The following is a 63,149-nucleotide window of genomic DNA, read 5'->3' as shown; positions in this document are numbered from 1 at the left end:
ATGTTCTACAAGATAACTGAGGTTCAAAAAAAAGGATTGGAAAAATTTTTCAGTAAAACATCCAATAGTACATATTGGGTTGGCCAAACAGTTATTTTGGGTTTTTCTTGGAGGGTAATACAGAAAAACCTGAACAAACTTCATGGCCAACCAATGTTTTAATCTATGTGAGCCCTAAAGTCTCTGTTACAGATGTTTACTTTGCATTGGCTATAAAAGCAGCCATAGACAAATCATAGAGCATGTTTGTGTTCTAATAAAACTTCATGGTAGACACTGGAATTTGAATTTTATACAGTTTTCCTATGTCACATTCATCTTCTGATTTCCCCCCAAGTATTAAAAAATCTTCATAAGAAAAATTTTGATAATTTAAACTTCATCAAAATAAACATGTCTTTTCAAAAGATACCTTAAAAGCATGCAAAGACAAGCTATAGATTGAGATGTAATATTTTCTAGTCACATAGCTACTAAGGATCCTAAAGCCATAATTTATAAAGGATTCCCAAAACTCAGTATTGTGAGAACAAACAGTTAAGTTTTTAAGATGAGCAAAAAAAAAAAAAAAAAGATACACAGGTGGCAAATAAACACATAAAAAGATGCTTAAACTAATTTATCTTTAGGGAAATGAAAATTAAAACTACAGTGAGACACCACTATGCAGAAATTAGAATGACTAAAATTTTAAAAGATTGACCATACCAGCGACTGATGAGGATAAGAGGAGTTAAGACTGTCATACAGTGGTAGTGGGAATATTAAATGGTACACTGCTTTGCAAAAGAGTTGGACAGTTTTTTGTTTTTTGTTTGTTTGTTTTGTTTTTTAATTAACATTCACCTACAATGCTAAATCCTGAGGTGGATGCAGAGCAACTGAAACTCTCCGAGATTGCTCCAGGGAATGAAAAATCTATAGTTACCTTAGAAAACAGTTGGCAATTTCTTACCTATTTGAAATACATTTACCATATAAACCAACAATGTCACCCCAAAAGTTTTACTCATTGAATGATAACATCAGTTCAGTTCAGTTGCTCAGTCATGTCCAACTCTTTGCGACCCCATGAAGCGCAGCACGCCAGGCCTCCCTGTCCATCACAAAAATCTGCAAGTGAGTATTTGCCTCAGTTTTATTTGTAACTATGTGAGTGTCAACAACCCAATTGTTCCTCGCTTGGGGAATGGATAAACTTCAGTGAGTCCACACATTAAACTCTACACAGAAATAAAAAGGAAAAAAACAATACACACAACTACATAGATGAATCTTAAACACACTATACCAAGTAAAAACAGCCAGACTCAAAATGCCACACCCATTTTAACTTCCATCTTAGGAAACTTTGGAAAAGGGGAAAATTTAAGTTAAGAGGGCCTTCCCTGAAAATTCAGTTGGTAAAGAATCCACCTCCAATGCAGGAGACCCTGGTTCTATTCCTGGGTCGGGAAGATCCCCTGGAGAAGGGGTAGGCCACCCACTCCAGTGATCTTGGGCTTTCCTGGTGGCTCAGCTGGTACGCCTGCAACGCAGGAGACCTGGGTTGGATCCCTGGGTTGGGAAGATCCCCTGGAGAAGGGAAAGGCCACCCACTCCAGTATTCTGGGCTGGAGAATTCCATGAACTGTATAGTCCACGGGGTCACAAAGAGTTGGACGCAACTGAGCAACTTTCATTTTAAGCTTTTCTAGATTCCCTACATATGCATTAATATATGCATTTGTTTTTGTCTCTGGAATCTAGGAAAGTAGTACTGATGACCCAACGTTCAGGGAAGGAATGGAGACGCAGAAGCAGAGAATGGATTTACGGACACAGCAGGGGCGGGAGAGGGTGGGATGAATTGAGAAAGTAGCATCTAATGTATACAGTATTAAGTGTAAAATGGATAGTTAGTGGGCAGCTGCTGTATAATACAAGGAGCCCAGATGGTGCTCTTTGATGGCCTAGACAGCTGGCATGAGGGAGGGGGATATGTATAATTATTACTGACTAGAGTTGTTGTACACAGAATCCAGCACAGCACTAAAGCAATTTCCCTATTATAAAATAACTTAAAAAAAACAAAAAACTATATTAGTGGTTTCCAGGAGCTTGGATTAGAGAAAGCATTGACAATAAAGTGGCATGGGGGAAATTCTTTTTATGATGGAACTGTTCTAATCATTAAAAACATGATCTTGCCATTCTGTCTTTTATTTTTCTTATTAGCAGAGTTAAAGGGAAAAAAAAAAAGAATCCAATCAACCCTCTAGAGCTGGTATAAGATTAAGTGACACAAAGTAATTGCAAAATATCAAGTACCAAATGTGGAATCAACAAATACACTCTAATAAAACTATACTCAATATCCTGTAATAAACCATAGTGGTTTATTAAATAATACAAAAGAATACATTAATATGTATAACTGAATCAGTGTGCTGTACAGCAGAAATTAACATTATAAATCAATTGTACCTCAAAAAAATGAATGTGAAAGAACACACTGTAAAATCAGTGTTAGTTACTTTCTGCCAGTGTACTGTAAAGTAAATTAATTATTCTTCAGTGTTTGCCTAATCCAAGTCTTTGCCTGGAGCAACTTTCTCATCGGATCCACACATGTGCGGACCATGAAGTATAACTGGAGAACTACTGAGCTGCTGGTACCTGAATAAATAAGTGGAACCAGTTATTTCACATCAGAGGGGCTAGAGTTACTTTCGAAATGTACTAGTGACTTCCGGCAAATAGCCAAAAGCTGCCTTATTTTGTCAGCAAATTACCCAATTATGGCCCTTCCAGGAGGTCAATTCTGAAAAGATAACATTGTTTTACTAAAGCAGCTCCACCCTGGGATGGGGGTTGGCAATTGAAGGACAGATGGAATTTCAGTTGGTCTGCTGTCCTCCTGGGTTCTTTGAGCACAGCTTGCTCAACCTGTTCATTCTTGACCAGAGTTATATCCTATAAAGATCACACACAAAGTATAAATTCAAATATTTCTTGAGGCTTAGGTGTCTCTATCAGATTTTCAGGCCACAGATGACTATTTCCTTTTAAGCAACAAAACAATGAATTAGACTCCTAGGGGTACATACCTTCATGAAAGAAAAATATAATATTTATTATTTTTTTCCAAGTTATAAAAGCTATAGATGCAAAATGGGACATTGAGGTGTTACAGAAAAGTATAAAAAAATGAAAAGCTTTTCATTCCTAACAAGTAACAGCTAATATAGTACACTATATGTTTCTGTGTATATATATATGTATATATATACACATATTTTTGCTTTAATTGTGTCTTAGTTCCATAAACAATAATATTCCAAAAATATTAATGACATCCAGGTTTTTAGAAGAACAGCTCTGAGCAGGTTTCCATATATGACTCAGGATTGTGTGGTTGTTCTTTGCTTGACCTTGGTGACCTTGAAGAAGAAAAAGATAAACAATGAGATGAACCTGATTATACATTTCTCCCTTCATTCACACTGTCACATCCCTTTTCCTCTTCCACCTAAGAGTCTCTTCTCTGACTCTCACCTAGCTTATTTAGTGAATTCCTAACTTTTGAGCCAACACCCCAATTCTTTGTTGGGACCCTCAAATGAGATATGCACTCATATCCAGCATAAATGCATGTGGACAGGCAGGAGTTCTTGGAGAATAAGAGAGAGGAAGAAGCAATTATACTCAAGGCCGAGAGTTGAAGGGAAAGTTCTTACTGGGAGGAAAGGTAGAAGGAAGGGACAAAAGTTATTCCTGGTGCCATGCTGTGAAGGAAGGGTTGGGATATCTCATTGAGAGCCCAAGAACTGGCAAAACTAAAGAGCATGTGCATTTCTGAGTGCCTGGATATGCCAGCCTTCGAGTTTGATCTGTTTGCACTCCAGTGCAGGCATACTTCAGAGATATTATGGGTTCAGTTTCAGACCACTGTGACAAGGAGAATATTGCAATAAAATGACACATAATTTGTTTGCTTTCCCAATACATATAAAAGTTATGTTTATACAATACTATACTGCAGTCTATTAACTGTGTAAGAGCATCAATGTACATAACTGAATCAAACAATACTTTATTACTAAAAAACATTAACCATCATCTGAATCTTCAGTGAGTCATAATCTTTTTTTTTTTTTTTTCTGTAGAGGGATCTTGTCTGGATATTGATGGCTGACAACTGATGAAGCTGATCTTTGCTGAAGCTTGGGTTAGTGGTGGCAATTTCTTAAATAAGACAATGATGAATTTTGTTGGACTGATTGAGTTTTCCTTTCATGGAAAATCTCTCTGTAGTATGCAGTGCTGTTTGATAGTGTAGAGGAAATTTATCACCCCCAAAAGATGTCTTTCAGGCATGAGGATTAACTTACATTGTTTATTTTTAAGAAACAGAAGTCTCTGGAAATCTTTCTTTTCACATCCTCTTTAGTACCTAAAAGATGCTTGCTCCTGGTAAGAAAAGTTATGACCAAACTAGACAGCATATTAAAAAGCAGAGACATTACTTTGCCAACAAAAGTCCATCTAGTCAAAGATATGGTTTTTCCAGTAGTCATATATGGATATGATAGTTGGGCTATAAAGAAACCTGAACACCAAAGAATTGATGCTTTTGAACTGTGGTGTTGGAAAAGACTCTTGAGAGTCCCTTGGACTGCAAGAAGATCCAACCAGTCCATCCTAAAGAAAATCAGTCCTGAATATTCATTGGAAGGACTGATGCTGAAGCTCCAATAATTTGGCCATCTGATGCGAAGAACTGACTCATTTGAAAAGACCCTGATGCTGGGAAAGATTGAAGGAAGGAGGAGAAGGGGACGGCAGAGGATGATATGGCTGGATGGCATCACCGACACAATGGACATGAGTTTGAGTAAACTCTGGGAGTTGGTGATGGACAGGGAGGCCTAGCATGCTGCAGTCCGTGGGATCACAAAGGGCTGGACACGACTGAGTGACAACTGAACTGAACTTAGCTACCTAGAGAATTTAGATAAAGAGGCTGTTCCCAGAATAAAGGTCTCTTAAGAGGTATCTGCAAAGAATATGGGCTAAGTGTGGTAGAGGAAACTTTGCAGGGCCCAGAGAGTAGAGTCCACTCTCTGTCCCGTCTCTGCATGTCCAGCAAACATTTGTTTACTAAAACATTCATTCTTCCATCTCTATGTGAATTGTCTTTCTCCCCAGGGGAGATCTCAAACAACTACCCCTGACATTCTCTTTTATCATTAACTGAAGATGGTATTTAAGTTGAGGGTTTCAGCCATCTTGGTGAGCTATTCATTTTTTCTGGGTCTCTTCATGAATCAGTCAGTTCAGTAGCTCAGTTGTTTCCAATTCTCTGTGAACTCAAGGACTGCAACTTTAATATGCTGTCTAGGTTTGTCATAACTTTTCTTACAAGGAGCAAGCAAGTATGACATGTATACTCTCCATATATACATGTTATTAAAATTTTGTTTGCACTTCTCTTGTTAATCTATCTCATTTTAATTCTTAGACCAGTCTAAAAAACTTAGAAGCGTAGAAGAAATTTTCTTTCCTCGCCAACAATAGACATAGTATAACTTTTTTTTTTCAAAATTATAGCCAAACTTCTCAAACCCTGCCACTGTTTTATCAACTAAGTTTGTGTAATATTCTAAATCCTTTATTGTTTCAACAATATCCACAGCATCATCCTCAGGAGTAGACATTTCAAGAAGCTATTTTCTTTGCTCACCCAGAGATGGTTAGATAGCATCACAAAGTCAATGGACATGAATTTGAGGAAACTCTGGGAGATAGTGAAGGAGAGAAAGGCCTGGTGTGCTACAGTCCTTTGGGTCACAAAGAGTTGGCCATGACTTAGAGACTGAACAAGAACAACAAGAAAAACACCACATCTGTTAAAGTTATCATCGAAGTCCAACAATTCAGTAACATCTTCAGGCTCCACTTCTAATTCTAGTTTATTTTCTGTATCTACCACATCTGCCATTACTTCCTTCAGTGAAGTCATGAACCTTTCAAAATCACCCATGAGGATTGGAATTAATTTCCTTCAAATGCTTATTCATCTTGGGATTTTGACCTCTTCCCATGAAATATGAATGTTCTTTATGACATCTAGAATGCTGAATCCTTTTCAAAAGTTTTTATTTGACTTTGTCTAGATCCATCAGAAGAGTCATATCTTTCACTGCAGCTATAGCTTTGTGAAATGTATTTCTTAAATCACAATCCTTGGGCTGCAGAATGGATGTTATGTTAGCATAATAACAACATTAATTTCTTCATATATCTTCATAGGAGATCTTGGGTGATCAGATGCATTGTCAATGAGCAGTAATATTTTAAAAAGGAATCTTTTTTTTTCCTTTTTTGCACAGTAGGTCTCAGCAGTGGACTTAAAATACTCAGTAAAACATGTTGTAAACAGATGTGCTGTCATCCAGACTTTATTGTACAATTTACAAGAGCAAAAGCAGAGAAGATTTAGTATTCTTAAGGGCCCTAAGATTTTCAGAACTTAGTCGCCAGCTGCACTAGCCCATAACAGTAGAGTCAGGCTGTCCTTTGAAGCTTTTAAGCCAGCACTAACTTCTTTTCTCTATGAAAGTTCTAGATGATATCTTCTTACAATATAAGACTGCTTCATCTTCACTGGAAATTTGTTGTTGAGTGTAGCAATCATTATCAATCATCTCTGCTAGGCCTTCTGGATAACTTTCCACAGCTTCTATATCAGCAACACTTGCTGCTTCACCTTGTACATTTACGTTAGAGATAGCTTCTTTCCTTAAACCTAACGAATCAGCTTCTGCTAGCTTCAAACTTTCATTCTGCAGATTTCTTACATCTCTCAGCCTTCACAATATTTAAGTGTTAGGGCTTTTCCCTGAGAATGATTTCTATCCAGACCACAAAAATTTTCCATGTCAACAATAAGGCGGTTTTGTTGTCTTATCATTCATAGGTTCACTGGCATAACATTTTTAATTTCTTTAAAAAATTTTTGCATTCACAACTTGTCTGTTACAAAAGGCCTAACTTTTGACAGCTTTTTTTTCTTTTCTCACTAAGCTTAATCATTTCTAGTTTTTTATTTAATGTGAGAGATGTATAACACTTCCTTTCACTTGAACACCTAGCAGCTTCCTTAGCGTTATTAAATGACCTAATTTCAATATTGTTTTGTCTCAGGGAATTGGGAGACCAAGGAGAGAGAGAGAGATGGGGGAATCCATCAAGGGAGCATTCAGAACACACATAACATTTATCAAAGAAATTCCCCATCTTATACAAGCATGCAGTTCATGGCACTCCAAAATGATTTCAATAGTAACATCAAAGATCACTAACCCCAGATCAAAATGATGAACTCAAGAAAAAGCTTGAAATATTAGGAGAATTGCCAAACATGACACAGACACTCAAAGTGAAAAATATTTTGGAAAAATGACTCCAGGAGAGCTGCTCTACACAGGATTGCTACAAATCCTTTATTTGTACAATAAACAAGCAAACAAAAAAAAAAAGCAAATATCTATGAAACACAAGAAAGTGAAGTATAATAAAGCAAAGTATGCTCATACTAGCCTTTGTCCATATTCAAAAAATCCATTCCATATGAATGTGTGAGTTTGAAAAAACCATGGAATTTGTCCTGTAGGACCAATCACCTCTGTTGTTGGCCAGCATGTGTATTTCACCAAAGGCAGGTAACTTTGTATTCTGAAAGGCTCAGAGACATCCTTGATCATTTATTAATAGATCTGAAATGCTCTGGGATAAAAGATATTTCCTCCATTTTATAGATGATGAATCAGAAATTTTTAGTATTTAAGTCACTAGTCAACTAGCAAATCATAGAGCCAGTATTTGAAATAAACTTAAAAAGTCAAAATTTAATAATTAACCCATCTGATCTGAAAATTCAAACAACTTTACAATATTTAGCTTAGATATAGCTTTTGATAGACTTTCTGAAGTTTCTCTCTTTAATATGATTAAAAATATCCTTAAATGAAAACCATTAGATGTTAATTAAAGAAACTGAAGATGACACAAACAGATGGAAAGATATACCATGTTCTTGGATTAGAAGAATCAATATTGTTCAAATAACTATACTACCTAAGGCAACGTACAGATTTAATGCAATCCCTATCAAATTACCAGTAGCATTTTTCACAGAACTCCAAAAAGTTTATAATTTGCATAAAACCACAAAAGATCACAAATAGCCAAAATGATCTTGAGAAATAAAAATGGAGCTGGACAAATCATGCTCCCTGACTGCAGACAATACTACAAAGCTATAGTCATTAGAATAGTATGGTACTGCCACCATATATATATATATATATATAATATACATATATATATATATGTATAACCTATATATATATATATATATATATATATATAACCAATGGCACAAGCTAGAAAGCCCAGAAAGCAGCCTACACACTTATGGCCAATTAATTGATGACAACGGAGGCAAAAATATACAATGGAGAAAAGACAGTCTCTTCAATAAGTGGTGATGGGAAAACTTGATAGGTATGTCTAAAAGAATCAAACCAGAACATTCTCTAACACCATTAAAAATTAAACTCAGGATGGATTAAGGACTTAAATATAAGTCTGGATACACTAAAACTCCTATCAGAAATATAGGCAGAATAATCTTTGAAGTAAGTTGAAGCAATATTTTTTGGATCAGTGCCCTAGAGTAATGGAAATAAAAACAAAAATAACCAAATGGGACCTAATTAAACTTAAAAGATTTTGCATAGCAAAGGAAACCATAAATAAAACAAAAAGACAACCCATAGAATGGGAGAAAGTGTTTGCAATGGATGCTAACAACAGGGATTAATTTACAAAATATACAAACAGCTCATACAGCTTAATATCAAAAAACAAACCCAATCAAGACATGGGCAGAGGACCTAAATAGGCATTTCTGTAAAGACATATAGATGGAGAATATACTCATTAAAAGATGCTCAATATTGCTTATCATTAGAGAAATGAAAATCAAAAATACAATGACTATCACCTCACACCAGTCAGAATGGCAATCACTAAAAAGTCTGCAAGTAACAAATGCTGGAGAGGATGTGGAGAAAAAGAAATCCTCTTACACTGTTGGTGTGAACATAAATTGGTGCATCCACTCTGGAGAACAGTATGGAGGTTCCTTAACAAACTAGAAATATCATATCATTGTACAATCACACTCCTGGGCAAATATATGGAGAAAACTAATTTGAAGAGATACATGCAGCCCAATGTTCATAGCAACACTATTTATAATAGCCAAGACCTGAAAGCAACCTATATGCCCATTGACAGGTGAATGAATAAAGAAGATGGGGGGTAACAATGGAATGCTACTCAGCCATAAAAAGGATAAAATAATGCCATTTGCAGTAACATGGATGAACCTAGTGGTTGTCATACTGAGTGAAGTAAGTAAGACAAAGAAGGACAAATATATGATATTACTTACATGTGGATTCTAAAAAAAAAGAAAGAAAGAAAGATACAAATGAACTTACCAAACAGGAAAAGACTGACAGACACAGAAAAAAATTTATGGTTACCAAAGGGGATAGTGGTGGGGGGAGGGGAAATAAATTAGGAGTTTGGGATTAACATATACACATTACAGTATATAAAATAGGTAAACAACAAGGACCTACTGTACAGCTCAGAGAATTGTACTTGATTTCTTATAATAACCTATAATGGAAAAGAATCTAAAATAAATATATATATATATGCATGTGTGTGTGAATACAATATATAAATATATGTGTGTGTGTGTAACTGAATCCCTTTGCTGTACAGTTTAAACTAACCTACACTTTAAATTATATTTCAGTACAAAAAAATAAATTTTAAAATATCCTTAAAAAAAGAATGATGAAAAGGAACTTTACACCCGCTAATGACAAGGATTAGCTATTCCACTGGCTGGACTCTGTGTAATAGCAGCGGTATCATTTTCTTAAAGACTTCCACTTTGGAACAATGATGACCCACCAGAAGATCTCACCTTGATGAAACTATGAATTACAGATCTCAGCTGCCTCTTATTCCCAATGTTTGCCAATTCAAAGCACACCAGTGTGAGTCTATCACCTTCTTCACAGTTGATACTGGTCAGCCGCTGTCCATAAACCACGACTTCCATCACTCCTGTATCATCTTGTATTACATAATATATGAATTCTTTACATACCCATTTCTGCAAAAGAAAATTAGCATTCATGTTTTGAGAACTGGATCAGGAATTACCACAACTTTGAAAAATGGAGGGTGTTAGTGGACACTTTTCTCTCAGAACATTTAATACGAGCTGGAGGTCTAGTATTGCAGGTATCAAACAGCATAAGATATCTTGTTCAGTTTATCCTCCCATTTAAATTCTCTATCTTTTCTTCCTTTAGGTGTTTGTGTGCTGGGTCGTTCTAGAAAAAGGGATTACTTTCCTAATTTTTCCTGCTTCCATCTAAGAATAGCTGAGATTTCTTAAGGAACTTAGATGTGGTATGGTCTGATAAGCATTAGATAGGCTTTTTTGGATTTCCCTAAGAACAGAAAAGAAAGGCTATTCCAGCCTTATGATGAATCTAAAAAAATTGCTACAAATCCTCCTTCAGTTGATTTTTATTTCAATATGTAATTCTTTCCTTTATCTTCTGTATTTATTCATTCTTCCCTAATCTGCCCAAATCTTAACTATAGATCATCTCATTCCATTGTTCTAGTTTCTATGTCACTTACGTTACTCATCAATTCTGCTAATGCTCCTGTATGCACAGTCTCTATAACAGAGTGCAATAAAAACAGGGGATAAGTAAACAGCCACCCCTGAAGACATATATAATGGAATATGAAACATATTACATAAAAGTTAGGTAACATACATGTTACATAAAAGTTACATAAAAGTTAGGTCAGCTAAGTTTAGTATTTCTATGAAGTGTTGGGACTGAAATACCTACTCTGATTCTAAGAATTCACCTAAATTCTACCTTTTACTGTCCATATTAATAAATTTAAAAATGAAGTGACTTGGTTTCTCACATTTTTTCAATATCCATATCTCTCATCTTAATTAATGCTAAAGTTTTTGGCTCAACAATTTTTTTATGAAAGAATGTGAAGATGTGAGAACACTACAGTTCAGATGATCAGAATCTTAGCTAATTGTTGATGACAGCAGATTCTAGGGCAAAGCAGTGTATTGATTTCTCATCTTGTTTGTCACAGTTGAAATCCAAGCTTGAAAGAATAATTCTTTTTTCACAAATTAACCTAGACTGTCACTGAAATAGGTGAGGTAGAACTCAAAAAAAAAAAAAAAAAAAAAAACCACAATTATAAGAAGTGCTCTCTCTATGATATCATGTTAATAATATGTTAGTAGATAAGTATAAATATAAATTCTGCACAGGGTGGCTGTGAATAGATCAGTACAGCTCATAAAATACTATGATTTCTGGTGAAACACTTTCTTAAAAACTTGTGTGTTGTAATGGCAAGAAGAATTAAGAAGAGTTAAGAAATTATCAGCCCTATATTCTGAAGTGAAAGACTGCACCCAACTACCCCTGGTCAGAAGGGCTTTGAGTTCCTGTATTTAAGAAGTTAACTATATTCATTTGACAGTTAAGACTTTTGAATTCTGGGATTGCAATAGAAATTTTGCAAAACAATGATGTGGACTTACCTTACGCACCAGAAAAACCCCATTCACAAATGTTCCTGGGTCTTGCAGATGAAGATGACTGATTTTAGGAGTTGCCTTTGCCTTTTGAATAAGGCTTTTAGAGATCTCCATCTTTCGTTCAGGTTTAACATCAGACACAGAGAAGACATTGAACACTTCCAGGAACCCATTGCGGCCAGTATAATCTGATATGGAAATGACTTTATTGGGGATAAACTTCTCCTTCAGGGAAACATTGTAAACCTTCACTTGGAAGAACTGACTCTCAGTAGCCACTGTGGCATGGAACATCTCCTTGCTTCCTGTGACATCATATGTAAATGGTTCCGTTGCCTTCAGCACCATCACTTCTTTGGGGCCCCTCTGGAAGCCCTCCTCTCTGGAAGCTTCTTTAGGTACAGACTTCAATCTTGGTTTCTACTTAGAAGTACACACCAAAAAACAGGCACAATTAAGAAAAGGAATGCAGCTTCATTCCCTAATGAAAACCATCTATGGCTTAATGTTGAACCTCAATAAAGAACATAATTGGGTAGAGTTTGAGGAAAAGAAAAGAAACTAGACAAAGGTCACTGACATGGTATAAATAAACTAATGGAATAATGGAGAACACTTCATCGGTGATTTCTCTGTTTTGTTTTTTTTTTCCCCATTGCTTTATGAGTGTGGTAGGAAGAATATTTTCCTTTAAAAAGTGCTAGCTTAAAGGAAAAAGTACTCTTTTCCCAAGCAGAGCTATGCAGAGTACAGGGGCAGCAGACAGTACCAATGCTGCTGTATGGTGATTCCTAGTAGAGATGAGAATGAAAAAAATCATCTTAAGTTATCCCATTAACTTATGTTAGTGCACAAGTTAAGATACAAATCATGATGAAATAGTGATACTGTGCAGGCCTTGAGGGGCTCCTGGGCACAAGGCTTTTGTGTCCCCCATTTCTTTGACTATAAGGAAGCAGCCTTTATTCAACCTCCATGACCTTCCCTGAGTTCAAGCAACTGTTAATTGAGGAAGGAAGTAAATGGGAGACCAAGAAGAAAGAGTCAAGAGTAGCCTTGGGGCAAGGTACTGTTTCCCCATCAGAGGATACAAACAAAAATATCTTTAATCTATTTTGCAGATACTGAATCCTCCTCAAAATGGGAGAAGTTAGTTAATGATTAACAATGATATGCTGCCTACAAGCACATAGATCCCAGACCAGCTGGACTTGAAGGTTTTGGTGCTGACTCCTACTTAGCTCATCACCAACCCATTAGAAGAATGTCCATGAGCTTATCTTGCCTTCTTTTACTATAAAACTTGTCACCATCTTCCTCAAGTTGAGATATATGGGTTTGAGGGCATTAGCCCACTGTGTCCCCTTTGCCTGGCAAAGCAATAAAGCTATCTTTTTCTACGTCACCCAAAACTCTGTCTCTGAGATTTGGTTCAGACAGGTGTACAGAGTTGAGTTTTCTGCATCAGTAGCACTGAGAGTAGAGAATGGCTCCAGTTAGAATCCACTGATGTCATCCCTGTTGGTGTTCAGTCACTAAGTCATGTTCAACTCTTTGCAACCCAATGAACTGCAGCATGCCAGACTCCTCTGTCCTTCACTGCCTCCTGGATTTGCTCAAATTCATGTCCATTGAGTTGGTGACATTATCTATCCATCTCATCCTCAGCCACCACCTTATCCTTTGCCTTCAATCTTTCCCAGCATCAGAGTCTTTTCCAATGGGTCAGCTCTTCACACCAAGTGGTCAAAATATTGGAGCTTCTGCTACAGCAACAGTCCTTCCAGTGAATATTCAGGGTTGATTTTCTTTAGGATTGACTGGTCTGATCTTCTTCCTGTCCAAGGGACTCTGAAGATCTCTAGCACTACAATTCAAAAGCATCAATTCTTTGGCACTCAGCCTGCTTTATGATCCAACTCTCATATCCATACACGACTACTGGAAAAATTATAGCTTTGATCTTTGGCAGCAAAGTGATGTCTCTGCTTTTTAATACAGTGTCTGGGTTTCTCATAGCTTTCCTTCCAAGGAACAAGTGTATTTCATGGTTGCAGTCACCATCCACGGTGATTTTAGAGCCCAAGAAAATAAAATCTGTCACTGCTTCTATTTTTTCCCCCTTCTATTTCCCATGAAGTGATGGGATTGGATGCCATGATCTTAGTTTTTTGAATGTTGAGTTTTAAGCCAGATTTTTCACTCTCCTCTTTCACCCTCATCAAGAGGATCTTTCCTCTTCAACTTCTGCCATTAGAGTGGTATCATCTGCCCATCTGAGGTTGTTGATATTGCTCCTGGCAGTCTTAATTCCAGCTTGTGCTTCGTCCAGCCTGGCATTTAGCGTGATGCACTCTGCCCAGAAGGTAATAAGCAGGGTGGCAGAATGCAGTCTTGTTATGCTCTTTTCCCAATTTTGAACCCATTAGTTGTTTCATGTCCAGTTCTATAAAAACTGTTGCTTCTTGGCCCACATACAGGTTTCTCAGGAGACAGGTAAGGAGGTATGGTATTCCCATCTCTCTAGTATTCTCCACAGTTTTTTGTGATCCACAAAGTCTTCAGCATGGTCAACGAACCAGAAGTAGATCTTTTTTTTGGAATTCCCTTGCTTTTTCCATGATACAAAGAATGTTGACAATTTGATCTCTGGTTCCTCTGCCTCTTTGAAACTCAGCTTCTACATCTAGAATTTCTCAGGCCATGTACAGTTGAAACCTATCTTGAAGGATTTGGAGCATAATTGTGCTAACATGTATGGTAGTTTGAACATTCTTTGGCATTGCCCTTCTTTGGAATTGGGATGAAAACTGAACTTTTCCAGTTCTGTGTCCACTGCTATGTTTTCCAAATTTGCTAACATAATGAGTGCAGCACTTGAACAGCATCAGCCTTCAGGATTTTAAATAGCTTAGTTGGAATTCTGTCACCTCCACTAGCTTTGTTTGTAGTATGCTTCCTAAGGCCCAGTTGACTTCTTACTTCAGGATATCTAGCTCTAGGTGAGTGACCACACCATCATGGTTTTCTGGGTCATTAAGATCTTTCTTGTGTAGTTCTTCTGTGTATTCTTACTACCTCTTCTTAATCTCTTCTGCTTCTCTTAAGTCCTTATCATTCGTGTCCTTTATTGTGCCCATTTTTGCATGAAATATTTCCTTGATATCTTGAATTTTCTTGAAGAGATCTCTAGTCTCTCCCATTCCATTGTTTTCCACTATTTCTTTGCATTGTTCATTTTAAAAGGACCTCTTATCTCTCCTTGCTATTCTCCAGAACTCTCCAATCAGTTGGGTATATCTTTCCCTTTCTCCCTTGCCCTTCACTTCTCTTCTTTCCTCAGCTATTTGTAAAGCCTCCTCAGACAATCACTTTGCTTTCTTGCATTTCTTTTTCTTTGGGATGATTTTGAACACTGCCTCCTATACACCCCAGTAGATGTGACAATTTAAAGACCAAAATTAGACAGTCCTTCTTCAGGAAAGCAGTTATGTTGGAAAAGTATTAATAAAACAGTCATTGGAAGAATCTCATGAATTTTCTGAATGTGGAAATGTCCTGGATAAAGGACATCTTGAAGAGTAACAAAATCAGCCACCCCAAAATATGTTTCCTTGGTACAAGATTATTTTAAACTGATTATTTTTACAAAACAGCATACATAGAGGAAGCTCTAAAACCAGAAATGAAGATGCCTTTTTGTAAGGGAAATTTGTATTTATAAATTAAATCTCCATTTCTAAGTGTGTCTATCTCTGTGTATCAGGAAGAGAAGGAGGACTCTAAACCTTGAGAGAATATTATCACTAGAGGAGAAACTGACTTAAACCTGCATAACAAGCATTACCCTTGTTTACCCTAATTTTCCTGGTAACTTTCCTATAACTGACCTCCCACACTTTTCTTTCTTTTGTCTTTCACTAAAGATGGTATTTTAAATTGGTGGCTTAGGCCTCCTCAGGGAGTTACTTATTTTTCCTGGGTATCTTCTATGTATAGATGAGGTACACCTGTTTGTAAACTTCTGCTTTTTTTTTTTTTTTTCTTGTTAATCTCGGTTTTAACAAAGATACCACTCCAATGGCAGAAAGTGAAGAGGAACTAAAGAACCTCTTGATGCATATGAAAGAGGAGATTGGAAAAGCCAGCTTAAAACTAAATATTAAAAAAAAAAAAACGAAAAAAAAACTAAGATCATGGCATCTGGCCCCATTACTTCATAGCAAATAGAAGGGGGAAAGGTGGAAGCAGTGACAGATTTCCTCTTATTGGGCTCTAAAATCACTACAGTTGGTGACTGCACCCATGAAATCAGAAGATGATTGCATCTTGGCAGAAAGCAGTGACAAACCTAGACAGTGTGTTGAAAAGCAGAGACATCACTCTGCTGACAAAGTTCCATACACTCAAGATTATGGTCTTCCCAATGGTCACATATGGTTGTGAGAGCTGGATTGTAAAGAAGGCAGAGTGCCAAAGAATTGATGCCTTTGAACTCTGGTGCTGGAGAAGACTCTTGAGAGTCCCTTGGACAGCAAGGAGGTCAAACCAGTCAATCTTAAAGGAAATCTACCCTGAATACTCATTGGAAGGACTGATGCTGAAGCTGAATCTCCAGTATTTTGGTCACCTGATGTGAATAGCCAACTCATTGGAAAAGCACCTGATGCTGGGAAAGATTGAGGGCAGCAGGAAGCTACCCTCTTCTAGGACATCAGAGGATGAGATGGGCGGATGGCTGGATGGCAACACTGATGCAATGGACAAAAACCCGGGCAAACTCCAGGAGCTGGCGAGGGACAGGGAGGCCTGACGTGTTGCAATCCATGCGGTCACAAAGAGTCAGACACGACTGGGCACCTGAACAACAACAATCTTTGTTTTAAAAAAGGGATCTCAGCTAAGAGCTGAGAAGGGCGGAGGGGAAATTATTTTTCCTCCTCTACAGACTCCTGATAGAATAATGGCAGGACCCTGAGGAGAAGAATGCCCAAAAGGAAGTCAGGTGCCAAGAAGCTTTTCTATGACCTCCTATCTACCCAGTGGGTTGCGCCATTTCTGAGTTTTAGAAGAGCAGTTTGAATTGGAAGGGAGGCCACTGATCTGTAAGAGGAAGTATGAAGGCAAAGGCAGGCTATGAGAGCCCTAGGGACCAGTTCATGGAGACAGGACAGCCGCCTCCACACACCAGCTGTGCTCCTTGTGGTCTGATCTATACAAGCGTACAAGCTATGACCTGTGGGTCACGGGGCTCAACTCTGACAACATTTTCATCATTGTGGCCAATTCTCCCATATCCAAATGCTCATTCCCAGGACAAGTTAACCAGTAACAACAAATTTCTTACTAGTAATGTGAGCAGCATCTTGAGAAGAAGTACACAGGACTTAAGAAAAAAGTTATGTTCTATACACAGGGTCATGAAAGTAGACCTGATGGACATAGGTTCTTATTATGTTCATTGTATGTATGTGGAATACTGAAATAGCCTAAGGTCAAATAGCAAAGAATTATTGTTTAATTTATAAAATAATCATGCAATTATTCTTTTATGTTAAAATAATAATTTAAATCTACATTTCTTAAATAGCGCTTCAAGATGAAAGAAAAAGACTGAATTATAGAAAAATATGTGTAATGTGATCAACCTGAAACAAATTGATATTCTTTGTATATACATAGCAAAGGGTACAATCAGAAAGTCTATTTACCAAAAGAGAGTGTTTGATAGAGGGGAGATTTCAGACAGTTAACACTAATTATCTTTGTCCATGTATCTGCATTTCCTAAATTTCTGCATCCTAATATGGATGATATTATTTCCAAAAGAAAAAAGAAAAATATGATAGCACTGTGTTTCTATATTTCTCTACCCTATTGCACCCTAACTTCTCTCTTTCATAGTGAGAAAACTATAAGGAAACTTTCTTTCTTTCATAATATTGAAGAAAACACAAAAATAAAATTAAACAAATTACTAATTATACCTACTACTGAAGAGGAATTATTTAGGTGCACACTAGGCCATAGATTATCCTAAAGCAAAGGACAGCATAGTGAGAGTCAGAATTTGAATGCCAGTAGGATCTCAAAGTACACACTCAGTAACAACATGTGTGACCTAATTAATAAAGAATTGGATGCTGTAAGAGATTAGCGAGAAGTTCCTTTATGGTTCTACTGGTCCCTGTCATTATATTGTAGGAAGAGGGAAATACTGAAAATGAGAATCTGGTACCTTAGTTGAGGAACTGCTGGATGTGGTTGGTGGCAGCTTCTGAGGAGTCTGGAAGTAATTCTCAATTGGGATTTTGCTGCATGTTGGAATTTCCGGAAGCTGACTCTGCTCCGGGGATTGTTTCATCCTGGGGTCAGCAGTTCTAGTGGTTATGTCTTCTATTTTTCCAACTGAAAGACGTGCAGTTTCTTCTTTCTGGTTAATGATTTTCAATATCATATGAATAACATTTCTCTCTTACCCTCTATCTGTCTCTGTATCTGTCTGTCTTTCTCTCTCACAGACACAGCACAGTATCCACACTCTACCAATTTTCTCTGGAATAACAAATTTCTCTGGAATAAGAGCACATCTTCTGACACTCCCAATACCTCCCTAGCTTGGAGCCCCACTAGGATTGCAAACTTCTCTCTGCAGATGTTAAAATGCAGGTAATTGCAATGTCATTGGTCTGTTCTGGAATTCTGGCTCTACCTCTGCTGCAACTTCACTAAGACAACACTTGGAGTAATATAATAGTGGAAAATTCTATCAGGTTATAATGGTCTCAGAACAGCATAGACTGCATTCATGAACATTTTTACTCATTTTGTCTTTCATTACCTCATGTATTTACCAAATAAGCAAAATGGTTTCTATCCTCTACTCTTCAAATCTAGGAAACCCAGGTCTCCATTCACTTAAATGCTTTGTTTGTCAACATACCAGAGATATTCCCTCAAAGTCATAAACGCTTAGGCGGGATTCTGTTGTCAGCATAGTCTCTATCAGGCCACCAAATCTTTCATCGCTATGAACAATGCACAAATCCATTTGCAATTTCACCCAGGGTACAGACCCATACATATACAATTTTAGTACTTGAATTTTTACAATTGTTTAAGCCAGGGAAGGAAGTGTTTATGAAATAATTTATCTTGACTATCTCTGGTTTTACCCATGAAAGACTATTTCTAACATTCTACAGTATAGAGGGCTTCACCAGTGCCTCAGCAGTAAAGAATCTGCCTGAAATGCAGGAGGTGCAGGAGACGCAGGTTCTATCCCTGGGTCAGAAAGATCCCCTGGAGGAGGGCATAGCAGCCCACTCCAGTATTCTTGCCTGGAGAATCCCATGGACAGAGGACCTGGCAGGCCATAGTCCATAGGGTCACAAAGCATCAGACACAACTGAAACAGCATAACACGCACAGTATAGAATTGCCACAGTTCTTACCACTTCGAGCATTCATTTAACCAATTCATAAAGTATCAGTTGTTGATAAAACTTTAGATGAGAAACCTGATTAAAATGAATGTCTCTGACATGTAGCTTCTTGATTAGGATACTCTCTCACCTCGCTTGTCACCTCATTTCTCATTAGAAGGCTTGAGAGCCTAGGATATGCAAACAAATCTGAGACATAACATTATCTGATATAAATTTTTAGAGGTAAATTTCAGATATTGTAGCAGTCTATCCTCTGACTGTAGGAGCAATATATGCCATTAAATGCTCATGTTTTAGAATTCAATTAGGCTAGATTTGAATCCTGGCTCTAATGTTTATTTTCTGCATGGCTTAGGAGAAGCTTTTTAACCTCTAGGAACTTCAGTATTTTCATATGTCAAGTGGGATTAACAATAGCATCCTCATGTGGTGTTATAAAGAATAAATAAGATAGTGTACACAAAGAACCCACATCTTAAAAGTCTAGCACCATTAAGTGCTCATACATAGAAATATCATTGCATTATTATTTTACAGTAGACATAGGGGTTTCTATTTCTGCTCTGATCCACAGATGTTTCATGCTTAATCGTGGGCTTCTTGATGGAAACCCCAGATAGAAGTGGTATCAGAAGCACTTTATTAAAGAAACTTTTCTATTCACCTCTACTACTAATTTAATCACATTGACAAGAGCATCGTGATTGGTTTTCACAATCAGTTAAAACAAAAACTTCCATCATAAAAGCAGGATTTAGATCCCTAAAATACACTATTTGTGTGGATAGTACTTAAAGATAATAATTATTTTTTTTCCCTTGGCTTATTTCCTTCACAACTCTACCTGGTTCTTAAATCATGCCAATATGTGGTATTTGCTTTCAGGGAGACACAGCAGTAAGAATCAAAGAAAATATTGGTCTGCTTCTGTCTCTGAATCCCAAACACAGCCTATATCACAGAAAAAATAGTTGGGAGACCCTATGATGAAGGAGCAAGGCTTTCCTGCTCTTTCCCAGCAGAATGGCCAGATCCTTTTGTTCCATGTTTCCTACTGAAGTGGCTGGGCCCCAAAGGAGAACTGTCTGCAAGGTGTGTCTAGGTGTATGAGGCCAAGGGGATAGACAGGCCTCTCTGGGATTCCTATGCTCCCAGGAATTTGGGGGGCAGGAGAATGATTCATATGAAAGTAGAAATGACTATTTCACGAGTTTAGGCAGATGCGACCTTAGAGAGTGTCAATTCTAAGCCTGTATGCATAGAAAAGTAGAGTTGACTTGTGGTGTAAATGTATGTCATTGTCATAGCAGACTAACAGTGGGTCTGAGGCTTCAACGACTAGACCAAGGCCATCTGGACCTAGAGGCAAACAGGCACAGATTACTAGCTCTATCCCATAAATAAAACAAAGACTACATAAGGCATTACTTATTATCAGAGTTAACAGTAATAAAAACAATAACACGTTAAAACTTGAACAATTTTGTCAAAAGAAATGTCTTCAACTGGTATGCTTGGATTCGTAGAGAGGGCTTCAGCCTGGGCAGCTTGGAACTTGGGTGACAAACTATTTTCGTGATTTAAATGCTGCTTTGGCCTATTCCTCCTGTCATTTGCTTATTTGCTGCAGGGATAGGTGTTGTACCCCAGTGTGATGGTAACCACAAGGGTCATATCAGGACAGAATAAAGGCAGGTGAGGATAGGAGTTGATGCACATGTGTGTGTGCTCACTTTTCCATCCTGATCTGGTCTGATCCTGGGCCTAGGGCACAATGAATGAAAAAATGCTGCCTGCTCTATCAGTAAACTGAGGATGTTGTGCCCATCAAGCCATCACATTACAGCTGCCCAAACTGCAAGTCCTGAGGGAACTCAAGATAGAAGCAGAATGCCCTCCATCAAGCAGTCAAATGCTACAGCCAATCCTGATGGCACACCCTCAGGAGACTCAGGGTGATGAAGCACAAGATACTCGCCCAAGATAGCTGAACTTTATAGCAAAGGGATTATTTCAGTGAGCTCAGACCCTTGCATCTTTCTGTATATAAAAATGTGTTAAATTTCTTAACTTGAGATATCAGGTTCTCTTTACAGACACTAACATTTTGAAGTTCTGACTGCCTGCTCTTTGTTCCAAGATTCCTGTATAACTTGCCTCCCCATCTTACTTCTTCAGAGCAGCTCTCTCAGAGCTATCTGAGAATATGTGTCCCCATCGTAAGTTCTCATATTTGTCTGCTGAATAAAACATAACTCTTAACTTTTAGGTTGTGCATTTTTTCAGTTGACAGGCACCTTATAATTTATATTATAGTTTAATAACAAAGAAAAATGTACATTTATTATAGTTGCTGCTGCTGCTGCTGCTGCTAAGTTGCTTCAGTCATGTCCGACTCTGTGCAACCCCATAGACGGCAGCCCACCAGGCTCCTCTGTTCCTGGGATTCTCCAGACAAGCACACTGGAGTGGGTTGCCATTCCCTTCTCCAATGTGTGCATGCATGCTAAGTGGCTTCAGTCGTGTCCGACTCTGCAACCCTATGGACTGCAGCCCACCAGGCTCCTCTGTCCACAGGATTCTCTAGGCAAGAACACTGGAGTGGGTTGCCATTTCCTTCTCCGATTATAGCTGCAATAAATGCTTAAAAAGGGAAAGTAAACTGACCTTTGAAAGCAAACAAGAGGAATACCTAATATATTCTGAGAGTGGGCAGGTATCAGTGAGGACTTGCCCTAGGAAGAGATTAAAGTTTTCAACTCAAGACAAGTGATTTCAAACATGGAATGTGTCTATGTCAAAACGTCTGACCTGAGAAGGAGCACCGGACTTTGAAAATAAACCCTGTCATGTGGTCAGTGAGCAAATGGGAAGAGGGCCAAAGGAAAGTGGAATGTATGAAGTAAAGACACACTCATTTTGACCTGTTTGGTCACTTTCCCTCCTCTTTCTATTCAATACAAGAGTAACCTCTCAAAATTGGAGGTTTCATGAACTTATGCTTTGGAAAATAGCCAAATTAACAAGGAGTTAGAATAGAATGGAATCACAGACTAAACACTGATAAATGAAGGAGTGATTATAGTAAATAATAAATGGGATAATAGGAATAAATGGGAAATTCAAAGATGATAATTCTTGTACTTATGTTGTAAGAAGTATAAGGAATGGAATCAAAACGCTGGTACCTTGCTTGAGAAATTGCGGAATGGTGTCGGTGGAAACATTGGAGTGATCTGCTTACTGCTCACAGTTGGGTACAAGCTGGTTGCTGAAGTTCCTGGAAGCTGACTCTGGTTATGAGATATCATCTTTCCTTTTACGTCGTTAGGTTTGGTGGCTGTGTCACTTTTTTTCTGGAGGAAAATAGATTTTTTTCTTAGTTCTTAAAAATGATTTTCAAAATCACACAGAATACAGCATCTTTTCTCTTTTTAAATGTTGAATCTGAACTTTTAAATTTTTTCTGAACTAATAGCACATATTCAGATACCTGTATTACTTATCTTTTACCTATCTCAACTAGGATTACAAATTTTACTCTCCAAATACTAAAAGCTCAGACAAAATTTCATTGGTTTGGGGATGGAATCTGAGTCCTACATCTGATACAAACTGGCCAAAGCAAGTAGATAACCTTCCCCAGCTATAAGAGAAGCAAATCTAAGCCCAAAGTTGGCTGCACTTAAGGATGTCTCTTAACTATGACTTTCTCATCAAGAAAAGACACAAGTGGGTTTCTAATATCTATTCTATGCTTCTACAAACCTACCAATCTTCTGAGAAAGATTACTGGGAGAAATATGGACTCTTGTAACTAATAAGAACAATGACAACAACTACAACAAAGCCACAAATTTAAAGTCCCCTTATCTAGGGGTTCTGTCCTCAAGTGGAATGTGTAGGGGTGGTGATGAGGATATAGCCTGAGTTAGAGTGCAGCTTGAGTCTTGGGAAAGAAACTGTGTGGTTTAAATCTTGCCCTTGCCAACCACTGACACTTAACTTGGGGGAATCTTTCCCTGCCCATTCATCTCAGACACATGCTCCATAGTCCCAGGTTTCATGTAACCCAGGGCAAAATAAAAATCAGGCTGGGATAGAGGTTGATGCCTATAGCTGTGGACTCACTTTCCCACTCCTGTCTTGTATTCCTTTTTGATAAAGTACCTATACTCCAAGATCATTGTCTAGAAGGGAAGAAAAACAAATTTATTACAGTCTTGATATATACTATAAAGGAATAGTAAAGGGTTCTATAAAGGCAATAAAAAATGAGACTATCTATAAGTTTTGGGGAGGGGTTGTCTCGGTGAGGACATGCTGAGGAAGGAATTCAGGCTGGTACCTGATGGTTGAATTAATTTAGCCATTAAAGCAACATGAATCATGAATGCAAATCAAGGAATTAGCCTGTGTGCAAATACCTGACATGGGAAGGAGAATAGAATGCTAAGAACTAATCTAGAGGTGCGGTTAAGAGAAAAGGGGTGAAAGGAAACCGAAATGTAGGGGATAAACATACCCTTATATTCCTGTCTAATTGTCTGGCCACCTCCATAAGACCATCACATATATAAGGTCAGCAATTATTCATAAATGTAAAAATTTCCAAAAGTACAAGGATTTAGAATACACTGAGACCTCAACATCTTTTTAATTCATTTATTTTATTGGCCTTAATATTTTATTTAATAAGTTTTTGGGTGATTTGATTGCATAAAGAAGTTTGTATCTAGGAAGGGAATACTGAGAGATTTTTTCGGGGTCATGAGTATTCTTATAATATGATGTAGGGAGGGACACATATTAGGAACAGGAAAATGGTACCTTGGTTGAGGAACTGCTGGATGGCTTTGATGAAGGCATTTGAGGAGTCTTGGGAAGGCGCGCGGTTGACGTTGTGCTCGTTACTGACAATCCTGGAAGCTGACTCTGCTCCTCGGTTAGCTTTGTCCTCTTAGATTCATTAGTTTTGGTGGTTTTCTTTTTCTGAAAGTAGGATTTTCCCTGACTGGTTAGTAGTTTTCAATGAGAAATGAAATACATCTTCACTACTAAGAAAATCAACTTTTTATTACTATATTCTAGTTATACTCATTCTAGTTAATCTCATTCTCTGTTGCCCACTTCTCCTCCTGCCCTCAATCTTTCCCAGCATCAGGGTCTTTTCCAAAGAGTCAGCTCCTTGCAGCAGGTAGCCAAAGTACTGGAGCTTCAGCTTCAGCATCAGTCCTTCCAATTAATTTTCAGGGTTGACTTCACTTAAGATTGACTAGTTTGACCTCTTTCCTGTCCAAGAGACTCTCAAAAGTCTTCTTCAGCACCACAATTTCAAAGCATCAGTTCTTCAGCACTCAGACATCTTTGTGGTCCAACTCTGACATCTGTACATGACTACTGGAAAAACCATAGGTTTGACTATAAGGACCTTTGTCAGCAAAGTGATGTCTTGGCTTTTTAATATGCTATCTAGGTTTGTCATAGCTTTTCTTCCAAGGAGCAAGCATCTTTTAATTTCATGGTTTCGGTCACCATCCACAGTGACTTTGGAGCAAGAAAATAAAATCTGTCACTGTTTCCACTGCTTCCCCATCTATTTGCCATGAAGTGGTGGTACAGGATGCCATGATCTTCATTTTCTGAATGTCAAGTTTTAAGCCAGCTTTGTCACTCTCCTCTTTCACCTTCATCAAGAGATTCTTTAGTTCCTCTTCACTTTCTGCCATAAGGGTGATGTCATCTGCATATCTGAGGTTATTTGTTTCTCCTGGCAATCTTGATTCCAGCTTGTGCTTCATCCAGCCCAGCATTTCTCATGATGTACTTTGCATATAAGTTAAATAAGCAGGGTGACAACACACAGCCTTGTGGTTCTCCTTTCCCAAATTTGAACCAGCCCTTTGTTCCATTTCCAGTTCTAACTATCGCTTCATTTCCTGCATACAGTTTTCTCAGGAGGCAGGTAATGTGGTCTGGTATTCCCATCTCACTAAGAATATTCCACAGTTTGTTATAATTCACACAGTCAAAGTTGGGGGAGGGCTGGCAGCGACAGAGAGGGATGACATGCATGTGCAGCAAGCGCTGTGGGACAAGGGCGTCCCAGGTGGCACAGTGGAAAGAATCCGCCTGCCAGTGCAGGAGATGCAGAAGACATGGTTTCCATCGCTGGATCAAGAAGATCCCCTGGAGAAGGAAATGGCAAGTCACTCCAGTATTCTTGCCTGGAGAACTCCATGTACTGAGAAGCCTAGTGGGCTATAGCCCATATATAGGGTCACAAAGAGTCGGACACAACTGAGTGACTGAGTATGCACACAGTCAAAGGCTTTAGCATAGTTAATGAAGCAGAGTTCAAAGTTAAAAGTGTTAATCACTCAGTCATGTCCAACTCTTGTTGGTCCCATGGACTGTAGCCCACCAGGCTCCTTTGTCCTTGGGATTCTCCAGGCAAGAATACGGAAGTGGTTTGCCATTCCTTTCTCCAGAGGATTGTCCCAACCCCGGAATCAAACTCAGGTCTCCTGCATGGCAGATTCTTTACAATCCGAGCTTGCTTTTTTTTTTTTTTTTAGAATTCCCTTGCTTTTTCTATGACCCAGCAGTATTTGGCAATTTGATCTCTGGTTCTTCTGCCTTTTCTAAATCTGGTTTGTACATCTGGTTCTTCTGCCTTTTCTAAATCTGGTTTGTACATCTGGAAGTTCTTGGTTCACATTCTGCAGAAGCCTAGCTTGAAGGATTTTGAGCATAATCTTGGTGGCATGTGAAATGAGTGCAATTGTACAGTAATTTGAACATTCTTTGGCATCATCTTTCTTTGGGACTGGAATGAAAACTGACCTTTTCCAGTCCTTTGGCCACTGCAGAATTTTCCAAATTTGCTGGCATAACGAGTGCCTTACTTTAACAGCATCATCTTTAAGGATTTGAAATAGCTCAGCTGGAATTACATCACCTCCTAGCTTTGTTCATAGTAAGGCTTCCTAAGCCCACTTGACTTCACACTCCAGGATGTCTTGCTCTAGGTGAGTGACCACACCATCGTGATTATCCGGGCAGGCTTTGGCAAACTTCGGTAAACTGTTTTCTTAATCTGATTGCTGTTTTAATACACGTCTAGAAGAGGAGTAATGATTCCATATTTCCATCATTCAGAATTATATTATACAAATTAAAGTGCACAGTAGTTCAGAAACATAATGGTTAGTCAGTACCTAGTAATTTACTGACTCTGAAACTCATTTTCACTCTGCCCCTGGATCCCCTTTTCTCTGATTCTTCTATTTGTACATTGAGAAATGAATAAAGAACTAAGTGTTCATAAAAAGAGCCATAGGAAAAAAACTCCTTCTGTGGGACCTTAGCCATCCTACCTTCACAGGTGTATCCTTGACTGATTCAGGTCCCAAAGCTTCATTTGCAGTGGATGTGGATTGGCCAAGACTTGACTTATCCTGCTTGCGTTTTTGCACTGGAGTTGCTCCTTTTTCCTTGCTTTTCTTTAAAACTGATGTAGTAAAAGAGAACATGGTGAATCCAAAGGAACTGGTCGAGATACATGAAGCACCTTCAATACTGTTTCCTCTCAGTTCCTGCTGGTGGATCTGGGTATGGTTGTATCTACCTCTACTGCATTAGCCTCACTTGGCCAAAGGTGGCCAAAAGTAGCAACATAGGTACAGGTTCTGACTCGAACACCCTCAGTGGTTTCCTTTCTTGTCCCCTGTACAACAAGCATACTCTTTCTATCCTTTGGACTCATCTATCTCAGTCGAATCCTTTTACAACTCTTGTATTCTTTATCTTCCTCTTAATAAACTAAAATTTCATGATGCTAGTCATGGGTCAATACCTATATAAGATCTATTTGAATTATTGAAACCAAAGAAGGAAAATATAATCTAACTTGTGATGGGACAAAATGGTGATACTGGATTTCACTTTTTCAAATATGTCTTCTAATCCAGTGGTTTTATAAGAGGTGAGTTCTTCACATTTCTGAGAGGTAGCTTTTTGCTTAAGTACTGTTTCATATTTATTTTTAGAAAGTATAAAAATGATGAAGTAAATGTGATAATAGAGCATGCATATTAACTGATTTAAATATTTTAAAAACCTACATGTTCTAATTTTGTTTCATCATTGTCTAAACTTTCTAATGCGTGGAAGCCTCAGACTTTCTTACCAACTTCTACTATTTTCTTTGCTCACACCCCCAGAATACACCCTTTAAAACACATCAGATTTCTTTGGAGGAAACACATCCTCTAAGTTGTTAATTTTTGGCATCTAAAATTCTACCACTGTCATGGCTACTGAGTCCCAAGTTGGGAAAGAGAGGTCTAAACTTTGACCAACTCAAGGTCAAAGTTGAGGTCAGTGAGAGAGAGTGAGAAATAAGAGTTCTTCCAGTTACCTTTTAACTTCTCATTTCTAAGAGTTTTGGCAAGGTCTTTAATTTCATCTATATCTCTGACCAACTCTATTAGCTTGTTAACACAGGCAGGCCCTGGGAACTTCACTTCCATCAAGTCAGCAATTTTAATTCTGTCGTATTCATCTTGCATTTTGCTAGTCAGTTTTAAATCCTCAGCCAGTAAAGACTTAATCATGTTAAAACATTTTTCATTGATGTGCTGAAATCCTTTTAGCAGGATAATTTTCTTGTAGTCATTCCCCATCTGTCAAGTTAGGGATGTGCCTGCAAGAGAAAAATAACATACAGTGTTACACCTTTATATAGACCACACAGTGGGGTGGGGGGATGGTTTCAGGAAGATCTGAGCACATTACATCTATTGTGCACTTTGTTTCTATTATTATGCTGTGATATATAATGAAATAATTATATAATTCACCATAATGCAGAATCAGTGAGAGACCTGAGCTTGTTTTCCTGCAACTAACTGAGGCTTCCCAGGTGGTGCTAGTGGTAAAGAACTTGCCTACAAATGCAGGAGACATAAGAGACATGGGTTCAGTCTCTGGGTTAGGAAGATCCCTTGGAGGACGGCATGGCAACCCACTCCAGTGCTCTTGCCTGGAGAATCCCATGGACAGAGGAGCCTGGTGGGCTATGGTCTATAGGGCTGTAGAAAGTTGGACACAACTAAAACAACTTAGCACGTTAGTACATAGATAGTCCCATTTGGGAGTGATGAGAAACAGTGATACTCAGAGTCTGCTGCTGATTCTCAGTCTACTCTGTAATCTCATTTTGGTTCCAGCCACTGTAGAAAACTCTGCTCCACAAAGATAGGATGTTGGAAATGGAAGCAGGCTTTTCAATGCTTTTGAGGCAATCTCCAGATATCCCACCAGAATGTATGGAGATTTGAAGTTTGGAGAAGGACATGGCAACCCACTTCAGTAGACTCTTCAGTCTGGATTAGGTACCAGGGTGACTCATTAATCCCAACAATAGTGCATCAATATCTTCTGCTATTTCATCAGTTCATCCAGTTATGATACTAGCTGAGAGAAGAACTCGTGTCCCCTTTTGAACTGCAGCCTCTCTTTAAAGTTAACAACAAATGTCTTTAGCAGCAGGCAGGATCAACTCTTCACCAGTAATATAGTAAAGGGCTTCTTAGCTTTAGCAATGCGGTTAGCCACTATAACTTTACAATGTGGTTAGCCACTAAGAATGATCTTCTCAGTTCAGACATATTTGATGAAGTGGTGGCCTTAAAAAATTGTTTCTTTTCTTTGTGTAATATATTTTTCTTTTGAAAAAATCCAAAGGCTTGACGTTTAATGCAGGGTACTTTTTCTCTATGTGGCAAGAAAGTTTTAAAGGTTTCATGGCTTTGTTGGATAGTTAGTCACCACATATTATACAAAGCAGGCTTGGAGAATGTGAATTACCTGTGCAATGAGCTTGTAATTTAAGAGGACTTGGTACTTTCTTTAAATGCAGTTTTCTTTCTGCCTACAATCTTAGAGTCTTCTGCTGTCTCATCATTGGGTCTTTCCAACTTTTCAAAGTGGCTCTCCAGTGACATTTGTATTTCAATCATTTTGGCAAGGGTTAACTTAGGGACTTACCAAAATTGTGACCAAGACTAGCACACAGTGAGGAAAAGAGACCTGGATGTAGTGGCAAATAAAATAATAGGCAGGCCATATGAGGACTAAAATAAGTGTTGAATTCAGACTTAAAGCCGGCCATCAGGTGCAGCTGTAAACTTAAAGTACATCAACTCACTTGCCACTAAAATCCTGCCACCAGATGCAGCTTGCCATTTGCCATTCACTACAAAGGTTTTGATATGTCTGCAAGCAAATGCTTTATTATGTTCTCTGTGCAGTCAAACCTCTCTGCTAAAGACAGTCTGCATTTGCAGCCGCTCTGTGGCACTAGCGTCACCATCTCAGCTCCACCTCAGATCATCAGGTGTTAGATTCTCATGAGGAAAACACAACCTGGATCCCTCACAAACAGAATTCACAGGAGGGTTTGTGCTCCTAGAGCTTACAGCTCTGGTGACCAGAAGGGATGCACTGGAGGTACAAATAAGGTATGTTCAACAAAAGGTTATTTCTCTAAGGTCAGGAAATGTAACAAATGTAGCAAATACACGGAAATAAAGGAGGAAGTTAGACCAAAGGAGGCTACAGAACAATGTTTCAAATGATGAAACGATCTAAAACCTCAGAAGAAGTAATAAAAAAAAAAACAAACAAACTCAGGAGAAGACGGGATGTACAGAGAGAGAAATTAGAAGTTTTTAACAAAAAATTAGAAAATATAAAGAACAACCAAAGAGAGAATGAAGAGTGAAATAATTGAAATGAAAAATACAGCAGAAGGAGTCAACAGTACATCAAATGATACAGTGAAAAAGACCATTGAGCTGGAAGGCAGAATAATGGAAATCACTGAAGCTGAACAGAATAAAAAAAGAAAAAAAATTGAGGACAGTTTGAGAGAACTCTGGAAGAATATCAAGCATGCTATCATTCATCATATCATTATGGTGGGTTCCGGGAGGAGAATAGAGAGAAAGGGGGGCAAAGAATGTATTTAAAGATATAATAGCTAAATAGCTAAAAACTTCCCTAACTCCAGTAAGGAAACAGACATCTGGGTCCAGGAAGCATATGGAGTCCCCAAAAGAGTAAACCCAAAGAGGACCACACTAAGATACATTGTAATTAAGTTGGCAAACATTAAAGGTAAGGAGAAAATATTAAAATCAACAAGGTTAAAGCAACATATATACAAGGGAATTCCCTTAAGGCTGAATTGTCCACAGAAACTCTGCAGACAGGAAGAGAGGGGCATGATATGTTTAGAATGATGAGGAAAAAAAAAATCTATAACCAAGAATACTCTAGCTGGAAAAGCATTTATTCAGATTTCATGGAAACATTAAAAGTTTCATAGGCAAGCAGAAGATAAAAGAGTTCAGCACCAGCAAACCAGCTTTAAAACAAATGCTAAAGGGACTTTCCCAAGTAAAAATAAAAGAAACATGAAACATAAAAGGAAAAATCTTATAAGTAAAGGTAAATATATAGTAAGGTAACATATCAAGCTAGTAGGAAGGTTAAGAGATAAAAATTGTCAAATCATCTATATATGCAATAAGATGTTAAAGGATATACAAAACAAAAAGTTGTGAAATATGATGTCAAAATTTTAAACATGGCAGTGGGGAGGAAATGCAGTGTTGTTAAAATGTATTTAAACTTAGATCAGTAACTTATAATAATCATATATGTATATGAACTAGACAAAGATATCCACTCTCCCCATTTTTGTTTAACATATTATTAGAAGTCCTAGTCACAACAATCAAACAAGAAACAAACAAATAAAAGGAATTCAAATTGCACAGGAAAATTTAAAATTGTCACTGCTTGCAGATGAGATAAAGACACTACAAAAAACCTACTAAAACTCATCTTGTGAAGTAATTAGCCTCCAACTAATAAAAAAAAAAATAAAGCTTTATCCTGAGATTGCAGCAATTCAAAAAAAAATTCACTTAAGTTGGGGGATACAAAATTAATATGCAGGAGGAAATTTCAAGATGGTGGAGGAGCAAGATGGAGAGATCACCTTCCTCCCCACATTTACATTAAAAAAAAAATACATCTACTTATGGAAGAACTCTTGCAGAAGACTTTTAAACACTGGCAGAAGACCCCAGACTTCCAAAAAGGCAAGCTTACCTCTGCAGAATGAGGTAGGACAGAAGCTATAGAAAAATGAAGAGACAAAGGACTTGGGACAGGGACCTGTGCCTTGGGGAGGAAGCCAAGGACAGGAAGTTTCTGCACACTCGGAAAACCCTTCAAGGGCAGGGATGGGCAGAGCTTCAGAGCCTCAGAGAGGAACACACCAACAGGTCCTCAGTAGGTAGAATGGAGATGATTCACCACAGAGATCATTGCTGATCAGCACTTTCCAGTCGAGACTGTTTGCACGCTCACAGCAGTGAGTGGGAGCTGGGTGCTGAGGCTCAAGTTTTGGGGGTTGGACCCTAGGGAGATTGGGGTTGAGTTGCTGTGAAGATACCCTGAGGGGGCGAGTGTGACAGCTTAGGGAGTCCAGAGAAAAGCCTGGGCCTGCCACAGAGGCAAGAGACTCTCTAAATTTGCATGCTGGCAGATCTAGGACATCAGCTTTGTCAGTGCCATAAGTGGCATGAGTCAAGGCTGTGGACTGCAACCTGAGGTAGATATCCCAAAGCCAGCATAAGTGCCAGAGGTGAGACTACACATACCAGCATTTATGATCCCAGAGGGGGAACATGGACCGATTGGCCACCACCAGGGCCAGGGTAGATGTCAGAGGCAGAGGACAGGAGGCCACTGCAGTTTCAGCCTCAAGGCTCACACCTTCCACCAAGTTGCGTTCAGGTACAAATCACTGCTCACACCCTCCTGGGAATCTGCGCAACTTGGCCCTGCTGAGGGACCCAAGATCTGGGACCAATTCCCCTGGGGAAACACATGACCCACCTCAGACTGTGGCCACTTGCTACAGATCTCAGCCACAGTGGGCACTCCCCACATCCCATACTGCGTCTGACATACCTCTCCCTCTTCCCAGTCCAACTGAGTAAGTGAGCCTTAATAAGCTGCTACTTTTGCCCCGTTGTGTCTGGGGAGGGAACAGACACCAGGGTCTCAGTTGCATCTGACTCTTTACAACCCCATGGACTGCAGCACACCAGGCCTCCCTGTCCATCACCAACTCCCAGAGTTTACTCAAACTCATTTCCATTGAGTCAGTGATGTCATCCAATCACCTTATCCTCTGTCATCCCCTTTTCCTCCTACCATCAATCCTTCCCAGCATTAGGGTCTTTCCAAATGAGTCAGTTCTTTGCATCAGGTGGCCAAAATATTGGAGTTTCAGCTTCAACATCAGTCCTTCCAATGAATATTCAAGATTCATTTCCTTTCGTATTGACTGGTTGGATATCTTTGCAGTCCAAGGGACTCTCAAGAGTCTTCTCAACACCACAGTTCAAAAGCATCAATTCTTCGGTGCTCAGATTTCTTTATAGTCCAACTCTCACATCCATACATGACCACTTGAAAAACCATAGCCTTGACTAGATGGAGGTTTTTTGGCAAAGTAATGTCTCTGCTTTTTAATATGCTGTCTAGGTTGGTCATAACATTTTCCAAGGAGTAAGCATCTTTTAATTTCATGGTTGCAATCACCATCTGCAGTGATTTTGGAGCCCAAAAAAATAAAGTCAGCCACAGTTTCCACTGTTTCCCCACATATTTGCCATGAAGTGATGGGACTGGATCCCATGATCTTAGTTTCCTGAATGTTGAACTTTAAGCCAACTTTTTCACTCTCCTTTCACTTTCATCAAGAGACTCTTTAGTTCTTCTTCACTTTCTGCCATAAGGGTGGTGTTATCTGCATATCTGAAGTTATTGGTGTTTCTCCTGACAATCTTGATTCAGCTTGTGCTTCATTCAGCCCAACGTTTCTCATGATGTACTCTGCATATAAGTTAAATAAGCAGGGTGACAATATACAACCTTGACATACTCTTTTACCGATTTGGAACCAGTCTGTTGTTTCATGTCCAGTTCTGACTGTTGCTTCCTCACCTGCATACAGGTTTCTCAAGAGGCAGGTCACGTGGTCTGGTATTCCCATCTCTTTCAGAGTTTTACACAACTTGTGGTGATCTACACAGTCAAAGGCATAGTCAACAAAGCAGAGAGAGATGTTTTTCTGGAACTCTCTTGCTTTCTTGATGACCCAGAATATGTTGGAAATTTGATCTATGGTTCCTCTGCCTTTTCTAAAACCAGCTTGAACACCTAGAATTTCATGGTTCATGTATTGTTGAAGCCTGGCTTGGAGAATTTTGAGCATTACCTTACTAGCGTGTGAGATGAGTGCAATTGTGTGGCAGTTTAAGCATTCTTTGATATTGCCTTTCTTTGGGATTGGAATGAAAACTGACCTTTTCCAGTCCTGTGGCCACTGTTGAGTTTTCCAAATTTGCTGGCATATTGAGTACAGCACTTTCACAGCATCACCTTTCAGGATTTGAAATAGCTCGACTGAAATTCCATCACCTCCACTAGCTTTGGTTGTAGTGATGCTTCCTAAAACCCACTTGACTTCACTTTCCAGGATGTCTGGCCCTAGGTAAGTGATCACACCATTGTGATTACCTGGGTCATGAAGATCTTTTTTGCACAGTTCTGTGTATTCCTGCCACCTCTTCTTAATATCTTCTGCTTCTGTTAGGTCCATACCATTTCTGTCTTTCTTGAGCCCATCTTTGCATGAAATGTTCCCTTGGTATCTCTAATTTTCTTGAAGAGATCTCTAGTCTTTCCCATTCTGTTGTTTTCCTCTATTTCTTTGCATTGATCGCTGAGGAAGGCTTTCTTATCTCTCCTGGCTATTCTTTGGAACTCTGCATTCAAATGGGAATATCTTTCCTTTTCTCCTTTCCTGTTTGCTTCTCTTCTTTTCACAGTTATTTGTAAGGCCTCCTCAGACAACCATTTTGATTGTTTGCATTTCTTTTTCTTGCAGATGGTCTTGATCCCTGTCTCCTGTACAATGTCACTAACCTCCATCCACAGTTCATCAGGCACTCTGTCTATCAGATCTAGTCCCTTAAATCTAGATTTAAGAGGACAGGGCCAAAACCAAAGCTGAGCACCAGAGGTTGTGTGATCAAGGAAGAGGAAGGGAAATTATGCCTGCAGCCACAGGTGTAGTGGATTAAATATCCACAATTAGCTGGAGACTGTGGACTTTGGGGGCAATTATGGGATTTGGAAGCAAGTACAAGATGGAATTAAGCCAGATGTGAGTCTGAACTGACTCCACAGTGCCCACAGCATGTCCAGAGACCATCTCCCTAGAAATATTGGAGGACTTCCTGAGTAGGCAGACTGGCTGATGCTCACCGTGTGGTGAGGACAACAGAAGACTGAGGAGGACATTACTACTATCACTCTTTATATACATATATATATGTGTGTATATTTCTTTTTTTTCCCTTTTTTTTTTCTATCTCTTTCTGTGCTATGTAACTTGTGGAGTCTTGGGTCTATAGTAAGGGTTTGGGCCTGAGCCCCTGAGGTGGAAGACCAGAGTATAGGACTTTGGATCACCAGAGAACTTCTGACCCCATGGAACATTAATCAGTGAGAAGTCTCTTAAAGGTCTCCATTTCAGCCCTAAGACCAAGCCCCACCCAAAGGCTAGCAAGTTTGGCGTCAAATGCCTCATACCAAATCATCAGTTAAACAAGAATACAACATTGCCCATTAGCAGCAGGCTGTCCAAGGCCATGCCAAACCAAAGAAACCTAAAAAAACAAACCACTGAACATGGCACTGCCCTCCAGAGAGACGAGGCCCAGCTGCACTCACCAGGACAGACACCAGTCTCTCCAAGAGGAAACTCTCTCAAGGTACAGAGGCATCCCCACCCACTGCAGCAGACTTCACAAACAAGAGGAACATGACCTTGCAACCAGCAGAAAGGAGAGGGCAAATACAATAAATCAAACAAGTTGAAGAGAGAGAGAAACATGCAGCAGATGAAGGAATATTGTAAAAACCCATAAGACCAAATGAACAAAGAAACAGGCAATCTACCTAAAAAAAGAATTCAGAGTAATGGTAGTAAAGATAATCCAAAATCTTCCAAATAAAATGGAGGCACAGATAAATAGAAGAGGCACAGATTGAGAAGATACAAAAAATGCTTAACAAAGATCTCGAAGAAATAATGAATAGACAATCAGCAATGAGCTACACAATAACTGAGATTAAAAAGGCACTCAAGGGAGCCAAAAAAATAACCAAAATAGAAGAACAGATAAGTGAACTGGAAGATAGAATGGTGGCAATAACTGAAGTCGAGCAGAATAAAGAAAAAAGAAATGAGGACAGCCTCATAAAACTCTGGGACAACATTAACCACACCAACATTTGAATTACAGGGGTCCTAGAAGAAGAGAACATGAAAAAGAAAGAGTATGAAAAAAAATTTGAGTTTATAGTTGAAAACTTCCCAAACATGGGAAAGTAAATAGCTGCCCAAGTCCAGGAAGCCCAGAATCCCATACACGATAAACGCAAAGAGAAGCACATCAAGATATGTATTAATCAAACTAACAAAAATTAAACACAAAGAAAAAAATATTAAAAGTAGCAAAGGAAAAGCAACAGATAACATATATGGGGATTTCCATAAGGCTACCAGCTGATCTTTCAACAGAAACTCTACAGGCCAGAAGGGAGTAGCAGGATATTCTTAAAATGATGAAAGGAAAAATATCAATGATCAAGATTACTCTACCCAGCAAAGCTATCATTCAGATTCGATGGAGAAATCAAAAGTTTTACAGATAAGCAAAGTTAAGACAACTCAGAACCACTAAATCAGCTTTACAATAGATGCTCAAGGAACTTCTCTAGACAAGAAACACAAGAGAAAGAAAAGACTTACAAAAGCAAGGTAAAAAAAAAAAAAAAAAAAAACCTAAAGTAAACGATGGTAGTAGGATCATAGATATCAATAATTAGTGTAAATGTAAATGAACCAATTGCTCCAACCAAACTGGCTGAATTGACACAAAAACAAGGTTCCTATATATACAAGAGACCCACTTCAAACCTAGGGACACATACAGACTGAAAGTGAGGGATGGAAAACAGTATTCCACGAAAATGGAAAAAGTGAGGGTGGCAATACTCATATCAGATAAAATAGGCTTTAACATAAAGATCATTACAAGAGACAGGAAGGACACTACATTATGATCAAGGGATCAATCCAAGAAGAAAATATAATAATTATATACAAATACAACATAGGAGCACCTCAGTATATAAGGGAAATGCTAATAACTATAAAATGGGAAATTGACAGTAACACAGTAATAGCAGGGGACTTTTAACTCTCCACTCACCAACAGACAGATCATCCAGGCAGAAAATTTATGAAGAGATACAAGCTTTAAATGATACACTGGACCCTAATAGATAAGACATTTCATCCAAAAACATTAGTTTTCACTTTTTTTCTCAAGTGCACACAGAACATTATCCAGGATAGATAATACCTCGGGTCACAAATCAAGCCTTGATAAATTAAAAAAAATAAAACTGCATTAAGCAATTTTTCTGACCACAACGCCATTAGATATCAACTACAAGGGGTAAAAAAATAAACAAAAAAAAAAAAAATACCTGTAAACAACACAAACACATAGAGGCTAAACAAAATGTTTCTGAACAACCAAGAGGTCACTGGGAAATCAAAGAGGAAATGAAAAAATACCTAGAAACAAATAATGATGAAAACTTTATAACTCAAAACCAATGGGATGCAACAAAAGCAGTGCTAAGAGGGAAGCTTACAACAATACAAGCCTACAAAAAACAAGAAAAACATTAAATAAACAACCTAACCATACACTTAAATCAACTAGGAAAAGAAGAACAAAAAATCCAAAGTTAGTAGAAGGAAATAAATCATAAAGCTCAGAGCAGAAATAAGTGAAAAAGAAATGAGGGAGACAATAGCAAAGATCAACAAAAACTAAAAGCTAGTCCTTTGAGAAGATTTAAAAAATTGACAAACCACTAGCCTGGCTCATCAAGAAAATAAGGGGGAAGGCTCAAATCAGTAAAATTAAAAATGAAAAAGTGGAAGTTGCAACAGACAATGCAGACATGCAAAGGATCATAAGAAACTGCTGTGAGCAACTATACACCAATAAAATGGACAACCTGACAGAAATGGACAAATTCCTTGAAAAGTAAAACCTTCCAGATTGAACCAGGAAGAAATAGAAAATATTAACAGACCCATGAGCACTGAAATTGAAACCATGATCAAAAATCTTTCAATAAACTAAAGCCCAGGGACAGATGGCTTCATAAGTGAGTTCTACCAAGCACCTAGAGAAGAGCTAATATGTAACCTGCTCAAGCTCTAGCAGAAAATTGCAAAGGAAGGAAACACCCCACTCATTCTACAAGGTTACCATTACTCTGACACAAAAACAAGACAAAGATACCACCAAAAAAGAAAATTATAGGCCAATATCAGTGATGAACAGAGATGCAAATATCCCCAACAAAATTCTAGCAAAGAGAATCCAAAAAGGCATTAAAAGGATCATACAACATGATTAAGTGGGGTTTATCCCAGGGATGCAAGGATTCTTCAATATACACAAATCAATGTGATGCATCATATTAACAAACTGAAAGTTAAAAACCATATGATCATCTCAATAGATGTAGAGAAAGCTTTTCAACAAAATTCAATATCCATTTATGATAAAAGCTCTCCAGAAAGTAGGCATAGAAGGAACCTATCCCAACATAATAAAGGCTGTATATGACAAACCCACAGCAAATATTATTCTCAATGGTGAAAAACTAAAATTATTTCCTCTAAGATCAGGACAAGACAAGGATACCCCCTCTCACAACCATTATTCAACATAGTTTTGGAAGTCTTAGCCACGGTAATGAGAGAAGAAAAAGAAATAAAAAGAATCCAGATTGGAAAAGGAGTAAAACTCTCATTGTTGCCGAAGACATGATACTATACATTCAAGCATGTGTGCTAAGTCGTTATAGTTGAATCCAACTCTTAAGTGACCCTGTGAACTGTAGCCCACGTGGCTTCTCTGCCCATGGGATTTTCCAGCCAAGAATATTGAAGTGGGTTGTCATGCCCTTCCCCAGGGGATCTTCCCAACCCAGGGATTGAATCTGTGTCTCTTACATCTCCTGCATTGGCAAGCAGACTCTTTACCACTAGCAACACATGGGAAGCCTGATGCTATACATAGGAAACTCTAAAGATGCCACCAAAAAGCTACTAGAGCTAATCAATGAATATAGTAAAATTACAGGATATAAAATTAACACACAGAAATCCCTTGCATTCCTATATACTAACCAAAAAAAAAAAAAATCAGAAAGAGAAATGAAGGAAACAATTCCATTCACCTTTGCAACAAAAAGGATAAAATACAATAGGAATGAACCACCTAAAGAGACAAAAGACCTGTATGCAAAAAACTATAACACACTGATGAAAGAAATCAAAGATGACACAAACAGATGAATATTCTTAAATTGGAAGAATCAATGTTGTGAAAATGATTATACTACCCAAAGCAATCTACAGATTCAATCCAATCCGTATCAAACTACCAAAGGTATTTTTCACAGAATAGAACAAAAAACTTGTTGAAGCTAGAACACTTTTTAACACCATTTGTTGTTATTTTTTAGTCTCTAAGTCATGTCTGACTTTTTGCGACCCCAAAAAGAGCAGCACACCAGACTTCCCTGTCTTTCACTATCTCCCAGAAATTGCTCAAGCTCTAACTCTTCACTTGAGTCAGTTCTAGTGAGATGGATGAACCTAGAGCCTATTATACAGAGTGAATGAAGTAAGTTAGAAACAGAAAAACAAATATTGTTATGTTAATGCATATATATGGAATCTAGAAAGATGGTACTGATTAAATTATTTGCAAGGAAGGAATGAAAACACAGATGTAGAGAATAGACTTGTGGACATAGAGGGGTAACAGAAGTGGGACAAATGGAGAAAGTAGCATCAACATATACACTACCATGTGTAAAGTAGATAGCTGGTGAGAACTTGCTAAGTAACACAAGGAGCCCAGCGTGGCACTCTGTGATCACCTAGAGGGTGGGGCTGTGGGAGGAGGGAGGCTCAAGAAGGAAGAGATATACATACAGTTATGACTGATTCACCTTGTTGTATGGCAGAAACCAACACAAAATTGTAAAGCAATTTTCCTCCAATTAAAAAATAAATTAAAAAAAAACTCTCAAAGTTAGTACAGTACAGAAATCTGTTGCATTTCTATACACTAGCAATGAACTATCACAAACAGAAATTAAGAAAACAACCCCATTTACAATCACATCAAAAAGAACAAAATATCTAGGAATAAATTTGACTAAAGAAATAAAAGACCTCTTTTTGGAAAACTACAAAACACTGATGAAAGAAATTGAAGACAACACAATCAGATGGAAAAATATGGATTTAAAGAATTAATATTATTAAAGTCACTTTTATACCCAAGGCACCATAGAGATCCAGTGCAATCCCAATCAAATTACCAATGGCATTTTTCACAGAACTAGAACAAAAAAACTCAAAAACTTGTATGGAAACACAAGAGGCCTCAAATAGCCAAAATAATTTAAAGAAAGAAGAACAATCCTGGAGGTACAACACTCCCTGATATGAAAGTATATTACAAAGTTACACTAATCAAAACAGTAGAGTGATGGAACAAAAACATATACCTAGATCAATGGAATAAAACAGATTCCAGAAATGAATCCACACTTTAAGGGTAATTAATCTGATAAAAGTGGCAAGAATTACAATGCATAAAAGAGTCTCAACAAGTGGTGTTGAGAAAAGTAGACAGCTATGTGAAAAAAATCAAACAGGTCTACTTTCTGACACCATGTACACAAATAAATTCAAAATGAATTAAAGATTTAAATGGAAGACTTAAAAGCATAAAACTTCTAGAAAAAAACTAGCACCATACTCCTTGACAGCAGTCTTCACTACAGTTTTTTGGATATATCTTTTCAGGTTAGGGAAACAAAAATTAAAATAAAAAGATAGGATTTCATCAAACTCAAAATCTTTTGCACAGCAAAGGGAACTATCAACAAAACCACAAGGCCACCTACTGAATGGGAGACTTTATTTGTAAACAATATATCTGATAATGGGTTGATATCCAAAATATACAATAATTCATACAACTCAACATCAAACAAGCAAGCAACACAGCTGAAAAATCAGTAGAGGGACTGAAGGAATATCTTTCTGAGGAAAACATACAGATGGCCAACAGGCTCGTGAAAAGTTGTTTAACATTATTAATCACCAGGGAAATGCAGTCAAAATTACAGTGAGATATCATCTCACACCTGTCAGAATAGTTATTATGTCAAACAGTGACAAATAACAAGTCTTCATGAGGACGCAGAGAAAGGAGAACCCTTGTGCACTGTTGGTGGAAATGTAAATTGGTGTATCCACTATGGAAAACAGCATGGAGATTTGCAAAAAATAAAGAATAAAACTACCATATGACCCAGAAATACCACTCCTGAGTGCCTACCCAAGCAAAATAAAAATACTATTAGAAAACATATACACACCCCAATGTTCATGGCAGAACTATTTGCAATAACCAAAATACAGAAACAACCTAAATGCCCATCAGTGGATGAATAGATAAAGAAGACATGGCAAATATATATGATGGGTTATTACTCAGTCATTTAAAAAAAATGCAATCTTGCTATGTACAACATGGATGGACCTAGAGGATATTATTCTAAGTGAAATAAGCCAGACAGAAAAAGACAAATAAAAAAAATTTTTTAAGATAAAAGAAAGAAAAAGACAAATATTTTATGATTTCATGTGATGTACACTTTAAAAAAATCAAATGAACAAATATACCAAAAACAAACAATTACAGGTACAGAGAACAAACAGGTATTCTCCAGAGGCAGGGTATAGCAGAAGCAAAGAAATAAGTGAGAGAGATTAACATGTGCAAACTTCCAGTTGCAAAATAAATGAGTCATGTGTAGGGAATGTACATACCGTACATAATATAGTAAAATGTACAGTGTAGGGAATATAATCAATAAGAATGTAATATGGTGAGAAGTATGTATGGTGACAATCATAGCTAGACTTCCGGTGATTGGTTTGAAATGTATAGAAATATCGTTTAGAAAGATGGTACTGATGATCCTACATGTGGGACAGCAACGGAGATACAGATGTAAAGAGCAAATTTTGGACTCAGTGGGAGAAGATGTGTTTGGGATAACTTGAGACAATAGCACTGAAACATGTACATTATCATATGTAAAATAGATGGCCACTGCAAGTTTGATGCATGAAGCAGGGCACCCAATGCTCTGGGACAACCCAGAGGGACAGGGTGGGGAGGGAAGTGGGAGCGGGTTTCAGGATTCGGGGGACACATGTATACTTGTGGCCGATTCAGGTTGATGTATGGCAAAAAAAAAAATCACAATATTGTAAAGTAATTATTCTCCAATTTAAATAAATAAATTTAAAATAAAAAAAGAAATATCAAATCACTATGTCGTGTTATAGCAACCAACACAATTTCTTAGGTCAGTTGTACTGCAAAAACAAACAAACTCATAGCAAAAAATGGTAAACCAGTAATCAGGGTGTGGTGGGGGGAAGGGGAATTGAATGAAGGTAGGCAAAAGCTACAAACTTCAAAGCTATAGGATAAATAAGTACTAGGGATGTAATGTACAACATGATAAATATAGTTACGACTGTTGCATGTTATATATGAAAGTTATTGTGAGAGTAAACTGAGTTCTCATCACAAGAAAAAAAAAATTTTGTACATCTTTAATTTTGCACCTATAAGAGATGATGGATGCTCACTAAAGTTATTGTGCGTATTATTTCATGGTGGTGTATGTAAATTATGGCTCAAAAAAACTGGAAGAAAAATAATAAAATGCAGACTTTAGTCGCTTCTCCCCAAATAATAAATTAGATTCAATAATTATATAGCATTTTCTGAATTTTCCAGATTGGAATTTCACAACATGTCTAGTCCCAGGGGTATTAGACAAAGTATTGCTAATCTGCCTTGAGGGAAAAATAATTTTTTAGGGTAGGATTTTTAATCTAGTCAAAATGATACTTAAATATGAGGACTTCAATAACTATTTTCCTGTATTCAAGCCTTAGTAGTTTTGACAGATGGATCACATGGAGACATCTATTGGAAGTAACTAGTCAATAAAAGGGTAATATGTAAGGAAGATGGAGCTTCCCAGGGAGCTCAATGGTAAAGGATCTGCCTGCCAATGCAGGAGATGCAAGAGACACAGGTTTGATTCCTGGGTCAGAAAGATCCCCTGGAGAAGGGAATGACTACCCAATCCAGTATACTTGCCTGTAAAATTCCATGGACAGAGGAGCCTGGTTGATGTTAGTCCACAGGATCACAAAAAGTCATAACTGAGCAACTGAGCATACACACCACATATAAGGAAGTCAAGAAAAACTGTAAGCTGAAAGGTAAATAAAAGTGAAAACTTAACCTGATTAGGTGTGTCTATGTCTTAAAATTAATAAAGCTCAGTCTGAAGAAAAAGAAGGAGGAAGTATATCAACATGGTGGAGGGAGGGAGGAAAGACAAAGAATATGATAGTACACTAACATATTTGTCTTAAACATTAAGTAAGATAGGGGTATGAGTAAAAAGCAAAACCAAAATTACTAACTCCTCCCCCTCAAAAAAAGATCAAGAAAGGAGAATATAGAAGTATCATAAATTGAAATGAATAGAAGAAACAAGATAATATGTGTTAACTGTCAGCATAGACACAAAGAATATAACTGGTTAAACTCAAGCGAGAACTTGGTCAACTTGGATTTAGGAAATCTGCCAATATATTTTTAACAGACCATTTGATGGTGGAAAAATAAAAGAAAAATATTTTATCATAAAATATGTTAAAGAGTACCTAAATATGGAAAGAGTACCTAAAATATGGAAAGAGTACCTAAAAGAAAAGCAGTTTATCTATGTAGTCTAGCTTTAAACAGATCTGAAATAAAAAAGTATCATCAGAGCACAACACAATGACAAAAGGTACAACTCCTAGGGAGATACAACAGTTTTAATTGTCTATTTACCTACTAAAAGTAAATATAATAGTACGATTAAGATTGTTTATCTAACATACAGAAGATTCTGAAATGAATATTTAAAAAATCTTATATTCTAGTAAGAAAAAAAAAATAAAAATCTTACATTCTAGTCAAGCACATATAAAATATTGCATCAGGTCATTCAAAAAGTCTTTAAACAATTCTAAAAGTAGACAATAGAAATCTGCTTGTAATTGCCTCTCCCTGCATCTCTCCTATGCTGTGCCGCCAAAAAAAAAAAAATGTTATTAATTTTCAGAAAAGCAGAAAATTCTAAAAGAGAGAGAAATAACAACTCTGGCAGCAGGTATAGAATGAAGTCTGAAAGAAAAATTAACTGTCTTAAGGCAGGTAAAGAAGCCATGTTTTGTATAACTACATTTGTGGAATTGAAACTTCTCTTCTCTGTGGGTGTGTGTTTTCAAAGATTAGGATAATATCACACAATATAGTTTTATATCTGGTTCTATTTTTTACTCAATATTTTTTATGATATTTTATCATTCCCCTATCTGGACTTTTACCCAGGCCCCCACCATAGCCACTAAGTTTCCTGTGCATCTTTTAGGGAAGGAAAGCAAATACTGTCTCTAAATATAACTCATGCTGATAGTTCCCTGGGGAATACATTTTAATATCTTCTATTGTCAAAATGCATCTCCCTTTGTTCAAGCTTCAGTTATGGTGGAATGAAATGTCTATTATTTGTCTAGGCAGTAAATGTTTAGAACCAAGTTACTGCTATTTTCAGTTTTCTGAATATAGTTGATACCAAGCCATTCCCGCCAAATCCTTCCAACCTCCCCTTGTCCTTTTGAGGTTACCAACCAGATACCCACAGCTCTCAACAAGAATTCCTAACTCATCTTACCTCAGCGGAGATGTCTTCCACAGTAGTCCAGATCTTGAGGTTTTCTTTAGAAATATAAGAATCACTGTTTATTTTAAGTAGGATGATAAATCAGTAAAGCTCTCAGAGACTGAACTGCAGAATTGTGTAATCTCCTGAAGGGCAGCGGGAAAAGAAGTATTTTGAAAGATAACAGGGAAAAAGGGAACTGACTAGTCAAAACCCTTGATTTAGTGCTGGCTACCTTGTACTGTACTTTCCCAGAGAGAGGGATGTTATGAAACAGTATTGAGACTCCTCCCACCAATGTTCTTAGCTTTCGATTTCCTCAGTCAGAGAAAACAATTTATTTCCTGTAAATATCTTACTCAAAAAAAAAAAAAAAAAAAAAGGTTATGGCAAGGTTACACTCAAATTTGCTTTTAATTATAAATGTTGGCAGATGAAGAGTTCCAAGATTAGAACTTTCTTATCCAGAAGACTTACATGTGGGTCATTAAAAATCTATATTCACTTGAATGACTCTCACATATAAGAGAGGTAAGGTGAGTCATCTGGCTACTTACGCTTATTTCCTGTTGGTGCAGCAGGGGCAAGAGAAGAAGTTGGAAGATCCATCTTTCTACTTTCTTCTTTTTTTTGTCTGAAACTCCTGGGAGTGATTTTTCTATAAGTTATCTATTGGTTTAAATAGGACCTGAAACATTCACCCTTATCTCACTCATCTCACATACTAGCAAAGTAATGCTCAAAATTCTCCAAGCCAAGTTTCAACAGTACATGAACAGTGAACTTCCAGATGTTCAAGCTGGTTTTAGAAAAGGCAGAGGAACCAGAGATCAAATTGTGAACACCCACTGGATCATTGAAAAAGCAAGTGAGTTCCCAAAAGCATCTATTTCTGCTTTATTGCCTATGCCAAAGCGTTTGACTGCATGGATCACAACAATCTGTGGGAAATTCTTAAAGAGATGGGAATACCAGACCACCTGACCTGCCTTCTGAGAAATCTGTATGCAGGCCAAAAAGCAACAGCTAGAACTGGACATGGAACAACAGACTGGTTCCAAATCTGGAAAGGAGTATGTCAAGGTTGTAAATATTTAACTTCTATGCAGAGTACATCATGAGAAACGCTGGGCTGGATGAAGCACAAGCTGGAATCAAGATGGCCAGGAGAACTATCAATAATGTCAGATATGCAGATGACACCATCCTTATGGCAGAAAGCCAAGAACTAAGGAGCCTCTTGATGAAAGTGAAAGACAAGTGTGAAAGAGTTGGCTTAAAGCTCAACATTCAGAAAACTAAGATCATGGCATTCGGTACCTTCACTTCATGGAAAATATATGGTGAAACAATCGAAACAGTGACAGACTTTATTTTGGGGAAAGCCCAAATCACTGATACTGTTCTGTTCATACTGTTCATGGGGTTCTCAAGGCAAGAATACTGAAGTGGTTTGCCATTCCCTTCTCCAGTGGACCACATTTTGTCAGAACTCTCCACCATGACCCGTCCGTCTTGGGTGACCCTACACGGCATGGCTCATAGTTTCACTGAGTTCAACAAGGATGTGATCCATGTGATTAGATCGGTTAGTTTCCTGTGATTGTGGTTTTCAGTCTGTCTGCCTTCTGATGGAGAAGGATAAGAGGCTTATGGAAGCTTCCTGATGGGAGAGACTGACAGGAGGAAACTGAATCTTGCTCTGATGGACTTGGCCATGCTCAGTAAACCTTTAATCCAATTTTCTGTTGATGGGTGGAGCTGTGTTCCCTCCCTGCTATTTACCTGAGACCAAACTATGGTGGAGGTAATAGAGATAATGGTGACCCCCTTCAAAAGATCCCATGCATGTACTGCTACACTCACTGCCCCCAACCCTGCAGCAGGCCACCACTGACTCACGCCTCCACTGGAGACTCCTGAACACTTACAGGCAAGCCTGGGTCAGTCTCTTGTGGGCTCCCTGCTCCCTTCTCCTGGGTCCTGGTGCACACAAGGTTCTGTTTGTGCTCTCCAAGAGTCTGTTTCCCAGTTCTGTGCAAGTTCTGGCAGCTCTATGGTGGGGTTAATGGCGGCCTCCTCCAAGAGAGCTTACGCCATACCAAGTCTGCTGCACCCACATTCCCCGTCCCTGTGGCAGTCAACTGCTGACTCACACCTCCACAGGAGATGCTTTCAAACACTGAAAGATGAACTCCCCAGGTCGGGAGGTGCCCAATATGCTACTGGAGATCGGCGGAGAAATAATTCCAGAAAGAATGAAGAGATGGAGCCAAAGCAAAAACAACACCCAGTTCTGGATGTGACTGGTGATGGAAGCAAGGCCCGATGTTGTAAAGGACAATACTGCATAGGAACATCGAATGTCAGGTCCACGAATCAAGGCAAATTGGAAGCATCAAACAGGAGATGGCAAGAGGGAACTTCAGCATTTTAGGAAGCAGCAAACTAAAATGGACTGGTATGGGTGAATTTAACTCCTATGACCATTATATCTATTATTATGGGCAAGAATCCCTTAGAAGAAATGGAGTAGCCATCATACTAAACAAAAGAATCCGAAATGCAGTACTTAGATGCAATCTCAAAAATGACAGAATGATCTCTGTTCATTTCCAAGGTAAACCATTCAATGTCCAAGTCTATGCCATGACCAGTAATGCTGAAGAAGGTGAAGTTGAACAGTTCTATAAAGACCTACAAGACCTTCTAGAACTAACACCCCAAAACATTGTCCTTTTCATTATTGGGGACTGGAATGCAAAAGTAGGAAGTCAAGAAACACCTGGAGTAACAGGCAAATTTGGCCTTGAGGTACGGAATGAAGCAGGGCAAAGGCTAATAGAGTTTTGCCAACAGAAGGCACTGGTCATAGCAAACACCCTCTTCCAACAACATAAGAGAAGACTCTACACATGGACATCACCAGACGGTCAACACTGAAATCAGACTGATCATATTCTTTGCAGGCAAAGATGGAGAAGCTCTATACAGTCAACAACAACAACAAAAAAAAAAAAAGACGGGGAGCTGACTGTGGCTCAGATCATGAACTCCTTACTGCCAAATTTAGACTTAAATTGAAGAAAGTGGGGAAAATCACTAGACCATTCAGGTATGACCTAAATTAAATCATTTATGATTATACCATAGAAGTGAGAAATAGATTTAAGGGACTAGATATGATAGACAGAGTGCCTGATGAACTATGGATGGAGGTTCATGACATTGTACAGAAGACAGGGATCATGACCACCCCCAAGGGAAAGAAATGCAAAAAAGCAAAATGGCTATCTGAGGAAGCCTTACAAATAGCTGTGAAAAGAAGAGAAGCAAAAGAGAAAAGGAAAGATATACCCATTTGAATGCAGAGTTCCAAAGAATAGCAAGGAGAGATGAGAAAGTCTTCCTCAATGATCGGTGGAAATAAATGAAGGAAAACAATACAATGGGAAAGACTAGAGATCTCTTCAAAAAAATTAGAGATACCAAGGGAATATTTCATGCAAAGATGGGCTCAATAAAGGACAGAAATAGTATGGACTAACAGAAGCAGAAGATATTAAGAAGAGGTGGCAAGAATGCACAGAAGAACTGTACAAAAAAGATCTTCATGACACAGATAATCATAATGGTGTGATCACTCATGTAGAACCAGACATCCTGGAATGTGAAGTCAAGTGGGCCTTAGGAAGCATCACTACAAACAAAGCTAGTGTAGGTGATGGAATTCTGGTTGAGCTATTTCAAATCCTAAAAGGTGATGCTGTGAAAGAACTGCATTCAATATGTCAGCAAATTTGGGCCACAGGACTGGAAAGGGTCAGTTTTCATTCCAACCCCAAAGAAAGGCAATGCCAAAGAATGTTCAAACTACCGCACAATTGCACTCATCTCACATGGAAAGTAATGCTCAAAATTCTCCAAGCTAGGCTTCAATAGTACATGAACCATGAATTTCTAGCTGGTTTTAGAAAAGGCAGAGGAACCAGAGATCAAATTTCCAACATATTCTGGATCATCAAAAAAGCAAGAGAGTTCCAGAAAAACATCTATTTCTGCTTTATTGACTATGCCAAAGCCTTTGACTGTGTGGATCACAATAAATTGTGGAAAATTCTGAAAGAGACGGGAATACTAGACCACATGACCTGCCTCTTGAGAAAGCTGTATGCAGGTCAGGAAGCAACAGTCAGGACTGGACATGAAACAACAGACTGGTTCCAAATCGGCAAAGGAGTACGTCAAGTCTGTATATTGTCACCTTGCTTATTTAACTTATATGCAGATGACATCATGAGAAACGCTGGGCTGGATGAAGCACAAGCTGGAATCAAGATTGCCAAGAGAAATATCAATAACCTCAGATATGCAGATAGCACCACCCTTATGGCAGAAAGCAAAGAAAAACTAAAGAGCCTCTTGATGAAAGTGAAAGAAGAGAGTGAAAAAGTTGACTTAAAGCTCAACATTCAGAAAACTAAGATCATGGCAACTGGTCCCATCATTTCATGGGAAATATATGGGGGAACAGTGGAAACAGTGTCAGACTTTATTTTGGGGGACCAAAGTCACTGCAGATGGTGATTGCAGTCATGAAATTAAAAGATGCTTACTCCTTGGAAGAAAATTTATGACTGACCTAGGCAGCATATTAAAAAGCAGAGACATTACTTTGCCAAAAAACCTCCATCTAGTCAAGGCTATGGTTTTTCCAATAGTCATGTATGGATGTGAGATTGGACTATAAAGAAAGCTGAGTACTGAAGAATTGATGCTTTTGAACTGTGGTGTTGGAGAAGACTCTTGAGGGCCCCTTGGACTGCAAGGAGATCCAACCAATCCATCCTAAAGAAATCAGTCCTGAATATTCATTGGAAGGACTGATGTTGAAGTTGAAACTCCAATACTTTGGCCACCTGATATGAAAAACTGACTCACTTGGAAAGACTCTCATGCTGGGAAAGATTGAAGGCTGGAGGAGAAGGGGACGACAGAGGATGAGGTGGTTGGATGGCATCACCGACTCAATGAACGTGAGTTTGAGTAAACTCTGGGAGTTGGTGGTGGACAGAGAGGCCTAGTGTGCTGCAGTTCATGGGGTCGCAAAGAGTTGGACATGACTGAGCAACTGAACTGAACTGAAATCACTGATGGTGACTGCAGCCATGAAATCAAAAGACACTTGCTCCTTGAGATAAAAGTTATGACTAACCTAGATAGAATATTAAAAAAGCAGAGATATCACTTTGCCAACAAAGGTCCCTCTAGTGAAAGCTCTGGTTTTCCCAGTAGTCATATATGGAAGTGAAAGTTGGACTATAAAGAAAGCTGAGTGCTGAAGAATTGATGATTTTGAACTGTGGTGTTGGAGAAGACTCTTGAGAGTTCCTTGGACTGCAAGGAAATCAAACCAGTCAATCCTAAAGGAAATCAGTCCTAAATATTCACTGGAAGGACTGATGCTGAAGCTCCAACACTTTGGCCACCTGATGCAAAGAACTGACTCACTGGAAAAGACTCTGATGCTGGGAAAGAATGAAGGCAGAAGAAGGGGATGACAGGGGATGAGATGGCTTGATGGCATCACCAACTTGATGGACATAAGTTTGAGTAAGCTCCAGGAGTTGGTGATGGACAGGTAAGCCTGGCATGCTGCAGTCCATGGGGTCACAAAGAGTTGGACATGACTAAGCAACTGAACTGAAAACATTCACCCAGTTAATGATTGACACATCTGGAACTTGACAAAGCTTTTATTTCTATAAAAGATCATTACAAATATATCAATCTTTTGTCAGATAATAGAAAGAAGCGAGTACTAGTTGCCCTTCTGACTATGATTAGCTACTTAACCTCACTGATTAAATTCACAATTATTTATCACGCTTTCTCATGAGTCATGGATAAACATAAGTGGCTAGTGGGTTTACTTCATGACAACTTTGAAATCTTGCAAATTCTGGAAGGACACTGAACCTCTGGAATGAGACAGGTCTGATAAATATTCTGGTCTATGGTATTACTTCAGTGAAGGAAGTGGATACCTTCTGGAATACCATACACCCTGAGATGTCAAAGAAACAGCATGAGTCAGCAGACATTATATTGGTTACTCACCAGCTGATCTACAAGGAGAGTGAGATGACTGCAAATGGGCCCTAAAAGACAGTCAATGTTTGTTGATTAACAGATTGATAACAGATTACTGTTATCAATAAGCACAATTCAGAGTAATGCTCCATAATTCTTACTGTGCTGTTGACATTGTAATAGATGAAGCAAAGGAAAGCTGAAAACACTTTGGTCTGCCAAGCTAGTTAAGGTTTATAGAATTTCACTCTCAGGAGGATGACACATATGGCATGGAGGCAGACAGACACTCAGTTGTACAAACCAAGATAATTCAATTAGAGAGGAGCGATAGGATGGGGGGAGGAAATGTCAGCACAGTTAAGATGTGTGTTACTGTTCTATGGCAGCAAGACACACTCTAGACTCCTCTGATGGGGGCATTAGTTATTTCATGCTGTGGACACAACCGGCTTGGAAATTCAGTGGGATTCAACATTAGAGGAAATGACAATAACTAATTTGCAGATTAACATCAATCTTTGGCTTTGGCAATTCAGCTGAATAATATTCATCTCATCCTTTAGGTTTGGCTTTTATGACTCAAACACACACATATGTACATATACATACACATACATGTATGCCTTAGCATACATAATGTACATACATATTCACAGAGACAGCCAATCATTCTGTTGGTTTTGTATGCTTAGAAGAAAGTTCTTCTGTCTTATTTTTTAAATTCAAAATATATTTAACAATAGGTAATATTTAAGGATCTAAAATACAATATGGTGACTATCGCTAATAATACTGTAATGTATACTTGAAGTTTGCTAGGAGATTAAATCTTAAGCATTTTTACAAAAATAGGTAACTTTTAAAGTTTGTGTATGTGTGCTGTTTTCACTCTTAAATATGAATCACCGTCAGAGAAACCTCTAAAGTGAAAGACAAAGAACAAAGCATTCAGAGAAAAGAACTTGAAAGAAACAGAGGAGGCAGAAGGAAACTACATATACAAACACACACGTATTTAATCATCAGAGACAGGAGAAGAGATTGTATCAATGAAACAAAAAGATAATGCTAACAAATGCGAAAAAAAAAATTTTTTTAATTAACAGAATAGTTTTTAGAGATGTGTCTTTTAAATGTGATAGAACAAATTTACATGTAATAGCGTGGTAGAGGATAAATTTGAAGAGTTCCTTTTCAGTGTATACCTAAAAAACAATGAGACAGAGAAAAGGAGAAATGTAGAAGTTTATGCCTGGGTGAATATGAACCAGATCAAGATGGTTATATATAATAGGTGCCCAAGCAAGAGTGAAACAAGGTAATACAGAAAAAAAAGAAAAAAATTATCAAAGAAATAATATCTAGCTTGATAAATGCGCTTACAAAAGCACATCATTTTAAAAATCACAAAACATCAACAAGAGAGCAAGTCTTAAAATTTCTGAAAAAAAAAAATAGATCACATACAAGGATTAGTGTTCTGAAACATTTGGTGTTGGCTCATGGAATCACAAGCAAAAAAAAATTCACTCCAGAACCAAAGGAAAGCAGTCACTCAGATCTTTGCAGCAAAGTAGCAGCATTACTTAAAGTTAGAAGTTAGAGAGACAACTTCTGACATAAATGCCTTAGAAAGGAGTAGGAAGAGACCCCTCCACCCTTTAAGACATCTCATTATATACCTTTTGACTTGTTCATAGCTTTTGAATAGGATTGGGCAGTTAACACTGGGTCAGTTTGTTTTTCTTAGATCTTGTTAAAAAGTCTGAAGGTCGGTCTCTTGACAACATCAAGAAAATCAGCCTCTCTGACTCTCCTGTTATCAGTCAGTTCCCCTAGATCCCGCTTCTGACTTGTTTGAATGGAAATAAGTCTCAAATGGCCACAAATTCCAGGACCAGGGTGACTATGTGACCAGGCCGATGGACTCAGTATCAACAGCCTAAAGAATGCTATCTATCATAATTCTTTTTAATCATCCTGTAATACTGTTTGAAATCTCATCCATAGTAACATATTCATTTGATGACAAGAAAAATTGAATTAACTTCACTTACTATGATATTCTCTAGTTGCATCCATGTTGCTACAAATGACATTATTTCATTCTTGTTTATGGAAAAGAATATAAAAAAGAGTTTCTATTTGTATGTAACTGAGTCACTTTGCTATAAAGCAGAGTTTGGTGCAACAATGTAAATCAACTATGCTTCAATTTAAAAAATAACAAAAATTTTTTAAAGATTAAATTAAAACATAATAGGCCCTACTAGATGCTGATTATAGTACCTTCCCACTTGCTCATCTTAAGGATCTATTAATTTTACACAAAATTTCAAACACAACTTACATTAAGACATAATAGTACTTCAGAAGTAGATTTAATTACTTACAACTAAGAGAATTTGGGAAGCTTCCATTAAGCAAAAAGATACTCGAATGGTCTTATCAGAAAGAATCAGATCTCAGTAAGTGGGAATACAAAAAATGGAATCCCAGGTCAACAGAATGAAATAGTCAATTTCAAGGACCATCTACAATAAGTAGAGTCAGTAAGCCATATATTCCCTGGAGTCTCTGATTGCCTCTGGCACAGAGAGCTAAACTTTATCTCTAGACACTAAATCCTAGGGCCTTCCAAATATCTTCTCCAGTAGCCTCACAACATACCATGTGGTAAAGACATTAAACATTAACTACATCTCATCAATAATGGAACCGAAATTGAAAGAGGTTAATGCAATTGCTCAAGGAACAAACTGTAGAAAATTCTTAAAAAGATGGGAATACCAGACCACCTTACCTGCCTCCTCCTGTGACACCTGTATGCAGGACGAGAAGCAGAAACAGTTAGAAACAGACATGGAACAACAGACTGGTTGCAAATTGGGAAAGGAGTACAGCAAGGCTGCATATTGTCACCCTGCTTATTTAACTTACATGCAGAGTATATCATACAAAATGCTGGACTGGATGAAGCACAAGCTGGAATCAAGGCTGCTGGGAGATATATCAATAACTTCAGATAAGCAGATTACACCTCACTTATGACAGAAAGCAAAGAGGAACTAAAGAGCCTCTTGATGAAAGTGAAAGAGAAGAGTGAAAAACCTGGCTTAAAACTCAACATTCAGAAAACTAAGATCATGGCATCCGGTCCCATCACTTCATGGCAAATAGATGGGGAAACAATGGAAACAGTGACAGATACTGTTTTATTTTCTTCGACTCCAAAATCACTGCAGATGGTGATTGTAGTCATGAAATTGAAAGATGTTTGCTCTTGGAGAAAAGCTATGACAAACTTAGATAACATATTAAAAAGCAGAAACATTACTTTGTCAAAAATGGTCTATATAGTCAAAGCTATGGTTTTTCCAGTAGTCATGAATGTATGTGAGAGTTGGACCATAAAGAAGTCTGAATGCCAAACAACTGATGCGTTTGAACTGTGGTGTTGAAGACTCTTGAGAGTCCCTTGGACTGCAAGGAGATCAAACCAGTCAGTCCTGAAGGAAATCAGTCCTGAATATTCTTTGGAAGGACAGATGCTGACGCTGAAGCTCCAAAACTTTGGCCACCTGATGCAAATAGCTGACTCATTAGAAAAGACTCTGATGCTGGGAAAGATTGTAGGCAGGAGGAGAAGGGGATAACAGAGGATGAGATGGTTGGATGGTATCACTGTCTCAATGGATATGAATTTGAACAAGCTCCAGGAGATGGTGAAGGACAGGGAAACCTGGCATGCTGCAGTCCATGGGTCACAAGAAGTTGGACATGCCTGAGTGACTGAACAACAGCAACAACCCAGCAAGCTAGTGGTGGAGACAGAATTCAAAGTCAGTTGTTTTCTGTTAAATGCCCATTCTCTTTATAACACTCTGCCCTGCCTTTTAGAATATTTGCAAATAATTTGTATATTTGACACACCAATATACAGAAATCTTTTTGGGGGAGTATAGACAGATCACATAAACAAACCCTAGAGGGGAAGGCCCTGCATTCACCCACATCCACCCTTTCTATGTCTCTCTCACCGCACCATTTCCCGCTTCAGTTTTCACATAGCTCAACACACAGCTAAACATTCTACTAAAGAGGAAGCAACAACCTCAGACTGTTCAAGATCCTTACCAGAAATTGTAACTAGTGTTTTTTGGTTTTTTTTTTTTTTTAGCTTTTCGTACAATGTAATGATATAGTGAATCAAAGGGGTTTCATTAAAGGATATTAACCTTTCTGATCACTGGGAAAGCTGAAAGAGCAAAATCAAGTCTAAACTTAGGACTTCCCTGGTGGCCCAGTGGTTAAGAATTCGCCTGGCAATGCAGGGGACGAGGGTTCAATCCCTCCACATGAGGCAGGGGAACTTAGCCCATTCCTTTGCCACAAGTACTGAGTCTGCGTGCAGCAATAACTGAAGCCCTTGCAGCCTATAGAGACTGTGCTTTTCAATAAGAGAAGTTATTGCAACAAGAAAGCTGCATACCTCAAGGAAGAGAAACCCATGCTTGCCACAACTAGAGAAAGCCCGCATGCAGCAATGACGGCTCGGTGCAGCCTAAATAAAATACTTTTTTTTTTAAGTCTAAACACACAAAAAAATTCCACCATGGTTCACACACCTCTTCATCCCACCCACATTCACACACTCCAAACGAGGCAGCAAAACTGTTTTGAATGAGCAAGCTCAGTACTTCTGCCACTGCATACAAGATGTCAAGACCTGATTTCACTTTTTTCATGAAATCTGCAGTACTAATGCCACTCCCATATAGGGAATTTGACTTTGTGATTGCTGCTATCACCCAATACCCTCACATATTTGAAACCAGCTGTATTCGCCAGAAGGAAGCCCCATGTGTATCCTGGTTCTTCGGCTGATGACTTCTAAATCAAGCCTCACTTGGAAGCAGGTGACAGGGCAAACCTATGCCACATGTATCCAACTGGACTGCAAGAGAACTTGAGAGTTTGACTTCTGAGTTGGAAGGTGGGAACATGTGGATTATTTAAAAGATGTTGGGTAGCCATGAATATGATATGTCTACTCTAAACCCATTCAAAAGACATAGGAGCCACATCACTCACAGATTTCTAGCTCAAGAACGTAAGAGAATGAATGATGGGCTCATTACAGAGGATGGGAGCACTGTAGGAGGAGTACATCAGAATAGGTGAAGAGATGTGGTTTTAATGCTCAAAGTGTTGAACTCGAGGTTCCTATGAGATGTAAATGGAGACGCTTAATTGAATAGATGACCCTGGAGCTTAGATGAAAAGTCAGAACTCTAGATAATAACATGAACAGAGTGAGAATACAGATGACAATTGATCCTCTAGAACAGGATGAGATAGTCAGGGCATGCTGAGTGGGGAAAGGGTAGGCGCTGGAGCCACAGGGAGGTCAGACAGGAAATAGCTGAGCAGAAGAGGAAGTCAGCAAAGAGAACTGAGAAAGAAAGGTCAGGGCAGAACGGAAAGGAAGCAGCAGTTAATGGGGTCTAGAAGGCAAGGCAGAGAACATTTCAAGAAGGGTGGGGTCCAGACCCAGCAGACCCTTCTAGAATCAGTTATTAGGTAATTATTCATTTCCTCCAAATTTTATCCTTCACTCCATAACTTTAGTCCGGTTTGATCTGTTATGTTGGGTCACAATAAACTGAAACACGGTAGGTAAAAACACAACATGGCTGAGTCAACAATAAAAACTTGAGAGCTGATCCTAAGGCTCTTCCGGCTTCTGAATCATATTCTTTCCCCTATATCCTCAGTGCCTCCTGCTCTTCCTATCTCAGGAACACAGGCCCTTTGTGGTGTGTGGACATCTTTCTGTTCTCTTCCTGGCCATCTTATCCAGAATGCTCTGTGGTCAGGCATTCCCCCATAACTCTCTGCCCCAATAGACTAAGCTCAGGCTACCCTTATCATACCTGACCTCCATTTCCTCCTTATCCTTCATTTAGTTCATTCCTATTCACCTCCAGGTCTTTCTTTATATTTCACTTCCTCCAAAATTATTTTCAAGTCCTCCCAGCCTAAATCAAGGTTAAGTAATCCTACTGCCAATCCCCATGAAACTTAGGATTTCCTATATATTAACATTGTGCAAAGAAGTGCCTGGGCTCTGGTTCTGCACAAAATTAAAATCCCTACTCCACTACCTGTGTGAGTTTGGAAATCTCTTACCCTACTGAGGACCAGTAGGGCCCAATCCACATAGATGCTGTGAAAATTGAGTTCACACATTTAAAGCACAAAGCAAAGTCACTGAAAGACAAAAAGCAGTTGGTAAACACTGTGCATTATTATTGTCAGTATCGTCACTCTCATCGTATTGTTTTATGAGGCCTAATATCTGCCTTCTTCACTGAGATATAAACTCTGTAGGGGCATAAATTGATTCTATCTTGTCTATGAAATGAAAGAAAAAAATCATCACTAGGACTGGAATCTAGTAAGACTTGGATGCATATTTGTTAATTATATGATTCCCATACGCCACATGTGAAAAATAACCCTCTTTCCACTAGACTTTTAAAATATATGACCTAGTTTAACAGTAATATTTTAAAAGTTATCAGAAATCTGTTTTGTCAAAATGTTCTTTCAATGACTCTTCTTGAAGATGTGGCAGTTTTGCAAAGTATGAATGATACCTTTGCTACCTATGAATGATAAAGTTCTTAAAAAGGCAAGGTTAAAGATCTGATTCTTGGCAAAGAAGCTTATCCATGTTGTTGTGACATACAGCATTTTAAATAACAACTAAAAGTAAAACATAATACCAAGACATGTACAAATTTCAGAAACTTCATAAAAGTTCTAAATTGTCTATGTTAATAACATTTATTCATACAGTATAATCTGAGGAGGTTTATCACTCATTTGACAATGTTTTCAGTGTAATTTAGCATACCCACAAATTCTGGTCAGTTTAATAGTAATATATTTTTTTTCCTGAGGTGCCTCAGTGGCCCGCTGAAGCATGCCAAAGCTGTGTGTGCTATACTTAAGTCAGTCAGCCGTGTCCGACTCTTTGCAATCCTCTGGCCTGTGGCCCGCCAGGCTCCTCTGTCCATGGGATTCTCCAGGCAATAATACTGTAGTGGGTTGCCATGCCCTCCTCCAGGGGATCTTCTCAACTCAGGGATCAAACCCAAGTGTCCCACACTGCATCTGAAGTCAAAAGAACTTTAATTAGAATTTGATAGGAAGTTCCCTCATAGCTCAGTTGGTAAAGAATCCGCCTACAATGCAGGAGACCCTGGTTCGATTCCTCAGTTTGGAAGATCCACTGGAGAAGGGATAGGCTACCCACTACAGTATTCCTGGGCTTCCCTTGTGCCTCGGCTGGTAAAGAATCCCCCTGCAATGTGGGAGACCTGGGTTTGACCCCTGGGTTGGGAAGATCCCCTGGAGAAGGGAAAAGTTACCCACTCCAGTATTCTGACCTGGAGAATTTCATGGACTGTATAGTTCATGGGGTCACAAAGAGTCAGATACAACTGAGCGACTTTCACTTTCACTTTTCATCAAAATTATCAAAAAGTTAAAAAAGAAAAAACATTCAGTTAGATAGAATCATAGGTCACTGTGAATATTTAAAAACGAATATAGATCAGTTAAACCCTCATTGATGACTCAGTGGATAAAGAATCTGCCTGCAATGCAGGAGACACAGGAGTCACAGATTCAATCCCTGGGTCAGGAAGATCCCCTGGAAAAGGGCGTGGCAATCCACTCCAGTATTCTGCCTGGGAAATCCCATGGACGGAGAAGCCTGGTGGGCTACAGTCCATGGGGTCACAAAGAGTGGGGCACGACTGAAGTGACTGAACACATAAAGATCAGTTAAAGGCAAAAAAGTTCACACAATCTATTATCAAAAGCAGCATTCTTGTACACTTGTTCTCTTAGCAGAGAGAAACCAAATCTAGTCCTTCACCAATCTAATTTTAGTAACAATCCATTTGACCAATTAAGTTTAATCTAGTCTCAGACTGACCATGCACACAACTCCTTTTTATTCAAAACATATATCCCAATTTCCTACTGTGTAGTGAAATGTTTTAATATTTTCAGTAACTTTAATTACATATTTTTTAAATTACATATTTAAATGAAAATCCCTAACTATTAAAAACCTTAACCTCAGTGAAAAGTGAAAGTGAAAGTGAAGTCGCTCAGCTGTGTCCAACTCTTTGCAACCCCATGGACTATAGCCCATCAGGACCCTCCGTCCGTGGGGTTTTCCAGGCAAGAGTACTGGAGTGAGCTGCCATTTCCTTCTCCAGGGATCTTTAGTGAAAACCAAGAGGCAAATAGCTGTTACCAAAACCGAGAGAATATTTTAGATAATTTTCAGAACATAACTGTTACTATAGAGTTTACCTAAAAGCTCTTATCGTATTTGCATTTAGTTCACTCATAAAAATTTTATCATACCAAGTCATGTTTCTTGCTAACAAATTTGCCATAGATACTCTTCAATTCCAAGCAACTCAGATTGATTAAATGAGCTCCAGATAACCCAGGTAGATCATTTACATCTCAAATTTCTCTTGTATCTGCTTATACAAAACCCAGACATCTTGGGCTACTTTCAGGGAACTTTCTTTTTTCTCATTCCCAAATGTCCACCTCAGTTCAAACAAACAAACAAACCACAGTAATAGACAAAAAATAGTACACATCATCCTCTCACATTAGTTTGCCCCCCTTGAAGCAAATCAGGAAGGAATTTGGACATAGATACCAAGACACTATTCACATATATATACACATACACCCCCAAGATAAAAGCAATTGCAAAAGGCACACCTCTATAAAATAGCAGAGCCATCAAGGGACTTTACTCTCCAGATCTCAGGGAGTTTTGAGGTGTTTTCTTTCATTTAGCAAACTTAGCTAAAGATCTCTCAGTTTTGCAAAAGTACCCCACAGGACTGTAGGATGGAACAGAGCTCTGATCATCCACACTTAATTATTCATGACCAGTATTATTAAATCTCAAGCAAATAGCAATTAAAAGTACAAATTCCAACATAAATGCACACAAAACAGAAGCAAATGAATCAGGTCTCTAAATGGGTTGAGTCCTACAACAGCTTCCCTCTCCAACAGGGTACCCCAATCAACAAATTGGCTAGTCTCATAGAGGGAGAGACCAAATTGAGAGGGGAAATTGTTCCTGGTTGTACTCAGGAGAGCGGCTTACCCTCAAGCAAATGGAGGTCTCCACCCCAACATAATACACACAAAAACACAAACAACGACTAAGCTATGCTGACACAGACAGAAATCAGAGGAGGTACAGTCTAGAATGCCCATTTCCACTCCCAGATGGAGGCCTTCAAACAAATTGACCAGACTCTCAGAAGAGTGGATAGCGTGACTCACTGCAAAGGAAGCCTCCCAAATGGGGTGCAGAGAATTCCCAGCATGTGCACGCCAGAGCTGTTGCCAAAATCTTGGCTCCCTGCCCAATGTCAAATAGAAATGCAGGGACAGAGTTTGGAAGAAATAGAAAGAGTGACTTTTATTCTGTCTCCTGAGCAAGAGAGAACACAACATGCTAGTGACTCAGGAACTGTGCCCACTTCCTAGGGGATATGAGAGATGTTATATATCCCGGGTCTCGTGGTCTAAGGCAGATTATATAGCTCAAAGTAATGAAGTGCTTGAATTCTTCCTCTTCCTGCCTTATTTCAAAACACTCACAGCTGGCATCTGGCAGCCCAGTAATTGGGTCTGTTTGTCTCTGGGTTAAGAGCCTGAGACCTTCTTTCTGAAATGCAAACAGTTATAGGGGGTGACTTGCTACAGGAGAGAGAAGGGAGAGCAAACACCAGGTGCAAGATAAAATTGACATAGTATTAGGAGGTGATAGTTTAGCTTCATGAAGGACAGATCTAGTTGCAGACGCCACAGATTAGCAACAGTTAAAATAAAACTAGAAGTGATTAACCCTTTCAGGCCCGATACGTTTCTTCTCTAGCCTGTTCACTGTTCCCTTTACTTTGCTAATTCTCAAGAGAGAAAAAGCTTCATTTAGATTTTTGCTGCAACAGAGCAACTCACCCAACAATACAAAATGTGGACCACGGCTCCAGATGTTTCTTGGCTCCAAACAACCTCACACCATGGGCAGCTGGCACCTGTCAGGGATAGTCCTTCTAAAATCCCCAGAACCAAATGTACTCTGGCTGCTGCTGGGGGCTCAGAGAAAGGACTCCGCCAGCCTGGGGTCAACCTTCTATAGGCACAGACTCCTCGGCTGGCTCCATGCATGCCCGAAGCAAAGTGAGGCCAAACAAACTGATACTTCAGAGTTTGGAGCAGAGAAAGGTTTATTGCAGGGCCACATAAAGAGACAAGGTGGCTCATGCTCTAAAAGGTCCTGAGCTCCCCAAGGGTTTCCACAAAGCTCTTTTAAAAGCTGGGGGGTCGGGGGGGTTGGAGGGTATGTGATCAGCTTCTGCACAAGTCTCTGACTGGCTGATGTTGGAATAGCAGGTTGTGTCACGTGGGTAACATTATCAGGTCGTAGGCTCCAGAAGGCCTAGGGCTATGTGCTTATGATCATCAAGCAGTTAACATCTTCCATTTGTGAGCAGAGAGGGGATTTCACATCTGCAAAACAGCTCAGGAAATGTGCCTCAAATACTATTATCTGGGTACTAAATAGAGGAGTTAAGCAGGGGATATTGGGGGAAGGCTTGTTCTGGGGAGGCCCCATAGGGTCCTGCTCAGTTGCAAGAACATTCTTCCACAAGCCTCCTGCAGGCAAATCTCTGAATCTTTCTCAGGGAACCCCCAATCTAAGACAATACTCAACTCAGCGTCAGTGATATTCACAAACACTGTTGAAACAGGAGGGAAGGGGTTAGGGCACAACCTTTAAAAGAATGACTTAGCCATTGCTGCTGCTGTTGTTGCTATTGTTGTTGCTTCGTTGCTAAATTGTCTCCGACTCTGTAATCTGTCGGGCTCCTCTGTACATGCATTTTTCCTGGCAAGAATGCTGGAGTGGGTTGCCATTTCCTTCTCCAGGGGATCTTCCCTCCCCAGGAATTGAACCCGTGTCTCTTGCACCTCCTGCATTGGCAGGCAGATTCTTTACTGCTGAGGCACCAGCACATAGGACATGACAAGGACTGGTCAGAACAACTAGGTCCAAGATGGCAGGAGATCCCCACCATGACAGTTCTGAGGCCACCTATAAAAGGTCAAAAAGTGAGCTGCAGCCCAATTCCTGAAAATCCCCAACCCTTCTCCCAGAATAATTGGAATAATCCTCCCACCTATTGGTCTATGAAATTACTCAGCCCATAAAAACTAACCACCCCATATTTCAAGACTCGTTTACTCTGTCTCCTTCTGAGATAGCCTACACTGTCTGTGAAGTGTGTTTCTCTCTATGTAAGTCCACTTCTTACCTGTCACTTCATCTCTGAATTCTTTCATGACAAAGCAAGAACCTCAAATTCACCTGCAGCATTGTCACTTTAAATAAGATGCAAGAGTGCAGTGTAAAGATATATATCAGCAAAGCACGTGGATATATAGTTCAGAAACACACCAGGAGGCAAAAGTCATATGGAATTGGGAATCAATCAGTTCTGTCCCCATATGCTGCTAGAGTGTGTGACCACTTCACACTTTATAACTTTGTAATTGTCATCACACCATAAAAATTCCCTGCCCTTTAGTTTTTTATTTTAACCTCTAATAGGATTTAATTAGATGTTTTCTTTCACCACTTTAGACCAAGGCCAAAATTTTACTTGAAATCTTCATAGTGAAAATAGTTAGTCTTTCTTACAAGGTTGTGTTTGAAGGTTTTCTTTTCGTTTTGACCTTGAGCTACTTATCTAGTGTTATGATATGTTGATTAGACACAGGTCTTTTCGATCAGTATCAACATCAGACATGTGCTAGGCTTGGTTCAACTTTAGGAAACCATTGGGACAACAATTTTTGATCCCACTTTGGGGTAAAATTCTCTTTTAAGTTCATGATAAAATTTTTCACTAGGAAAAACTCACTCTAATTAACCACATTAGCATAAAGTGTCTCAGTCTCAAAGACTCAAGCCCAAACTCCTCCTGGGATCCCTGTTATTCAGGAACTTCTTATTGACCTTCTTTCCCTTTTAGTCTCTTCTTTAATCGAAAACATGAGAGTAAAGATACACTGTCATCAGGAAAGATAAATCACTGTTAAATGAGAAAACTCAACACCAACGTTAAACTTAGAGAACTTAGTTCGTGTTGTCCTAAGGAAATGTTAAACTTAGGAAGACAATAAAAAAAGTAACTAATAAAAGATTAAGGAACTTAAATAACACAGAGAAAAGAATGATGGGATAGAGGTTAAAGTTTCTATATTCAGACATTCTTGGTCTCATGGGTGAAAAAGATAGAAAAATTTTTCTTCAGTCTGATTAATACCATGCATTGTTGTGACCCCTGAAAAAAGCAGGGCAGAATCAGTTCACAGTGACATGCTCCTCATGGTATGCCTTCCTGGTTTCCATCTTTCCTTTTTCATATTACTATGAGCCTTTTCACTGTTCCCATCAGGGAAGAAGAGGAAGAACTCCTGCGATCCTTAAAGATTCACAAGTTACAAGACCATCATACATGCCTGAGGGTGGGCAGCATGAATAAAATTATGTACTGATAAAACAAAATCATTACTTGTATCCTGATTATCTCTGT

General features: G+C 38.6%; 1 protein-coding gene across 1 annotated transcript; it reads right to left on the bottom strand.

Moving 5' to 3' along the window:
- Nucleotides 1-3,094: 3,094 nt before the first annotated feature.
- Nucleotides 3,095-44,570, bottom strand: MNDA (myeloid cell nuclear differentiation antigen). Its single transcript, XM_065925719.1, has 9 exons — nucleotides 44,338-44,570; nucleotides 27,602-27,886; nucleotides 26,559-26,692; nucleotides 24,010-24,171; nucleotides 22,368-22,535; nucleotides 17,970-18,164; nucleotides 11,735-12,151; nucleotides 10,055-10,246; nucleotides 3,095-3,422 (listed from the first exon to the last, which is right to left on the bottom strand). The coding sequence occupies exons 2-9, from the start codon at nucleotides 27,864-27,866 to the stop codon at nucleotides 3,384-3,386; spliced, it is 1,572 nt and encodes a 523-aa protein (XP_065781791.1). The 5' UTR covers nucleotides 27,867-27,886; nucleotides 44,338-44,570; the 3' UTR covers nucleotides 3,095-3,383.
- Between the last annotated feature and the right edge of the window lie 18,579 nt (nucleotides 44,571-63,149).

The sequence above is a fragment of the Muntiacus reevesi genome, chromosome 1 (genome assembly GCF_963930625.1).
Source record: "Muntiacus reevesi chromosome 1, mMunRee1.1, whole genome shotgun sequence".
NCBI lineage: Eukaryota > Metazoa > Chordata > Mammalia > Artiodactyla > Cervidae > Muntiacus > Muntiacus reevesi.
The sequence above is the reverse complement of the archived record's forward strand: the minus strand, read 5'-3'. Positions and strand labels throughout refer to the sequence as shown.

Excerpts from the sequence above, each read along its gene's own strand:
- MNDA (XM_065925719.1), bottom strand. The coding sequence starts at position 27,866 with ATGGGGAATGACTACAAGAAAATTATCCTGCTAAAAGGATTTCAGCAC. Across the intron at positions 24,172-26,558 it reads TCAAGGATACACCTGTGAAG|AAAAAGAAAACCACCAAAAC; the intron begins GTAGGATGGCTA and ends TCCTACTTTCAG. Across the intron at positions 12,152-17,969 it reads CCAGCAGTTCCTCAACTAAG|AAACCAAGATTGAAGTCTGT; the intron begins GTACCAGATTCT and ends ACTTCTAAGTAG.